The 62,659-nt window shown below is 41.4% G+C and overlaps 2 protein-coding genes across 5 annotated transcripts; both read right to left on the bottom strand.

Annotated features, from left to right (window-relative positions):
- Positions 1–33,159: 33,159 nt before the first annotated feature.
- Positions 33,160–38,655, bottom strand: polr2m (RNA polymerase II subunit M). Its single transcript, XM_035904139.2, has 4 exons — positions 38,263–38,655; positions 36,090–36,686; positions 35,704–35,926; positions 33,160–33,846 (listed from the first exon to the last, which is right to left on the bottom strand). The coding sequence occupies exons 1-4, from the start codon at positions 38,370–38,372 to the stop codon at positions 33,703–33,705; spliced, it is 1,074 nt and encodes a 357-aa protein (XP_035760032.1). The 5' UTR covers positions 38,373–38,655; the 3' UTR covers positions 33,160–33,702.
- Positions 38,656–40,845: 2,190 nt separating this feature from the next.
- On the bottom strand, positions 40,846–57,516 carry myzap (myocardial zonula adherens protein). 4 transcript variants are annotated; one of them, XM_035916604.2, is made up of 14 exons: positions 57,058–57,516; positions 56,232–56,312; positions 53,014–53,106; positions 51,869–52,030; positions 51,661–51,753; positions 51,434–51,547; positions 51,167–51,319; positions 50,381–50,506; positions 50,049–50,177; positions 49,288–49,382; positions 48,534–48,639; positions 44,650–44,733; positions 44,310–44,416; positions 40,846–44,221 (listed from the first exon to the last, which is right to left on the bottom strand). In XM_035916604.2, exons 1-14 carry the CDS (start codon positions 57,133–57,135, stop codon positions 43,621–43,623), a joined length of 2,022 nt encoding a protein of 673 aa, XP_035772497.2. In that variant the 5' UTR covers positions 57,136–57,516; the 3' UTR covers positions 40,846–43,620. The 4 variants fall into 4 exon arrangements, with proteins under 4 accessions (XP_035772497.2, XP_035759994.2, XP_035759965.2 ...); XM_035904101.2 differs by having other exon boundaries at positions 40,846–43,878; XM_035904072.2 differs by having other exon boundaries at positions 40,846–43,873.
- Positions 57,517–62,659: the final 5,143 nt, after the last annotated feature.

The raw sequence follows: 62,659 nt of genomic DNA, 5'->3' as shown, positions 1-62,659 counted from the left end.
GTACATTGCATAGGAGTAAAAACACATATATTAAATATGAGATTTTGTCTCAGCTGCCCTCTTTACACACTATTTGTTTACTTAAACACAGCCTGGTTTAGTTTCAGGTCCTGGTGTTGTGCAGGCTGGCTCATAGTTACTCAATCACAGCTTAATGGGACTAAATACAAAAACAAACAACAAACTGCTATTAAGATCTTTTGTCTGTGACATGTGGAAAGTCTGACACAAGAACTAAACCACAAAGGCAGCACGCATACTTTTTAAAAAATGCCCATTTAGAAAAAAAAAAAATCACTTTTCCTTTTTTTTTTTTTAAAATGAAAGAGGGTCCTAAAGAGAGAAGTGACCACTGAGGGAGGCTACAGCAGAAATATGAGTCTGTTTGGTGACGGCGTTCATGCTGGAGGTGAAGACACCGTGCTGGAGTGTTTCTTTGGCAAATAGCTTTTAATTTACCAGGCTACGGTTTCCCACAACTCCTTTCCCAGTTTATATCAGTCTTTCCAAGGACAAGAGGAAAAAGTGATCTCCTTATTGCAGCACTCTGTTAACACTACAGGGTATGCCAGTGCAGACCAGCAGATTACACTCTCAAGATAAAAACGCATTTATGAACCTGTTTATCTTCTGACTTATGTAAAAAATTACTTCTAACCACGATCCTTGTTTGCTCTCTTTTTAAATCAATTTAAATTCACCCTTGCAGCGTTAACACTACCCTGTGAAAGGTTTCTGTCACTTTTCACACAATTAAAAACCTCACATGCACTCAACAACATAACAATGAGCAAATGAGAAAGACAAAGAACTTCCTTTTTTTGAGGGGATTTTATTCATCTTGTTCTTCTATAAGAGATTTTGAAATGAACAGACTCAGTATTTCCTTCATGCGGACGCTTCAGAGCATCTCATTTTCTCAGCGTGCACGTGCATAACCCCACAGTTAAGGACATCAGCCTAGAAACAGACCACACACTGACAGGGACATTCACCCTTTGTCCAGAAAAAACCCTTATCCTTCACAAGCCTTGTTTATAGTTTCAGTTAATATTCCAGAAGATAGCGCTGCTTTTCCTATTATCTGTTCCTTCATAATATTTTCTCACGGAGTTAACGGAACAAACAGATGTGTCTTTGTGATGTCCCGTCCTCTTTATTTGTCACAAAAGCGATTTCCACATTTACGGACACTTTAGAGAGGTAGCTAAGGACAGAGATTGTGTGCGTGCATGCTTTTGCAGAGGTGGTCTGATTCTTCTCACTGAAACATTGTGCAAGCTTCTCTCTGCATGCTTCTCATTCCAGTTTAGTGTGAGTCAGGGCTCGCCGAGCGAACAGAGACTCCTCCACACCAGCGATGCTGTGATGAGTTAATGTGTGCATGCGAGCGAAGAAGAAATGGCTGTTGAACATTACAGAAAATAACAACAGCCCTGGATGGGGAGCCTTTGTCCTTAATTTAAGGAGAATTAAAGCAATAAATTCAACATTCACAGAAGATGGAACTGGCGCTAGTGTAACTGGAGGGATCATTGCAGGGTAGCAGTCAGTTAAAGGGGCTTTCTTAAACACAGAAGTGTACTTTGTTCTGTAAATGAATGCTGCTTCTACTACTGCTGCTGCCTTTCACTGCACACTTTAAAACTACAGAGTTAGTATGAAGAATTTCTACTTTATTATGTACAGCTTGCTTGTACCGGGTTGGACCCCATTTTGCCACCAGAACTGACTTACTTCTTCCTGGTACAGATTCACCAAGGTGCTGAAAACATAAAAAACATTCCTCAGACATTTGATTGATATGACAGCATCGCAAAACTAGTAATATTCAGTCAGGCGGTGGTGAAGTATCCCTGAGAAAATATCCCTCACACGATTACACCAACACACTCTGAACTGTTGATACAAGGCAGGATAGGTCCATGCATTCGTGTTATTTATGCCAGCCTCTGATCCTACCAGCTGCACGTCACAGCAGAAACTCATCAGTCCAGACAACATTTTTCTAACCGTCTGGTGTTCGATTTTGGTGCGCCTGTGTGAAGCATAGACTGGGTTTAGTGTTCTTAGCTTACAAGAGGGGAGCCTGGTGTGGTCTTCTGCTGCTGTAGCCCATCTGATGTCTTGTGCATTCAGAGATGCTCTTCTGCATACTTCAGTTGTAATGAGTGGGTATTTGAGTAACTGCTATCAGACTGCTGATAGGAAGGCAGTCTGGCCATTCTCCTCTGACCTCTGACATCACAACAAAGCATTTTCACCCTGGGATTTGCAGCTTACTTCTTTGGACCTTTTCCCTGTAAACCTGAGAGTTGGCTGTGTGGGAAAATCCCAATAGATCAACAGTTTCTGAAATTCTCAGAGGAGCGCGTCCAGCTACAACAACCTTACCAGGTTCAGACTGACTTAACCTCTTAACGTACAGTGTATCATGTTTGATACATAAGTTTTTGTGAGTGAGGTTTTGAGACTTCTACATCATCACTGTGATATATTCATCTTCAAAAACCTAAAAAAAAATACTTTAAGCATAAATTATAAAGAAATAAAATGCCGGTTCTAACAAATTAAGAATCATATGTGCAAATTAATATTTTTTTAATGTCAGAAGGTACATTAAACACTTAATTTAAAAATAAAAAGAATGTTCTCACAATTATTTCATAATTCAGGTCTTAAAGGGTTAAATTACCTTTCTGTCCTTGTTCTGCTGCTCGGCTGACTGAATATAATGAGCCATTGAACAGATGTACCTAATGAAGTGGCCTGTGAGTGCGTATCAGTGCACCACTCATTTGCTTTAACCTCTTATCTGTTGTGATTATGAACAGATTCTGTGTAAAAGTGAGACAGAAGGGAATGATAGTTGATGTTCTGCTGAAAAATGCATTAATTCCACATTTAGACAAAAAAAAAAGGATGCGCTTTCTAGACAAGCTTATGTGTGGATAGCAGCGACGTGGTCTGTCTGCACTGTCAGAATGAAACATGTAAACATCTCAGGATTGCCCCAGAGACCGCTGACTTTCCAGATTCATACCATGAATGAACGCACCGGTCAGGATCATATCGACTTCTAAACTAACTGTCTAAACATGCGTGTCAGCATTTTTAAGCCAGTTGTGAGAAACTACTAACTTCCGAACGCAGCTTTAAATGTTTACATGAAAAGCAGTGATGTTTACTCTACTGTATGATGATTCTGTGGCGTGAAAGTCTTCAGATATAATTGCGGCAGGCAGGGTCAGGGTCAAGAGAGCCAGCTTTCAACAAGAAGCACATGACCACAATCAGCATTCATACATCACTGTCCTGCTTTGTTAGTGCATTTATGCAGATTCGAACCTGCTTAACCTGACAGAGATTAAACGTGTCTCTGGAGCAGGTTACGTGTGTTGCTACTGTCTGCGATCCCCTGAGCAACGCTGTTACACGTCAAAGTGTCAAAATAATAATAATAATCGCATGACCATAATATGGGAAACATGCATACAGTAGCAACCTTTCACAAAATAAAAGGATAGAGGTGCCCTGTCATGAGTACATCTAGGTGATGAATAGGTCACTAACACCTCCGGTTTAATTTATCACATAAAACATATTTTACATTAAGAAGCGATATCCTTAAAGACTGGTCAGCCGTTATGGGATAGATAATGTATTGGATGATTTAAGCGGTGCCTTGGAATTACTCCAAGGTTAAGTGGTAATCCCATATCCATCAACACGTGAATCTCAATACAAATGACCTGGACTGTGTATTTATTGGAAGGAGCACTTACAGAGCTTGATAAGTATCATTCACCAGCCATTACCCTGTAGTCAGAAAGATGATTTATAGGAGCCATTTGCATGGAAATCTCCCCATCTGCTCAATAGCCTCAAAGATTCAATTCTGAAGAACAATTTCTCAGATTCAAACACTGAAATATAACTTCTTTAAGAACAGAATTACTGAGGTGATCTATTGAATTTCCATGGTGTGCCAAATCCATTTTGCGACTAATGAAACGACTCATTTGTACCATAAGGACTTTAATGAGATAGTGACATTGCAGCTTTGAATGTCATCATAAAACTTGTGCTTGACATGTCTATGATCAAGTCTGAGTAGTGTTTTTCCAATAAAACTGTGGCAGAGAGGCCCAACGGGGTCAGTCCTCAAGGCAGAGATGGCTAATTGTTTAGCTTGGCTGATTCAGAAATATTCCCCGATTGTTCTACCAGCGTAACAGCAAATATATCTCATGGATTATATTTCACTTCATCAGGAACTATTTGTAAAAGCTGGGTGGGGTGTTAATTTGTCCACAAAGGAATTCCAAAAATAACCACCGGCTTGTGTCCAGTGTGATGTCAGTGTAATGAACATAATGCTCACTGATGATGTTGAAATAGTTTCCATCTGCCGATCTGATTGAGCACGAGTTAAAGTACGGTGCTGTAAACTATTCTCTCATTTTTAGACATTTAGAGTTTACAGTTTTTGTGGGAACTTATCTGCTTGCAGCAAAGACTTGAAATAAAATCCACTCGCAAGTACAGTGGAACTTTTTATGGTTATGCATGCAGCATCCAAACACCTTTTTGCCACTATATTGATTATAGGGATTGTTTTGCACAATGTAAAAAATAAATGTTTGCTATAAGGTTGATTTAAAAAAAATGTTCCTGGTATTTTATCTTAAAAAGGGGCTGCTGATATAAAATATTCAGTACTCCAGCGCAGCCAGTCAAATCATTTTATGCCTTCTTAGCCTGTTGGCTTTATTGTGTTTGAAATATCATGTGTAACGTGTCCTGCATCGTCATGAAAAACAAAACAAAAGTGTTTATGGTAGTGTAGAAAAAAGCAGGGTCTGCAAACCAAACTGTGGATTGACACAGAAACAACTTCTTCTGTTTACATCATATCGGTCTTGTTAACATTTTTTAATGTTGCAAAAGACTTCATGTAGGAGCTGATCTTCAGCAGCTTTTATCGTACTACACAGATCTGTTTGTTTCTGTTGATAATATTGCAGTGATTTTGCAAATGCAAATGTCTAAACAAGCGCTAACTGACCAATTTCAATTATGTTCCCAGAAGAAGAGAAGCAGGACTGTATCTTTCCGGTTTCCCGGACAGGTTAAGGACAAAAACACTTATCCTTTCTGAACTAAATCTTCCGACACTGTGCTTCTAAACCCAGTTGTACATTTTTAAAGGAGCACTCATATAAACCCACTTCACTATATTCATGAACCTCCTCTGGGGCCTTCCTGTTTCCTCCTGCCTGGCAGCTCCATCTTAAATCATGTCCATCTTCTGGACCTCAACAGACCATCTCAACCTAGCCTCTCTGACTTTGTCACCAAACCACTCAACCTGAGCTGTGATCAGCTCTAATCTTGTCCATCCTGCTCACTCCCAATGAAAATCTTAACATCCCCCTCCAGCTCGGCCTTCTGCCTTTTTTTGTGCCACTGTCTCCAAACCTTACTTGATAGCATGTCTCAGCACCATCTTGTAAACCTTCCCTTTCACTCCCGCTGCTATCCTTCTGTCTTCTGTTACGAGTCATCCCCAGCTCTCCTTTCCATCCACATGTGATCCAATAGTAAAACTGGATTTAATAAAATAACAATAACAGATTTTTTTTCTGTCACCTCCCTCAGAGAGGATGGCACGAGAACAAGCTGTGAGCCATCACAAGCCTTCACAAGAAACTTTATTGAAATTTCTTTCTGATGACAGAAAAGCACAAATACATTGGAAATAATTAACATGCATGTTATTAAGATTGTGGAGGCCCGAACTACATAACTGCTGCCCAGCATCCATAACTGATTCTTATTCATCATCACTGCTTAAGCACAGACTGTACATCTGCACGCGTTTGCATTTGCTCACTCTTAACTTACTCACACAGCATCCAAGGGCTTTTAATGAGACAAGGCTCAGATAAGAAGATGCCAAAGTTACAATGTAGTCTGCCTGCAGGTTGCCAGGAACCAAACGTTAGCCATCCCTTTTCAGTTGATACTGTAGACTAATTTGTATTTAATCAAATTACCCAAACTGACTGACACTCTGCCAGCCTGGGTTCTTCAGGCCATCTGGCTCTGTCAGTAATCCACTCTTGGTACTGAGAGTAACATTATGCAACCAATGCAACACAGGTGCACCTCCTCTGAGTGAACTGGATGTAGTAACAGCTTGTGCCACATTTCCATAAACAAACCAATCTCTCATTTTATCCAGTATCTCAAGACTAACTGTACCACTCTTGCACAGATCAAGACTGATAAATATTCTGATGGGTGGGAAAAATACTGTGGGACCACTTTTTGGTTCAAATATGCACATTTTGTAAACCTCAGCGACAAGGACTGGAGATATAATGCTTTTGCCAGGAATTCAACTGAAGCTTGACTCGCTGTCCTACACACTCACTATTTGGATTAATTAGACCTGAAATATGGGTAAATTGTTCTTCCTTCTTCTTCTTTTGCCTCAGATCTTTTTCCATGTATAAACTGGATGTTGCGTTCACTCATTTGTCGTGTGTGGCAGTTGTATTTGTTTGCAATGTTTGTTTTTAATGGTTGTGGTCACCCCACCATCTGATCTGTAGTCACCCAGGAAGTGCTGCTTCCTGCAGGAGTGCCACTAAATTGATTCACGCATAAATAACTGTCTTTAATAAAGCGGAAGACTATCCTAACATGTTATATAGCAAATAAATTATGATGCCACTGTATACAATACTGTCAGTTTTCCAACAGTGAGACTTGTGAGCTGTGCTGTGAGAGCATGTCACAGATTTGTGCAGTGACAGTTTACATTAGCAAACTCTTTCAGATGCAGAAATGCTGCATGCAATCACTCCAGGAGGCTCCAGGAGAGTTTAAACTTTAAAAAGTCTTCTCTGAACCCTCCCCTCCAAACGAGTCACACACTGGGAACATTTGGGGGATACAAAATGGTTTTTCCACATTATAGATCGGCTGGTGTTGATTTTTTCATTACTGGTGATGAAAGGCTTGCTTTAATGTAGCGGATGAATTAGTTTGTCCATCCAGTCATTTGTCTCAGTTTCATCCATTTACAACAGTGTGTTTCATCAATGCGCAGCCATCTCACGGGATGTTCCATTTAATCAAGCTTTTATATTTAACCCCAAAATGACAACTATTAGTCCACAATGATAAATCACAGCTCTGTGCCTGATATGCTAAAGGAGGCAACATCCTGTCCATGCAAGCCATTTGGACGGAGTGACTATGCTTTTAAGGAAAGGAAAATGGAAAGAGAATAAGGAACGTCTTTAAGCCAATCTGGGTTTCTGCCAGCCTGCCTCTAACCTTTGCTCTTTTAGTTTGGGAGTTAGCTAGTTTCCTTTTTCCTCTGACATCACTCTCCAGGATCCACACAGTGATAACACGGCCCCGACTGCATGACATTACTGCTTCCTTCAATACACATGGGAGAATTGTGTTAAAAATCCCACATGACTACAGCCTAACTGCAGTTTCCAGTGAGCACCAGCTGCACAGCTGGTGTCCATGGGAGAGACAGAGCGGATACACAAATTCCAGACTGTTATGAGGCAGGGAAATACATTTCCTTGGGCAAGATTTTTCTTACGGCACACCACACTGTGGTGTGTGTCCAAACTATTATGGTATCATATGGCAAATGTTACCTCATGCACATGTTTCTGCGTTTGTGGCGCATGATGACATGTTTCAGCGGAATATTGCAAATGCTGCGTTTAGCAACTAAAATCAAACTCTGGATGCATTCATTCATTTTTGTTTCATTTAACAGAGTGCAGCTGAAAGAGAAAGCTGAATGAAATCAGTGTTTTGCAGTCAGTTTTTCAAGGACTTGTGACTTCTTGGCACTCCGTTGGCAGAATCAATGACTAATCAGGTGTGATGATTAAGAAAAAATAAAAACATCTAAAGCATGAAAAACATGGAAAAGTGCTGCGTGCTGATTTGTTGATGAAAGTTTGATCAGGAGTACTCTTGCTTGCTGAAATCTTGGTGACAGTGCATTTTACTTCAATCCATCCATTTTCTTAACCACTTATCCAATTTAGGGTCAGAGGGCGACTGAAGACATTCCCAGCTGGATAAGCATTAGAACTGAAATGTGTATTTAATTACTCCCTAAATAAATACACTGGAGCTGCTATATGCAAAACATCTCTAAATTAAAATCTGATAATAATTGTTAGGGACTTGGGACCTGTTACAAGTAAATGTACCTAAATTTACCTACAAAACAATCTGAGTCACTCTTTGCCAGCTTTGAGGAAAAAAGGCTTCTGTTATATTTGTAAAACAGAGCTTTATGTTGTAATAAACTTTGCAGCGCTTTCAAATTCTTGGATTTGATATGTTCAGACCCCCAGAGAGTCTAGTTCTGAAATCTAAAAGCAAATTACTGCTTCTCATAAGTTTTGTTTTGTGTCTCATGCCTCAGATCTTAATTTGTTGTTCTAGCCTATTTCAGAAATATGAGCCAAATACTAAAGTAAAGCACAAAGAGGAAAGAAAAAAATGCACCTTGTGTAAAAAGTTTTTTCTCTTTGGTAATGCAAGCCAGATGTGACCGGGGACCATGGAAACAGGTGATGATAGCATTACACTGGGATTGCAAACAGATGGAGAGAAGTTTGAACCTATTCTGGTGTCACTGTCGAGGTCATAAATTAAGATTTTTTTCCCCCCAATAAAATAATTTCTGTATAAATAATAGAAAATTTTTGGGTGCTGGGTAAACACAAGGAGGCCTCGCTCATTGTTTGGTAGCAGCTGGTAGCACTTCATGGACAGCATTGTATATGTGTATCCATAAGTTACATTGTGGTGTGCATATGTAGTTATCAGTTGATTGGTACAGCGAAAGCCTCACTGCCTTGAGCTTTGGTGTTTCTCGACTGTTTCCCCAGCAGACATAAAGAGTTTTTCTCTGTGAGTAAGTGTACAAGGCACAGGTCTGCTTCACATCAGGTGGATATATCGCTGGGAGAAGAATGTCTCCAGCAATCAGCCTTGATGAGGCGGATGCTGGAGCTGTCCTGGGAGACAAGGGAAAGCCACTGTACGTGTCGGACCGGTCTCCGAGAGGGAGAGGACGCTGTGCAGACCCGTGCTGAATGGCAGCGTGGCCACCCCTGAGAGGTTGTTATTTAGTGAGCAATTACATCTCGCAGCACTGAGAGAAGCAATGATCCCCCCCCCCACCCCACCCTATTCTCCAACAAAATACCAGCTGGACTGTTCATCATGTGACCTCATCTCAAGAAGTGAAGTTTGCATCGAACATCTGCTGTTGCATAAAAAAAAAGTAAAAAAAAATCTAAAGCAGCTAAATCAGGACGACTGAGTCACAACATCATGTGTGTTTCAGAAGCAGTAAAGACTTTTTAAAGAAAAAAAATACCAGCTGAAAGGATTTTAAACAAAGTGAACATTGCCATTTTCCAAGCTATCCCCAGAGCTACCACAAGAGAGCACAGCTGGCTGACTCTCCCACTCTCTGCTGAGCCTCCCCTGTGTCACACACAGGTGTAAAAGCCCAGGCCTTCAGCACAGATTCATACTGTCACCGCTTCAACCAGCCACCCCAAATGGGGCCTCGTTCTCTGCCATTTGGGAAAATAGACTTTCACAGTAATGGACACTTAAGAAGGCGACACCTCGGCCCATCATGGTGCCACTTGACAACATGACACTGAGCTCTTAAATCGTTAGATCACAGTGAAATGATTTATTGGCCCCTGTAGCATACAGTGTTATCGGGGGAGCATTAAAGATGGTCTTTGTTTTAGATTTCACACATTCTGTAATGTGTTTATGCAGCTGGATAGTTTTATTGGAGCAATTGAATTAAGCAGTGATGAGTGGGCTCAAGTACCACGCACAACTCAGAAATGTCACACTTGTCAGTGCTGGGAGCTGGATGGGTTATGAAATGTTGTGCGTATGCAGGAACTAAACTGATCTGACCAAACGTAACAAACTTGGCAGTCGAGATGCAGATTTCTGATACACAAGATCCTAATATAAAAATAAAAATAATTTATCTGGTTTTATTATAGACTTTTACCACAGTCTTGTTGGTTTGTACAAGGCCCGTTACACAAATTTATTTTGTTTTTCCCTCCTCTTGGTGCCGTTGATTAAGTGCTACTACAGGGTTTGTTTTTTTTAAAAAAGGCAAAGCTTAGTTGCGGTCTGCTCAAGAGGATCAGCTCATTTCCTTCAGCATGCAGCACAGAGCGCTGAGAGTAGAGCCGTCTCGGCTTTTGTTGAATCGGTCATGCAGCTTCTTTGACACACAATGGCATTGGGGCGGTTGGTGGGGTGGCGACGCTTTCGCATGCAGGACCACCTGGCCGCCTATGGGTGACCAGGATACACAGACTCTCTCTCACACACACACACTGGTGATTGTGTCTTTATCTGTCTACTGACAGCAGATTGTTTGAAAGTTTCTTTCTCTCCCTCCCCCTACTATAGAGTGAGTTAACATGCTTTATTCTGCTTTGACATACAAAACCGCATACGCTATGATGTGCAATAGGCTCTTACATGTCCCAACTAACTGGTCCCTGCTTAGAGGATTATTTGAAACACTAACCTACAGGCTTCATTCTAAGTTTTGTTTGAGAAGTTAAAGCTGTTTTCCATTATTAAGCCTCCACATTAATCACCCATACTTCTTTTTTCTATAGCAAGACAACACACCCTTAAACATCCACCTCATTTGGCATGTGGTGATAATCTCTGAATGTTTTGTGTACTCGTAACATGTTTCGAATAGAAGGCCTGTGGGTGTAAAAGTTTCCTATTGATTTGTTTACTTCTGGGATATTCATGACCCACATTATCTCAACTTTAAGGAAAACTTTATTTTAAAGTTTTCCTTAAAGTTAAGGAAAACTTTAAAATAATTTTTCGGTGCAAAGTAGGGAGTCTTGGAGCAAATAATGAACTCTGCTGTTATATTACAAACATCAGAAAGGTATTTTTCATGTTTATCTTTCTCTCTCATAGCCTCAGAAGTACTTAAGAGGAAAAGGAAACCAGACCTTAACGTGCAACTGCACATTCTCATTAAAACGAGGTTGCTAAGACAAGATAGAGAAACAAAATAAACAATCACCAGTCGCACCATTCTTCATCCGGAGCAAGAATGTAGAAGCTGAGGGGCCGCTGGGATTCAGGGGCCTGTTAGTGATGACACTCCTGATCCAGCCTTGACAAAGTCCAGCATCATTGCCCCCCCCCCCCCCCCCCCCCCCCCCATTGCTCTCTCCCTTACGCACTCACACACACACATAGAGGCCATTTGTTTTGTTAAGTACTTGCTAAATGCTACAAGCTGATTATCAGGAAAGGACTGATCTCAATTTTCTTCAGAAACTAAGGGGTTTAGCACTACACACCTCCTCCAACTTAAGAAAGTGTTCATAGGCCAACCAGTGAGTCATAAAATGCATTTAAAGTGGAAAAAACTGGTCATTTAAATTAAATGAAAATGATCAGTCAAGAAAGGTAAATTTGAAAATGCTCTAACCGCATGAACAAATAACTGTAGCATAATTCATCCTGTTATCACTGATTTATTTATTTATTTATTTATAAAATCTGTATGATGAGGTTTACTTGGTAGATGTGGTGGGAATTACAGCTAGATTGGAGTTACTTGTGGATGTTTAAAGGCATTAGTATTAGTAATGCATGGGAGTCCAGTGCATGGGGCTGCAGCTAAAACAAGGCTCCCAAAGAACGTTTTTTTCACTTTTTCAAAGTGCATTTATTCAGAATTGCCAGCGTTGCTCTTTCTACAGGTCTCCAAAGGACTGGTTTTACACTGTCTACACGCATTACTCCCATAGTCTGTTGAAGGCTGATCCTGTCACCCACATCTTTCCTGCAGCCGGGCCACCCAGCCTGGATGTGCCACCAACATGTCATCCCTCTGTGTGGTCCTCAACAAAATAGAAACAGAGAAACAGAGGGAAGCAAAGCATTGCCAACCAAGAGAGAGATGTTTCAAAATATGACAGTGTCATCTCTGGGAGGGGAGTGCGCAGCAAAGAAAAGGGAAGCAAGAGTGGGGAAAGAAGCGTGTGAAGAAAAGCTGTATGCTGAACTGGAGCCGTGGTAAATTTACTGATGCTGTGAGGTGGATTTCAATCTTCAGCTGATTAAAAAAGAAAAACAAAATCTGTATAAATGATAAAAAGAGAACAAGAGGAGTTACATGAAAAATAAGTATATGAAATATTCCTTTTTGCCAAATGCCAAAAAACAGGAAGCAATTAATCTTAAACTATTGATTGCACCTGCAGCTTTATTGAGATTTTAGGCCACTAAAGTATATAATTTCTCTCACAGAATAAATGAGAAAATATTATTAGAAACTGTAAAAATAAAAAACTATATGAATATAAATTTTTAACAAAATATAAACTCTAAAATTATAAACTGCTGTACAGTCATTCATTATTCAAAAAAATAAAAACAAACCAAAAAAGAAATGGAAAGTAAAACTGTCACAATGTATGGGAACTTTGCGGTGCTCTGCCACGCACTTTCGCAGCTTGACATTTTTGCAGTGATTCCAGTGTATTTTGCGGTCTTTTGTGATTGTTTCCAGTTGATTTATGTGTCAGTTGATGGATATTAAATAACTTTCACTGGCATTGCGCTCTTTGGAAATTTTAAAGACAACGATCTCCAGGTCATGGGATAGATATCCGATGTACTGAATGTGTTTTGTGTTAGGGAACTACTCTGATGGCTGAATGATACCAGCTTTACTTCTGTGATTTACAAAACATGACATTATAGAAAGGAAAGATAAGCGATGGAAAACAAATGATCTGCAGGGCATGATGATTGTTCGAGTCGCCCTCTAAGCTCTTTTTCCCCCCATTATTACAGCTGAGGTTCTGCTAAGCTAGAGTACATTCATAACTACCCCTGAGCCTCACTTAACTATTCATTTGATGCTATCTGCAGCTGTTTGCAGCCAGTCCTATTATTTTAATTACAATCAAATGTTTGTTTAGCACAACGGCATTTCTATTTTTTTTTTTCACAAATGCCAGATATTCATTGGAAAATATAAAAAAGGGCCCCTATAGCCCTTACCAAAAGCGCCAATATGTGAGTCAGTACTGTTTATATTATTGCTATTACAACGGCTTCCAAGGTCCAGTGAGCAAACTGTCCTTAGAGCCAAACTCCTGAGTGTATTTTTGCACATGTACTAAATTATATGCAGTAATCACTCAGCCATCAGGACATCAGCGCTTTGAAACATAATTCTTACAATCAGAAGACATGTACCAGCAACAGCAGACACACTCAGTGCAGTTTAGTGAGATACTCCCCAGTGGAATGGCAGAGCTCAGTCAACTGCCAAGGCCAATGCCCTGTTTGCAGTTTTAAAGAACAAAATCTAATATTTTTTCTTGCCCAGGTGCTACCTCTTCACCGGGTAGGGGCTTAGCTGCTTTTGGTGAGTCTGCTGACAACCAGAAAGATACACAAACTAACAAACACGACAAAAGCATAACCTCTGACCATGTTACACCTCCTTGATAAATGTCTCAACTAAGGGCTGGCAACACAAGCCCCAATATGTTAGTGTAATGTTGAGCATTTAATGTGCCAAACGCTGGCTTAGAATCAATTCCTTGTCTCAGACAAACACAACAACGATGATGAACTACAGATGTGCCAAGTTGTTGCAGTCAAACAGTTTACAGTACCCTGTCATAAAAATATAGTAAAACCTTTCATCTCCATAATAGGTAGGGCCTTTATCTTACAGTAAACCTTTTTACAGTTTGTACATCTACTATTTGCATCAATGGAACACACGCTGAGAATATAAACTACTCTGCTGACTTTGCCTTTTGTGATAGAGACAAAGTGAAACATTACAAGTAGAAACAGAGGCAAGAAAGCTTCCATGACCAAAAATTATGCCTACAGATTCTCGATATGCATAAGCAGATATCAGCTTGCACTGATGAATGAAAACACAACACTACCGCTTACAGATGTTATTTTGCATTGGACCACACAAATAGGTGATACTGTAACCGGAAGCGATCATTAGTATGAAAGTAATGCAGGGCAACAAAATGGGGAGAGGATGTAACATCCCTTTATGAAAAGTGTGGTGTTTTACTCCACGTATAAGTTCCAGTGTTCAATGTGACCTCACAAAAGATTTTCTATAGTTTTGTGAGTTGATAGTTAGAGAAACACATCATCTGCATACAACAATAATCTTCCACATGCTTTTGTCTTTGGATTTATAGGTATGGGTGGAAGTGGGTAAATTAAACTGTAAAAATGTGGGAAAAGACTCTTAAGAGTCTGGTTCAGACTTAAAGGTAAAAACATGGAGATGTTTTTGGTTTATCCCTCTTAATCCTTCAATGCCAAGCCACATGAGGTCAAATTAATTTAGTTAGTGGTCCGTTCATGCATTGAAATGTTACACTGATATAACAGATCACTGTAAATGCAGCATGGCATGTTTTAGTGACAAAATTTAGTGGGATATTTCTGGGGTTTTAGACATGGTGGAAGAAGCTGGCAGGATGATAAACACACAACGAGCTGTGCACTCAACAAGTGGAGATGCCACTAAAACCAGAGGCCCTAACTTGCAGCTCATTTAAACCTCTCTGGTTTAAATGAGCCAAAAAGCTTCTGCAAATGATGCAAAGGAAATTTGGGAATTTCAGGGTACTCTGCTGAGAGGAAAGGAAAGTGCTCAGTTCATTTTTTCTTGCTCCAGTTTTTGTGTTCGTGTCGTTTCACTGTTTCTGATTTAATTGGGCAACATGTATCAAATGTAGAGGATAATACTTACACAAAAAAAATGCAATAAACAAGAACTGAGCAATAATGTTAAAGTGAATTTCCCAACCTGAAACAGGATCTGTAAATGCTGCAGTCTTAGGCATTAACTTTGTTTATAAGCCTAACATATCAACACCAAACCTTGTTTAAACCTTGTTTAAAGCAGCTAAACTCTCGCACCACATGTGAACAGTGTTTGTCGCAGACAATTACCACTGCTGCATTACACAATACACAACACCACCAGTACGTCCAAATCCAAAGTTATGTACAGCATGTGGTAATTTCACACGTAAACTAATGACACACTGGAAAGTGAATGGATGTGAACGATACCGTAATGTGAAGACATTATGGGGGAACAGCTGGGCGACTTTCAGCCACGACGCTGCACTGCTCTGGCCTGTAGAGATCCCACTCATGATCATTAAAAGGGAACTCTGTATCCTGTCCCAAAACCTCCAGCCTATTTATCTTTGATTTCAGTCTCCCTCTGACACACACAAAGACACAGTTTCATTCATTCACACTGTGCTCCACACTCATGTCTCCTGCCCCCTCAAACACGAGACAGTGAGTATGAGCAGAAATACAGAGAAACAGTCACGCAGCCCATTTTCTGTCTAAGCTTTCATTGTCAGATTAAGCTCCATATGTTAGTGGACAACAAGCTACAAATGCCTGGCCTAAACAACAGTGCGTTCCTCATCATTTGTTGTGAAAACAGTTCCTCTGGTGGCCTCCCTGCCCCCGGCCCACATTTCCCCACTGTAAATCATGATAAAATGACTTGCAGGTGTCAGGATTAAAGAATTCTCTTGAAGGGCTTTGGGCCACAGACGCAGACACAGCTGCTGCCGTCCTTTTGCCAGGTCCTTTATTGCTATTTTGTTTTCAGTTTAGGGTGATGATGGTCTTGCAGTACCAGTGCTGGTTTGGACCAAACGACAACTTCCACAGGGTGTGTATGCATAACCTACCAGTCTTATAATGTTAATGACTGAGAAAGTATGGAGCCATCCTAATGTGCAGTGTGTTTCCTTTCAATGAACATCAACTTATCTTAATTACATTTTTATTCAAATGTAAAGTTTTGTTGTTCTTTATAATCCAGCATTGCAGTCTTCTTGTCTGCACATGGAAAATGGAAAACCTACATTGCATCAATGAGGGATTGTTATATTTCCAGAAAGATCTGAAACATAATGATGTCTCCTCAGGCTTAATAGTTTATTTTTTTTAATGATATCTTCACATGGTATAATATTCTAAGAATAAAATTAGTGATAAACAGAAGATGAAAAACAGCAAGAATCATTTGTAATAAGCTCACCCTTAATATCCTAAAGTATACTGCGGGTCATTTGATGCAGATTCCAAAAACAATTTACTATCCCAGAGGGCCAGATGAGAAACTGCGAGTGTTGTGGATGACCGCCCTCAACAACAGTTCCAGTTTCTCATGTGGCCCCTTGGGAAAATTAACTGCCCTTCCTGGTACTACACAAGTTATTAATGACACCCTTCGCTAACACACTTCTTTTGATCAAAGTGCTGGTGGTCATTCTGAACATGATTTCATAACTCAGCAGACATTCGGTAACAAAGAGAGAGCTGGAGCGACTGACAAGCAGTTTGGAGCATTAATCACCGGTAAACTCTGGATAATGATAGTTATTTGTAGTAGTTTGATCTTTATTAAACTTCTTTCAACAAATTTTAGGTTCACCATAATTATTACATATGAGTCAGTCACACTAGAATAAAAAATAGGACAGAAACTTCCTTGTGACTAAGACAAAGTTGGTGATTGTCCAGTGATTGTATTCAATGTTCTTTTGCTGTCGGAGGTCCTATTGTTCTGACTCCAAGGTTCACCAGGTGGGAAGTAAACATCTTTCAACAAACTGTGTCCCATCTTGGAGTGACTGCACTTACTCTTGGGCAAACTGGTGAATGTTTGCAAATAATTTCTCTCTAATATATAAATGCAGACATAATGCCAATATGTTGCAATCAATCAAACTCAAAATTGTACTTACTATGTAGTCTTGTTCCATAATCCCACTAAATGCTTAAGACTACAATACGGCTCTCTGCTTTATGAATGATAATACATTTTCAATTATTATCATTAATATGAAAAAAGTTATCTTATTTCTCAAATAGCTAGGAAAGTCAGTTGCTTCAGTTATTAATTTAATACCAAAAATACTTGTGTGTATAGTAGTAAAGGAAAAATAGAGACATCATCATAAGGTGAGTTTCATCATAATTTTCATAACTTTCCTTCAGAACTTCCTGTTTTAAGTGCACAAATGCCTCAAAAATGGGTGATTTGAACACGTTGCTAGGTGGTTGCTTGGTAACGTGATGGCGTCATAATATATGCTGTATAATTCAACTTCTGTGGAAACAAAATAGATGTAGCTGTTGTTAAATTAAAACGATATTATGCTTTTACAAGGTGTTAATAGTTTCATAAAATAAACAAATGGTTCCATTTAGCCTGTTGCTAGGTGGCTACTAGGCAACAAGATGATATCATAATATCTGACATAGATGAGAACCTTGAGGGAAGACGTACCTGTGTGCCAATCTCAATTGCTTAACTCCTGATTGTGTAGGAGTTCAAACAAACAAACAAACAGAGACTTTGTGGTGATAATGGGGCTTTACTCAGCTATGTGAGCATGCAGCTCAGACTGGAAATGTTCCCAGCCACTAATATAGACATTTCTCACAGCGGTCACTTTGATTTGTCAGGTGTAACTAATAATGTTATGTGATGGCTCCATTCCATTTAGGTGGCCCAGTAAGCCATGACGGTGAGCCAACAAGCACAACAGAAGAGGCCTGGGCTTGGCACCAGAGCAGTTAGATCTCACACGGCCATCGTTAATGTTATTAACCACACCTGTGTTTGGCTGTGGAAACATCAGTGGAATAACAATGACCACAAAAAATAAAACACTATTCAACTGTTAAAACACAGTTAAATCTGGATAATGATGTTGTTTTTGTATAAAGCAAAAAACACTATATCAGTCTTAATTAGCGAGGCTTGAGGGAACATTTCCTTCAAAACCTCACTGACACCGAGATGGGAGGGAAATGTAATTTGTCGAGGGGGCTTGGTGTGCCAACGAAATGAGCTTGTGCAGATCAGACTGCTCAGAGCAGTTTGTTGGACCACTTGTGTATAGTGTAGAGCTGTTCCAAGCACGTACCAGCCACACTTGACGTGAAAGTTTGACGTAAAATAAATGTGTCTCTCTGCTTTTATCACTCTTGGGCGATGAAGCTATGACTACTATTACCTTGCACCTTGAGTCCAAAACCACTGTGGGGTGTTTTGTGAAGTTGCTGGGCAGTGATGAGCGCCACTCCTGCAAGGCTAAATGGAAACTGGATGCCCAGAGGAGTTAAACAGGATGGGAATGAGGTTTCCTTGAGTATACATTCCTCACAATGAATGCCTTTTGGTCCAAGTGTTTGTTTTGTAAGCACATATTTCTCATAGTTTTACTTGATATCATACATTTGTACTTTAAATTAAACATGCTTTACCCTAGCACTGAACTATTTGTGTATATAAAAAAACATCTTGTAGCAAACCCAAAGGGAATTATTGCCCAGCTCTGCAGCTTCACGCAGGATTGACCTTTTCATTTTTGGTCCATACATTTGGTTGGTAAGTGAAAGGTTGCTATGTTGATTCCAGCCAAAGACAAATTCTTTCAGAGCTGCATCAGGAAGGGAATCAGATGTAAAAAAAAAAAAAAGAAAGAAAGAAAGAAAGAAAGAAAGAAAGAAAGAAAAGAAAAGAAAAGAATAAAAGCTAACAACTGTATGGTTGACAGAGTTCTTATTTTATTACTATAAGAAACTATTTTCTGGAAAAAATACTCATGGTATTGTGCAAACACTTTCCAAAGGCGCAGCAGGAGTCAGTGGGCACTTGTGTGTTTGCCTGTAGACAAACAAAAATCTCCTGGAGCTCACAGTATTATCATGAGTCTGGTTTCTTAGTGATCTTCTCTCCAAGGTGCACTACCCATTCACAGGGTTCATACACCTGCCAAGTCCCACTTTAACCCCTGCTTGCAGACCAGTTACATATTGTTCATTAAAACAGTTTGACAGAAATCCCATGAGATTATTGTTTCCATTAATTAAAGTGTTGATGCTAAAACACCGACCGTGTTATAAGGTATATTTTTGTGATAAGGGCCTTGCTGGCTATGCTGCATAAAAGGCTGAAAACTATAGCACACAAACTTGCTTTTGGGTTTTTTTGTTGCTGTTGTAAAGCACTAAAAATAAAATTATAGTTTTAGTTGCTTATAATTTTGAGACAAATACAGCCTTAAGCAGAGAACTGAAGTTCTCGAATTTGAATAATATCAGCAAAATCACACGGTTATACCAAGGCAAATCACAGACCTCTAATAGGCCCCTACAATCACTACTTTAGTTTAAAGACAGGAGGTTGCATGTATGTTGGTTGCCCTCGGGAAAACCATTTTTGGAGATTATACTGTTAAAAATGCAATCTATCCATCCATCCTCCCCAAACTGTTCTCACAAAGTTGGGAACTTGAAATGATCAAAAATATAGCATTAGCAAGAAAAGGAGCTTGAACTTATCATCTTAACGGCTAGTTGTTTGTTTACTGATCACCTTGGCCAACATGTAATATAGAGGAGTAACACTGTAGTGTGTACAGCTCTTTTAGCATGTTAGCAAGGAAAGTCTTGATGGTTAATGAAACAGGCAAGTTGAAAAAGTTGCAAGCTCCACCGTGCGTTGTCCATAATTCTGAGTAACTAGATTTGTGACATTGTTGTCTGACTCCAGTTTCTCAGTTTACACGTTAGCTAGACTGATGTGTCTGGAAGAAAAAGGAGACAATCAAGAACAAATTAAAGGTTTTTATTTATCTTTATATATTATTGAAGAGACGGCCAAGCCACCTGCAACAAAAAGAAAAACAATAATTACCGGAAGTAGGTCAACCTAAAACACACAAAGGAGTAAGCCACCACAGATACACAGCTCAGCCATAATCACTACAAAGGCTCTCCAGCACTAGAGCGCTTCTCTTCCTCACCTTAAATACTCGCAGACATAATCGTTGAATAGAGTGAGCTGTGCGCATTTTACTGGCTCCACAGGAAATCGGGCAGTACCTGAGACAGGGCAGTGAGCCATACCACACACTCACAGCCACGAGCACAGTGGGCTTGCTCTAACACTGTTATTCATATTCTTGGAAGTGAAGTCTCCAGAGAGAGTCACAGAGGGAATCTCCAGAGGAAGTCATGAGTCTTCATTGGCATTGATGTAGCATATGTCCTTCCTGAGGGGAAAATGAACAGGTGAGTCAGGGACAGTGTTGAACACTATCCCTGACTCACCTGTTACAGTGAGAACTCAGAATTCCCCAAGTCTGACCATGAAACAAATCCACTCAGTAATTCTGGTAATATTTCTCAACTCTGACTTCTTCATTTTAGGAAATTTCCCAAAACAGCCAGCTTTAGTGTAAACAGATCTAAATATAAATATTCAAATCTAATCTAGTTCAATAAAAACATTGATATTTTTATTTCCAGCTTTGTGAATTGAACAAAATATTTTTCAATCTTGAGTTGACTTTCTCTTTTCCAATCACTGCATTTATATGAAGTAGATTTAACCTCAAAGTTTGATAACTGAAGCCAATGTGAAAGCTCCTTGTGGTTCATGGTCAGCTGGCAGATGGCTGGCCCTCCCTGAACCTGGTGCTACTGGAAGTTTCTTCCTGTTAAAAGGGAGTTTTTCCTTCCCACTGTCAGCACGGGCTTGGTCATCTGATTATTTGGTGTTTTCTCTCTATTACTGTTTGGTCTTTACCTTAAAATATAAAGAGCCCCAAGATGACCTTTGTTGTGACTTGGTGTTGCTAAATTGAATTGAAATGTATTCTTTCTAACGACCAACAGGGGGCGACTCATGATGTAATAAAAAGTCAGAGTTCATTCAGTGAAAAAAACCAACCTTACCTGTAAACTGATATATAACTTCATTAAACATGTAGTTGTTGAATTTATGGTCTCATTCAGTGGTTTTAAGTCTTGATGTGAATTGTCATGCTGTTCCTTTTGTACAGTATTATCCCATGCAGAGCTAAACAGATTTGTAAATCAGCGAATTGACAAGTGCTGGGTTTCTGCCATATTTCAGCTGCAGTGCTATAGACCACACTGGCAACATATACAGTGTTTGGTGATACATTCTGAAATTGGCCAGATGCTCAATGCTGTTCCCATATCTGACTTGCTGCTCTGTGCAGCTTGACACGGCTTCTGTAACAAAGAAAGTGTGTGCTCATGTTTCTGCAGCACAGAGTGGAGATGTGCTCCTTAGATGCTTCCAAAAAAATATACATCCTAAACATTGTCTTGAGTGGACAACATCAGCTCTGACAACTGAGTTATAGCCAGATCTATGTGTAGATGCCTCTCACCTGTACTACAAGATACTTCTTCAGTTTTTCTCTTTCAATTGGTGATGTCAAAGAGTCTGAATCCCTCTTAACAGTCTGTGCTTCCAAGGTTGAACAAATACACAAAGACAGGTCACAACATGCAAGTCCTATCATATCATAGCACCACCTACTTTCACTGTGAACTGGAGTCTAATCAGGATAATCAAGTGAAAACACCTGTGGGAATGTGCCTGCAATTTAAAACACGTAGAAATCAAATGGCCTTGTCTTCATGTATCTGAATTATCTTTTTTTTTATCTTGGCTTTTATTAGACTTAAAAGAAGTTTTAGCAAAAGATAACTTTCAGTCTCGGAGAATGAACTGATCGTGGTAAACATCTGCCAGAGAAGGTTAAAAGACTTCTCCACTTGGCGAAATTACTCGCAGGATATTTTTTGTAATTCGCTCAGTGTGTGAGGCAAAAGGAAACAAGGGGGGGGGGGGGGGGGGGAATGATGGGTCGACCACATCAAAAAGAGATTTAGCTTTTAAGTAGTGACACCAAAATTACCAAGGTGATTACACAGCTGATTCATGCTACATTCACTGCTTATTTACCAGCATGTGTCAGAGCTGGTGAATGCCAGCTCTGACACATGACACAGAGCACCTGCTCTATGATGAGGCTCACGCAAACAAGCCTTTGAAAATTACCAATACACCAGACTTAATAAAACCAGTTTGTCACAGCCTGGCATTTATGACTGTTAGAAAAACCTCCTTTACCCAAAATAAAACTAAGACCAAAGCCATGGCCTTTGAAAATCGCCCATCAAGCTTTTTCCTATGTTCAAATCAACACAGAGAACACTTTATTAGGCACACCTGTACAACTTAATGCAATCCTGACAGATCAGCTAATTTCAGGGCCAGCCTGCATCTCTAGATTTGATTAAAAGCCTGCCCACAGTGGCTACACATCTGCAAGCCACTCTGCAACCCACCTCCACTTGAGCTCCAGCGTCTGTCTGACTTCATCACTATGATATCTGTCACTGAGGATTAGTCTAATGTGTTCAGCCAAGGAGGTCTGAAAAAAAGGTCAAACAAAAAACTGTTTCAAAGAATTACAAAAAAGCTGTTATGGTTTATTGTTTGTTTCTTTTCTTCTTCTTTTTTTAATTATTATGAGTAACTAACATGGACATTGTCACTACAGGCTCACTCTGCCCTTCCTGGAAGCGCACCATGCTTAGTGTAAAACATGTCACAGAGGAGTGCAGCCTTGTTCTCTCCTCTACATCTTTGTGCAAACAGGACTTCCACCCATGCTTTTTATTACCCCGTGCAGTGGCACCTGTAGAGGCTGAGACATGGATGTATACAGAAGCGAACCAGGACCAGATGCAGCTTGTAAATGTTTGTCTGAGTGTGATACATTCTTCATTGGTCATGCGCTGTCATGTTGTAGGTTTCATGCTGACAGATAAGAAAGGATAACAGGAAGACAAACAGCCTTTATGAACTTAGTTAAGGCGCTGCAAAGAACAACAATAGAAATGAAAATCTCTCCTACCGGCTTTTGTACGTATGTGCCAGTAGAAATGTAAATGAGGTCTGGGTGTTTTGAATTTCGGGGTCTGATTGGTGACTTGTTGGAACAAGTAAAGCGATTTTAATATATTGAATTTCAAACACACAGATCACACCATTTTGTCTCTACTGTAGTTAGTTTGGGTGTGTAATTTCAGTGGCATTAAAGTAAATAATTTGTATGTTTTAGTGTGAGATTACTGTCAGCTGTAGGAGTCGAATAAGCCCTTCATAATTACTTCTCTCTAGTTGCAGAACACTGGACAAAAAAGGCAGACAAGCTGAACTCTATTACACTCTATTTCTTCTTTTATTTAATAATGAATTCACTTCAAATGTGTAATGCTGTATGAAGGTGTAAACGAAACCCACAGTCTGCATAATAATGGAGCGGTTCGGCTTCTTTTAACCAATTGTTTTGGTTAACTGATGGCACATGACGATTACTTTACAGTTCATCTCTGACGCTGCTTGCTTTTGTACTGAACCTTTGGTATATGCACAGCTTTTGCAGCAGAGGTGTTTGCAGATACTTTGTGCACTAGCTTTTGGTTTCGATGTAATGACAATAAATAAGTAAATAAAACCTGGGTGTATTTTCTGTACTGGGCATTGCATCGCCACAGTTTGCAAAACTTGGCAGGAAGAAGTTAATATAATCTTGAGGAATAGCTGAAACTGTGGCGGTAACACCCATGTGTTTGTTACTTTTTACAATTACATGTATTTCTTTAACCCTCTGAGATCGAAGTCATCACTGGTGGTAACCCTAACCGTACATTAACCCTTTGTTAGGAGAAAGGCAAAGTTTTTGCCCTGTGTCTGTCAGACTGGTTATTATCTTTGTTCCCAGATTGCTTTGGAGAACTGTTTAACAAAAAGTACATAGTGTGATTGTGTGCAGTTAAGGTTGGGATTATTACTGATGATGTCTTGGACATCAAAGGGTTTAAAGGCATTCTCTCTGAGGTAGGAAGACTACCACCAGAGGGCAACACTACAGGCTGTTGTGTTTGTTGAACTTTTAACTTTTAACCAATTCACTGGAACTTCTTAGTTCTGTTTTGATGGCAGGCGATTCTGCATCTAGTGAATTGGTGCAGTGACATCTGAGGAGTGTGTGAGTACTCACATGTCACTGAAGGTAGAAGAAATGACAGATATTCACTGGGAGGGAAATTCAGGGATGAAGGGACAGACCCCGCCATTCTGAAGCAGACAGTATGTAGAAGAAGTTGTTTATAATAGAATAAAAGTGAAGTCATTGTTGTGTCTGTTCAGCAGAGCTCATCCAGACTGTCCTCCCTTTAAGCTATAAAATCCAAAAGTTGTCTATGTCTGTAGGTGTTTATCCAAAACACTTTGCACGCTGACATGTTAGATCTCAGCTGGAATGTATTTACTCAGCAAAGGAAGTCATCTAATAAGAGGGTGTAGCTGCCTGTCTGCCTGTCAGCTTCTCTCTGAGAAAACAAAACATTAATAAATAAATAAGGAAAACAGTCTGGGCCCTATACTCCCACTCGGTCTCCTCTGTTTTATCATACTCGTATCCAACCGCCTTATGGGGCCAGAGCCGTGCTGCAGAGTGCGCGCTCCAACGTGCTATACTGCAATCAAAAACACCTGGCCTCAGGGCTTGGAATGGTCACAACATCACAGCATATAAACGAGCCAACTACTCCATATAGAGGCCCCATAATTGTTGGACTGAAGAGGATTTCGTGTGTGTGTGTGTGTGTGTGTGTGTGTGTGTGTGTGTTTTAGTGCATAATTTTACTATTGTTGTAACACTCGAGAACCAAAGCCAAATTTCACCATCCAGCACAGATTTTATGCACATAATTTTACAAATAAATAGGAACGTCCCAGAGAGCTGTATGACATGCTGTGAGACTCGGCCTAGTATGAGAAATAAATGTTTTCACACCTACAAAATGCATGTATAAGAAATGTTCTGGCATCAACTCTCATCTGAGAGGTTTAGACATGCACACAAATAAATTTACACTTCTAGTGTTTGCTGGTTCAAATGTCCTCAAATCAAGTGGCCTGATTTCACTCGCAGTTTTAAAATAATAATATTATGTTGATGTGCCTGTCGGTCCGCTCTTGTTGTTAGATTGGTGTCACAAACAACACTAGCCAGGAAATGATACCTTAAAACACGGAACTATTTAATTACCACAACTTCTGAGATAATAAGCAGGGCTTCCTGAGTTTCATCAAATATAAGTTAAAGGGGTTGTAAATGAAACAAATGTGAAGCATTGAAGAAAAAAAAGCGAGAGAGGGGGAAAAAAAGTTGGACAAAAGTGCATTGTTGTTGTAACATTAATGGGAATACAAGAATAAGAATTTTCCTCCTCATTATGACCAAGCTGCCGGGCAGGGTCTCTGGTTTCTCCCCCCTGCCGTGCCCTGGCACCCCTGCAGCATCCCCACAGAGACGGCTTCCTTGCCGTGATGAGCTTTTGACAGGCCCCAAAACAGCCTGCTTAATACTGTGCCAGGCCAGACATGGAGCGGCTGGGATGCTGGCAGCTTCTTGGCCCACACTACACATCACGGGCCTCAACCCATTTCACCCCCCTTTTCCTCCTGCTCTCTCTCCACCCTGTCTTTCTAGTGCCTCAGGATTGTTATGCAAAGCTTTCCAAGCAGAGATTGTGGGAGTGCTTTCAAGTACAGATGTATCCAGATCATATTTGTATAGTCTCCCATTGTAGTGAGAAAAGTAGTTCCAGACTGAGAGCTGGGATCCGGGAAGAAGCTGAGCAGCCAGGTGTACCTGGGACATGCACCACACCTTTGAAACACAAAAACAGACTATCTGGAATCAGATGGTAACCGCTGAGGCTGCTGATCCTCCACTTTGCCTCAGAGATGGGGATTCTGGCTTTACAGTCTTTAGGGAAATAGCTTCCCTGCACTCAGATGGCTATTGATGATAAGATTAAAACCTCCCGAGAAGAAATTAAGCCGCAATGACATACCTTACATCGGCAAAGCTGGCTGTTATTAAAGCTGTATTGTGAAAACGTGATATGAGCATAAAATCATAAAGCTGCAACACCAAAGATACACCACTGCCATCCAGTGTTGACCTCTGAGTACTACCTGCACGGAGTTAAAATAAACACACAGTCCATCTGCTACAAGATGTGACTACACAAGGATAACTCATTACAGCTATACCATGCCTTTTCCATTTGTGGTCAGTTTTATGGCTTTTGAACTGTAAACATTGTTCCAAGGAAAAGGAAACACATAATGCTTGTTGTGACATTCTTATCTCGAAGAAAGTCCACAGACTGCTTCTCTTACATTAAATCTGGTAGTTAGTTAATTACAGGCAAAAGGATGTAGTGGAAACATAAGAATATAACTCTGCTTTATAATGAAGTTAACCATGTATATAATAAAACAACAGCACACATGCATTTCATTGTGCTGCACCGAACATTAGAAGCACGTCATCTTCCTGAAACTGGAAGAAAATTGAATTAAAGTGATAATTTGCTATCGGTTATACTTGTTTATTCATGATATAGGTGGAGGAGGCTGAGGCAGCTCTTCTCAGAAAGGGATTGCTGTTATTAACAGCAACGTAACGCCAAATGTATCTTACTTGATACATGTGTTATTGTGAGGTTTAGGTTTTGAGACCTCAACGTCATCAAAACCTAAATACATTTAGAAATAATTTCTCTTAAACTATGTGCAACAACATTTGAATGTGTGGGGGAACAAACTAGATTTTTACTGTCTTAAGAAATAGCTGATGGATAAAAAAAAAAATCTCAGTTTTTCTGGTGAATCCTGGAAAAAAAATTGTATACAGGGAACCATAAAAACACAAACTATCGTTTAATGTGTTGATGATAAAGTTTAGAGCAAATTTCTAAGACTGTACCAATATGCAGTAATTGGCTACAAACACCATTATGTACAAACTGGTAATAGTTACACAGAAATGGTGTGTATGGATGGCAAAAAGGTTTTGCAGCATGATTATTATAATACTCCACACCAGCATGTATCACATCCATAAAAAACACCTTGAGATCGTCAGGCAACTGAAAATTCAACAGATATGAATGAAATATACGGCAATGCCAGCGACTGCTTGCATGCCAAGCAATCATAATAAATAAACTGTCCTGCTTGCATTTATATGCAATGAACTAGCTGTGTCTATTGTATGTTTAAAAAAGAAAGAAAGAAAGAAAACAATCTTAAGAATGTAAAAATCTAATAAATCATTCCCATGACTATGTTTTACGACCCCCACTCGTTTCCAGACACCTCTGTCCTTCTTTTTCCCCTGCAGTAGAATGACCCACCAGTAGGGGAACATTTTTCTATCCACATTACTGGTGAGACAGCTGCAGGACTCTCTTGAGTGTTACGGCCACATATCACGCTTCCTCAGGCAGCCAGCAGCTATGACACAAACTATGTGCAAGCTTCCTCTCACACACACGTTTCATGGTGAGATAACTGGAGACCTCAGCACCTCTGTGCTGTCAGGAAAGTATTTACTTTCCTCCTTGCCCTGTCAGGAGGACACACACACACACACACACACACATAACACAGCACAGTCACACATGCAAGCTTGTTTGGTTCTCATTCACAGCTAATACCATTTGCATATGAAACATCTGTTTAGCTTTAACACTTGAGACAAACCCCAATGAGAAGCATTGCCTTCCACATGTTAAGATTGATTGAAACATCCATCTGGTGGCTACCTGATTGGAGGGAGATCACCAAACGTTTTACAATTCCATACAAAATGAATGTTTTTGTCTTTTGTTTTTTCAGTCCAGTCCACAACTGCTGAGACACAACACCATGACTGAGAAGCTGTGAGTGGTTTTAAAACATCATGCAATAATGTAAAGCCTCAATATGTGGCTACATAGCATGCCATCTGTGCCTGATTTTATACATAGCACACTTTATTCCATCTCAGATCAGCCATTGTTTAGAACACCTTCTGTTCGGCCAGCCCCAGTTTGCATAATAATGTTATGGTATAAAGTTTGGACATATATAATGAGTGCTTTGAGATTTTAGCTTCATGTGTCAAAGACTTTTCAACATATATGTATATATTTTATTTTATTTTTTAAAAACTGGTCCAGCAGCGTTTAGACATGAATATCTCAAAAATTACTAAAGATAAAAGAAAATCCAGTACAATTTTCAGGCTCTTATCTGCAATAGCTTTTATATTTGTCTTCACATATTGCCATAGTGTGCAAGAAAAAGGGAGGCCTGAAAATGAGTTGCATGGACCTTTTTGAAAAATAGAAATTAAAATTTAAATCAATCTATTGTTTGACATATGAAGCTAAAATTCCCAAACTTTATACAGTCAAATTATATAGTGAAAAGTTTTCATATAGCTATCTGCAGTTCTGTAAAAAACAGAAGAAGAAGAAGAAAAGAAGAAGAAGAAGAAGAAAAAGAAGAAGAAAGAATACCCCATGATTCAGTAGCTTTTAGAACAACTTTTAACAGAAATAACTTGAATTAATCCTTTTCTGTGTAACTTTATCAGTCTCTCACATCATTATGGAGGAATTTTAGCCCAATCTTCCCTACATGTTGCTTCATCTCATTAAGTTTTTTGCCATTCATTTATGCACATCTTTCTAAACGTACCACCAAAGCTTTTCAATCAGGTTGAGGTCTGGACTTTCACTGGGTTATTGCAACACCTTCATTCCTTTCATTTTCAGCCCTTTTGCTGTTTTGCTGCTGTGCTTGGGATCATTGTCCTGTTGCATAATTCAAAGTTTAGCTTTCAGACAGATAGCCTCACGTTTGACTCTAGAATACTTTGATATGCAGACAAGTTCATGGTCAACACAGTGACCTCAAGAGCACAGGTGTGGCTGCAAAACAAACCAAAATCATCAGACCTCCACAACTGTCCTTGATAGCTGTTATGAGGTGTTTGTGCTGATATGCTGTGGGTTTTTTTTTATCAAACGTGGTGCTGTACACTATGGCCAAATATTTCCATTTTGGTCTTGTTTGTCCAAAAGACATGGTTCCAGACGTTTTGTGCTTTTTTTCACATGCAACTTTGCAAACCTACGCCATGCTGCCATGTTCTTTTCAGACAGAAGAGGCTTTTTCCTGGCAACTATTCCAAGCAAACCATACTTTTTAAAATCTTTTTCTAATTGCACTGTCATTAACTTTAACATTTAACATGCTAAGTGTCAGAAACGTAGCTCTAGGGTTCTTTGGCACTTCCCCTGAGCATTTCCTCATCTGACCTTGGGGTTATTTTGCTGGGACTCTTGGGAAGACCACAATGCTCCAGACAGGAAAACTGCAAAAGCTTCTGCAGTTATAGAGGCAATCATGCTCGGTGATGATCAGCTAATGAAGTGCATTTGATTATCAGCACCTGGCAGCTACTTACCCTTTTAATTCCTGTGGCATAAGTAAGGGTGTACTGCTTTGTCCTGTGAAAACTCTCTTTGTTCCATGACTGTAACAACATATAAAACATATTTGATCATTTTACTCTTAAATAAACAGTTATTTCTTCTGTGTTTATCATTCTTTATGCTGTCTTAATCACAGTTGCTAGGTTACAAAGGAGCTAAAGCTTTGCAGTGGGACAGCACAATGCCGGTTCATGCTGTTGTTCTGCCAACTGTAATACTACTTAAACATTTAGGTGGTCATCAGTTCAGTTCAATTTCATTTATATACCACCAACAGTCACCTCATGGAGTAAGCACTTACAAAACCACAAAGTAATATGGATATGTCCTTTGGTGAGGCTGAATGGCATATATCAGTGGCAAACAGTTGTTCTGAACAAGCAGACCAACATCTCCATCCACCTTTTTGGCAAGCCAGCCATGACGCTTGATTCACTTGATTCAGTTTTGGTGCACTAGATGAGGGAGAGCTGGTTCTAATTGGGATAGGAAGATAGGCTGTAACCTTATCTACAGAAAGCTGCTGTGTGCTGCATTATTTCATCTCCTCGTGTGCCCTGAAAAAATATGACAAAAGCATCAGAGAATGGAAAAAGTATGAGCTCAGACTTCGTAACCTGGCAGATATAATCAAATCATTCTGCTGAGGGCCTAACTCGTGTTTAACGCCAGTCTATACATCATACTGTATATCTAATTTAAGGCCGAGCTGACTGCTCTTTGAAGAAGCAGTTTTGAAATCACATTCCAGTTTCCCCTCCCAAACAGCAAATTATTTCTATTCCCGCAGGACGTGTGATTTCGGACTCGGAGTTGGAGCAAATCACTTGCAGACTACTTCATGAGGAGCTTATTAATCTGAGTCAAGGGGTCTGGGATTCAAGCTGAAGTATAAACAACCTCCTCATCAATGGACAACGTTTAGAAAAAAAAGAAGAGACGAGAAGAGAAGAGAAAAAAAGCTTTGACTATAGAGTGAGCTTGGTTCCACCTCAACAACGTCAACCTACGTGCAGACTCAGGTTTGACGCCAGATACCACAGAGAAAAGCTACGGCAAAAATGTGCCCTGTAATTGGTAACAGTCTCTAAATTTATGTAAGCAAGGTAGGCTGTAATTAATCCCAGCACAATGAGGATCCTCTGTGGAGGAGTGCATATGTCTTTGTTATTGGACATCACCACAGGGCCATTCCGGAGCCCATCAGATACAGTGTCTAAATACATAGCAATCAGATGTGGAAGGTTTTTTTCCTAAAACATCTCCCACCAATGCCTCAGCAGCTATTACAAAAGGTTATCAAGGGGCATCGACCACCAGTCTCTGACCTACATGAACCCGCCCTCAGTTCCCCTAAAAAGGTGCCTCTGTGCCTTTTTCCCCCCTTTCTTCCTCATTAAAATCCCAGAATCAGACTGTTTAAATTACGATGGTCTGCAGTCCTCACAGCGAGTTGGAAGAAAGATGATGGGAAAGGCAGTTTGGAAAGATGCTGAACGTAGCTGGCACTTCTTATCTGCCACATATTAGCAACGTTGAGAAATGGTGTTTGCCATATTGCATTAGCCCGCTGCCGTCCCATCATCGCCTGCCATTCTCAGCAACAACATGATCCAAATGCGTTCCAGATGTCTCAGCCATCAAGCTTTAATATTTCACTACCCTGCATTAATCTTATCAAGTGTGAGACAGATCCCTGCCTGATAACATCTCACAGCATTTCAGTCTATCAGAGCCTGCAGCTGACCACAGCCTCACTAGAAATTGAAATTTATATCACCTTGCAGATCTCCTTTGCACATAAATTAACTAATGTGCTGGAAGCCTAACAATAAAATAGCTAGGATCTTTTTTTTTTTTTTAACACTCGGAAAATAGTGAAACCTAATCCGAGTAGAAGGTTGTATTTCATATGGAAGTGGAGATAAAAATGTCAAGAAAACACCCTTCATCTCACAAATATCAAGATTATGGAAAATACACACTATACACAACTTTTTTTTCCAAACAAAATAAACAAATGAAAACATAATGAAAGAAAAGTGGTGTCAAGAAAAGCAAATAAATGTCCAAATTCACTAAAAAAACACAGTTCCCTCTGTGCTGCATCACATAATCGAGATTCTTGGAATTCTGGGAATGGTGGAGATCCACTGTGGTAGTTTTGAAAGCAAAGTGGTTTGTTGTGAAACAAACAGGCCAGTGTAGCAGGCAGGCTCGCTGTTGTAATACGTGCAGAGTGTGGTTTGGCGCTTTCTTGCTAAAATAAGCAAGAGGTAACCCTGAATGATCTCTTTGCGGTTCTTGATCACAATTTTGTGGTGGAGTTTTACACTTAACATTTGAGCAAAGAGTAATATGACATTTAGTCCCCAGACATTAACTCTCGTAACATCATGAACATTATTCTGAACATTGATGCTTTTTCTGTTCTCGTTATCAGAATGAATATATATTCGCTGGACACTTTGTTAGGTACACCTTGTTAGTAGCAACCTGGACCCCTTTTCACCTTCAGAATTGTTATAACTCTTCGTGGCACAGATTCAACAAGCATCACAAAGTTGAGCACACAGTTGCAGATTTGTCAGCTGGACATCCATGACGAAAATCTCTCGGTCCACCACATCCAAAAGTGCTCTACTGGATTAAGATCTGGTGGCTGTGGAGGTCGGAAGTGACCATAAAGGGGATGAAAATGATCAGCAACGATACTCAGGTAGGTTGTGGTGTTTAAATGATGTTCAGTTGGTACTAAAGGGCCTAAAGTGTGTCACAAAATAGTCCCCACAGCAAAACCACCACAAGCCTGAGTCAATGATACAAGGCAAGATACAGTCATGCTTTCAAGTTTACACCAATTCTGACCATGCGATCTGAATGCTGCTGTTTTTCCAGTCTTCTATTGCCCTGTTTTGGTGTAACTGTGTGAACTGGAACCTCAGGTTTGTGTTCTTAGCTGACAGGAGTGGCACCTGCTGTGGTCTTCTGCTTCTGTAACCCATCTGCTTCGTGGTTCCATGTGCCTTCAGAGATGCTCTTCTGCACACCGTGGTTGTAACAAGGGGTTATTTGAGGTACTGTTGCCTTCTTACCAGCTCAAAGCAGTCTTGTGTGTAGTAAAATCCCATCAGATCAGCAATTTCTGAGATACTCAGACCAGCCTGTCTGCAACATTCAAAGTGACTTTAAATCACATTTCTTCTTCACCCCAATACTCAGATCATCTTGACTATGTCCACAAATTTAAATGCACTGACTTACATTTACATTAAGTAGATGAAAAGGTGTATCTAATGAAATGGCTGAGTTTATAGTTTTTACATTAAAGAATTTCTTTGCTACTAACAACTTGTTTGATTGCGCTGCTTTTGAGCGAGTAGAGCTCAGTTCAGCCCTCACACGGCCCTCTTCTGCTCCCTCAGTCTTGATCTCACTTCTGCCTGATTAAGCCGTAATAAGATGATCACACTACAGCCAATGAAGCTGAGACAGCAATTACACCATGTATAAAATACAAGCAACATACAATTTACTCCATCAGTACCTGTATTTTATTTCACTGACCTGACTTTTAAAATTTTATACTGAAGAGACTACTCAGGTCAGGTTAATTAAATAAAGTTTATCTCTTAAATATAATTTTTTTCTAGAAAACTGATTCCATGAAAACTGTGAATGTTATTTAAAAAAAACAAAAACAACAAACAGGCATTTAGGAAATCACGTGATTTATTTGTTCATGTTACACATTCTGTAACACTGAAGTTTGACATAACTATTTGCAGGCTCACGTCTGCTTCTCCACAAAGCTGTAAACAGTCACCGCTGATGAGTGAATTGAATTATTAAAAATACTAAAAACAGAAACCTCAGCACTCTCAGGATCTGAAAGCCATGATGTCATCAGTCTAAGCATGCTGACAAGAAACACTTTCCCACATGACACATGTTTCAAATTTAGCACTTAAGCGTCGTAGTCAGCGGAAGGTGTTGTTATTCCTGCAGGACGTTGAAACAACTGAACCCACTACAGACTGAATGACAATTAAGTAAGCTAGTTTCTCAACCTGTCATTCAATTTCCTGAGCTGAGTCTGGGATACCGACTATTCCTTCACACCATGCAAAAGACCCTTTTCCTCTCTGAAGAATTGTTGCCCTTGGAGTGAAAATCCTGTCTGATGGGTCCTGATCACAAGGTCCAAAGCCTCTTTCCCTCAGGGCCAAGGTCACACTGGTTTCCCCAGCTGGCCCTCCAGGATCAGTCTTCCTCTGAGGAGAGCTGGGCTCCTTCATCGTGAACCTCTCTGTAGGCAGCCATGGGGCCACCGTCAGGAGTGTAGCTCCCCATAGAGATCTTCAATCCTTCAGACAGTTTCTGGGCTGCCAGCTTGGCCTGCAACTCCTGAAATTAAACACCAGACAGAGAAAAAGCTGACATGAATAGGTTGGTAAACAGAAAACAAGCACATTATTATAAAGCAGCACAGCCACTGCTATTAAACTCTCAACAAAAGTAGGACTGATAATGAGCTCAACCGCCTCCATAAGTTGACAACAGCACACTGTGTGACGTACACGGTCCCTACGCTGCTTGAATGCTGCCCTCTAGAGACAAGAAAGCGTCTAAAGCAGGGTGGCCTTTACCTGAAGATTTCCATCAGAAGAAACAAAGAAATCAATGAACTGATTGTGATAATATTTTAACAGAAGATGAGAGATGGCATTTCCGTTAATGACGCTTTAGGACAATGTGGAAGAACAAATATGTTTTATATGAATTCAAGTTTCAAGCATAGAGGAGCTCCTAAGTTTGTCTTATGTAATACTCTTCTTATACTCTCGTTCAGCTTTCTCTAAAAATAACTGTTAAAAGGTTTAATTCTTTTTTAAGCTAAAGCATCCTAAGGGTTCACTATTAACAGTAGGGCTGCACGATTTTGCATAAAATGAGAATCACGATTTTTTTGGCTTAGAATTGAGATCACGATTCCCTCACGATTTTCTTTTCCAATATAAATATTTATTGCACTTATTAACTGCACATCAACTTCGTAACAGTTGAGACTGAACATAAAAACAATAAATAAACATAAAAACAACAAATGTCTCACGTTTTGTGGTTGCCGCAAAATGTTGTATTGCTTGAAATTCCGTCTCCACCGTTGCTCGACACTGCGTGTATAGAGCAGGTAGTGCAACAATAGAAAAATAGTTGCTGGACGGCACTGTGTAGCGTTTGTCTAGGGTGTTGATCATTTTCCTAAATCCCTCGTTTTGCACAGTGTTGATGGGAGCCAGCCATATCTTTAGCCAGGTGATAAGTAATAGCCTCCGTAATTTCTTTGTGCCTGCGGAAGTTCGACGGGTATAGGGAAGCGCTGTATAAGGTTCCCGTTATTGATGTTTGGGTGGTTGACCTGGACGGATTTTCTCCTGTCACTTTCTTGTCATCCCTGACGTGTTCTCCGTTGTTTTTTCCCTGCTAATTTTAGCATCACACGGTACAGCTTCTGTATCACGTGGTATAAGGCTCCGCCCTTGTCATTTGTTGAGCAGGAAGAGTGAGCGCTTGTTTTCATGCAGATTACGTCCCGGATCAAAATGCGCTACAATCGTCGTCTCTCTCTTTTTCTTTTTTTAAATCGTTGTCATTTGGAAATGAGATCGCACATAAGTATGAATCGAGATCGCGATTTTCTAACGATTAATCGTGCAGCCCTAATTAACAGCATCAACGAGTTCTCTGAGACTTCATCCCTTTATATATACTTATTGCACTAAAGTTTTCTTTTCTGCAGTAGCTACTCAGTTTGGAATCACCAGTTACCTTCACATGCATGTCTTTGGACTGAGGCAGGAAGCCAGAGTACTTGGACAGAACCCACGCACGACACAAGAACATGCAATCTCTACAAACCAGCCTTCTTGCTGTGAGGTGACGATGCTAACCCACCATTGTATCAGCTGTCAATAAAAGTCCTGACTTTTTAAAAATAGTGAGAATCAAAGTGTGAGATGCTGATTGAATTTATGGCACAAAGGACAAGAGGATAAACATGATTGTTGTTCAGATAATTACTTAATTTTCTTTTACCAAATATTAAATAAAATTTATGTCTATTAAAAATGTATTTCTTGTATAAAAGGAGACATTCAGAACAGCTTTGGTTGAACCATATTGCTAAGTGATCTAGTGAGGCACTGGCTGTTTCCACCCAGCCTGTTTAGCCTCCTTAGAAGGGCACTCGGCCTCACTAACCAGCTGCTTCTTGGTTTGCTTCTTCAGCAGTGCGGCTGACTCCTCCAGAGATAGGAGCTGGGCTGGATTGTGATGGAGAAGGGGGAGTCTGGCAGCAGTGATGTCATCCAGGTGTTTTCTGTCCCGCTCCCTCCTGGCTTGCACAGACAGCGGCGATGAGCCTTCAGAGGACTGACTGGGTGACGAGGATCCTGATGGAGAGATGTCACTTCTATGAGGCAGCCTGGAAACACATTAAGGTGCATATTATTTATACTCAGTTAACTTACACAGAGGACAAAAAGGCAGAATGGCAAACTATGTCAAATGTCTTACTGAGAAAAATCTGGATTATTGGAGAATTTTTATTGGAAATGTTCAGAAAGTAGTAAATAAAGTCCACTCACTGATTTGGTTTAAATTTTTGCTTCCTGGGAGCTGCAGACTTCTCTGTTTTTTCCAGGACAGTTATATAGTGAGGCTTCTTTGGTGGTTGCTTTCTGAGAAAGTAATTGTCTCTTGCACTGCTGTTTAATGGCTCTTTGGATACGCTGCTGCCACCAGTAGTAGTTCCAGACAGCGTGACCCTTTCCAGGGCCTCCACAAGGTCACCCTCTTTTGTTTCATCAGAGTTCAGAGAGGCCCCACGAGCCACCATTTCCATGGTTTCCACAGCAGTCGCCCCAGAGACAAACAGCTCTCGTTGCTCGTCCAAAGTGTGGTTTTCTTGCACTTGAGCTGAGGCAGGTGAGGTCTCGCTCTCCTGTGCAGCATCACCTGCAGCAGCGTCATGTTGCCTGTTTTGATGAGAGGCTGCTGGTGTGATGGAGGCAGCACACCGGTGAGCAAAAGCCTGCTGGTACTTGGACTGAAAATCTGTCCTTGCAACAGACACTAGGCTTCGTCTCCTCTCCTCCTCACTGTGGTCATCAATGGCAAGACGCACTTTATCTGCAAAGTCTTTTATCTTTTTCCCTTTGTCAGGTAGCGTCTGCAATAACTTCCTGCAAACAACACAAACACATCATTGCAAAAAGTATACTTCAAGCAATATTTCAATACACAACCAGAGCAACAATAAATGTCAGACACATACATGTCTGTAACCCCTCCCTGACCCCAAATAAGAAAAAGTATTTCATACCATGTTTTCCTCTTAATTGTTGATAATGGCAGCCAAAGCTGATACTGATCTACTTCATTGTCCTACTTCCCATACAATCACATTTTTGATAAGAAATTAAAAAAAAACAAAAAAACATATTATGTTACATTATGTGAACAAAATCCAGGAAAACTTGTCCGGAAATATTATGTGGTGCAAGTGTAACACAGAAAACTACTGATGCACTCCAACTTCTGATAAAAATTACATATAATTTTTGTAAAATTATATATAATTTTTTCTGTAAAACTTATATATAATTTTTTGAGTAAATTGGCAGAAAGATACAAATGGAGGCAGTATGATGCATCTGATGCAGTGATGAAAACCTAAGGCCAGATTTACCAGCATGTTGCACCAGCACAAGTGGGTTTTGGCATTAAAAAAAGTATTTTAAAAAAAGAGTTTCTTTATCAAGGTGTGAAATATAGGGAGGAGAACATTTAAATGAAGCATATAAACTGATCTACCAATGCCAGCAACATGTGTTTTACTACTAACTACATATTTGAGTTTTGAAAAAAATAAATAAATTTGCACCTTGTTCTGAAATGACTGCACCCGTGTTTAGAAAACAGCCCCACATTTGTAAATCACCCGTAAAACTGAACACTCCTATTAGTGCCATTTGGCCTCAGTGACTAAATCTGGCAGTGTAAATGTCTAAGTATCCTCAGCAGTTGCTGTTATAGGTTAACTGCAGCTGTAAAGGTGTTCCCATATTAGTTAAACAGAAAGTGGATTTCTGTGTTTCTGATGGTATTAATAGTAATGGTAGTTTAACGTTTTCAAATGGTCTACTTTTTACTTTTATTTTAGTTAAATAAAATGTTTTGTTTTTTTACATCTAGTTTTAGTTAACTATAACAAACTTGCTGGAAAACAGGAAACAGCCATCAGAAGATGCGTCATAAGTATGGAAATGGTCACTGACAATACCCTGGTAGGCTGCAGTTTAAATCATGCTGAACCGGTGCTAGGGTGCCTAAAGTGTGTCAAGAAAATGTCCCTGACATCATCATCATTATTGTTACTACAACTAGCTCCCTGAACTGTTCATACAAAGCAGCATGCATCCATACTTTCATGTTTAAGCCCATGTCTGATCGCACCATCTGTTGCAGCAGAAATCGAAACAGGTGTACCTAACAAAGTGGCCGCGAGTGTTTGTTTTTTTACCCCATGTTACAGCAGAGTAGTGTCGCCCGTGCATCGTTTTTTACAAAAGCATTTCATATTTTCGCCTGAGCCAAAGTGGACTTATATAAACACGTCGTCAGTAGATCATCTGTCTTAGTTTTAGTGCATATTCCTGAACACATAGAAGTCACTTTACCAAACCGGATCAAAGCTAACAGGATGGCCGTGGGCATAAGTGTCACGCTTCTCTCATACAACCTAAGGGTTAAACTTACTTGTTACTGAGGATCTTTTCTTGTCGGAGTAGCAGTTCCTGTAGTTCTTCTTTACTCAGGTGTCCCAGGTCTCCCACCTCTCCCTGGCGCTCTGTCCACGACGAGGACATCACTGTTAGCTAAAGTAAGCTAACTACAGCCATCCACAAACAGCAGGAGCCCGCTTTAAACTTCAACGTAAACACGAAGGTTTACGGTAAATCTAACGGTTGATTGATTCCTTTTTTATTAGAGAGCTTCAGAAAACTCTTTAAGTGACAAATTCACTTCTTCAACACATGACACAACAACATTTCAAAGTGGGACCCTTCTTCTTCTTCTTCTTCCTGTGTGGAAAAAATAACCCTCTATCGCCCCCACTGCACGGGACACGGTAACACACCTCTTCCCTGTAAAGACTGTGAAGCTTATTTGCTGCCCTCTCCCGGTCAAACGTGGTAATCAGCCTGGATGCAAGAGCTTTCTCTCTTAGCAGTGCGATCAGTACAGACAGTCTGGACTGGGCTGGTGTCTCAGATTTTCCACAGCTGCATTTCCTGTCCGGATGTTTTCCAATCCACTTCTCACTCAGCTCAACTGATAATGCATGACCCAAACACAGCTGTGTCCTCTCTAGCCTGTGTCAAAGTTCAAAGTCAGTTTTGGTTGCAGCTGTGCCGTTGGAACAAAGTCTCTGCAGACTTTACCTTTAGAGTTCAGACTCTAAGTCAAAGTTTAAAGTTTTCCATTTTTTCCAGAATGTATTATTCCAAGACCTATTTCTCAAGCATCCCAGATACTGCCAAGATTAGTTAGATTAGTTCTAAAAAACACTTCTTCAGCTGAGAGTCAGAGAGTAGAAAGACACACGCTGCAGTTTTTACTTGCAAGGCCGGTCACAGAGCGCTCACACCAGAGTGGGGGCCCTGTGATGTGCGCTCTGTTCTTGCACTTGTCTTTATTTATACACAGAAAAGTAATACAATAATGAATACATTTGTTCAGTGGAATGTAAATACGTGAGCATGTGCATATGTGATTGTGTGTGTGTGTGTGTGTGTGTGTGTGTGTGTTGGAATGTGGGAAGCAGCCCTTTTTCCTGGTAAGAGCTCATAACTGCTTGTTCAGCTTCTTACTATCGCTGTGGGAAGATTCAGATAAAAATATCAGAACAAGTTTTATAAAGAACAATCAGTTCTAAGTAATAAAAAGGCCATCATGCAGTATTCACAGGTGCTTCACCCCCACCTTTGTTGGAAGCAGAAAAACAGGGAGCCAAGGTCATAACTCATGCTCACTGACAGTTAGAAAGAATGTGAATGCTTAGTTTTGTGGCTGTGGCGCATTTTGTATGGCTTCCTTTCTCTTGTTTAGTAGCTTTCTGCCTTCACCTGAGAGGGTGTGCCTTTCAGGTAAAGGCTCTGTCCCTCAAAAGTGAAGCCAAACAGGTGTTGTGAGTCGGGGTGTAAAGGCACTGAGAAAAAAGCATTTGATAAGTCTATCTCTGAGAACCATTGTTCTTTTGGAGTGACTGGATTCAGTATAGAGTGGGGATTCACTACTACTAGTGGCATCATTTCAGTAATTTCATTTATTGCTCGCAGATCATGCACTAGACAGTATTTTGCAGTATTAGCTTTCTTCACCACTTAAACAAAACATCACTCTTTGTTTGTTTTATTATTATTATTATTATTTTAAATTCTCCTTTCTCAAAAACAGAAAATGAAATTGTAGTTGTTCTTGGCTGAGAAATACAAAACCTCCTTTTGTTTTTTTTCAAGACAAGAAACTAAGTTTTAATTTTTCTGCCTTGTCACCTAAAACAAAGTAGACAACCCAGCTCTCAGCTGGCTCTGAACTTATCATCATCAAGGTCGCATGGTGAGAGCCACTTCAGAAGTCACAGTACTCCTCGCTCAAGCAACACGTCAAAAAACAAAAAAACTCAGCACACTACACAGAGAACAACAGCCAAGACACAACTGAAGATGCTGTGCTTCTTTGTTTTCCTTGAACTTTAGAATAAACTTCATCTGCATTAGTAAATCATATGCCTGATCATTATGTGTCACTGTGATCCACAAATTTACTTATTTTTCAACCCAACAAAACAAAAAACAAATTGCTGATGGCATGAACACTTTACACACATGAGTCAGGATGCAAAAAAGGCTGCTGCCAAAAACAGTCACCACTGTCTTGCTGTCCTCATACACTTTGACACATATGAATGCACGGACATGTCAGTTGTTTTTACTTCTTTCAGCCCTTCATCGCACTAACCTGTAAATTATTCTTTTGTTGTAGCTTTTGTTATATTGGCTCCACATTCCTAATCATGACTGGTGTGTGCAAATATCTTGGCTCATTTTGATTACTCAATGCACAGCTCATTATGCAGTGAATAACTTGAAGCAGCAGCAGACAACTACAAATTGATATTGTGAAGTCTGCACATGCAATCATAAAAAGCCCTAGAATTCACTGTAGACGCACATTCATGCATGTTTATATAAAAGTGTGTTACTAAATAAAAGAAATACAAACCCATTTTTAAAGACTCTTTCTTGTAAGCGCAGCCATCTTGTGACACATTCAGGATCATTTGCACGGTCTTTATTATCCAAACAGATGCTGGCCTCTCGTCGTTAATCGTAGTATTATATGTATCAACGAGGAAAAGGCACATCATAAAACTATTTCAAACACAGCTGTGGCAGTACAGACAACACCTGGATAACACTTGTGCCAGTGGCTCAGGAACGGCAGTCACCTCATTAAAGTTAATATCGTTAATAACAGATTTCTCAAGAATTTACCACGTCCTATTTTACCATATTACCCTGCTTCCAATTAAAATAGCTTTCCTTTCACCACCAGGATCACAGAGTAGGCTGTCACAAAGGCACAAAGCATGGTAATAAATATTATATTATTGACAGTAACAAAATATCATATGTTTAATTTGTACAGACCACATATAAAATGATAGGAAAATACAAGCAATAACCATATCGACCTTCATATAGGACTGAACGCTCATAGCTCAGCGAGCAACATGAATAGAATAGATTCACTGTAAACAAAAGAAATATATTCCATATTATATCAGTTAGAAAAATATTTTTTACATAGCATTACATCATTTACATCCTACATCAAGCTACTTTTATCATTATTAGAGCTAAGTGCAAACATGGGACAGAAACCCACATAAGACTTTTTTTGCTTCACTGGCCAAAAATCATTATCTCCGACATAAATGAGTGAGATATTACTGACATGGATGTGACAACTTTAAAATGACTTAAAACAGATTCTTGTGTTAGTACATTTTAAAAAGAATATTTTAAAAAAAATGGCCGAAGACAATAGAGGTTTAAGGGAAAAATTCCACACTTTGGTCTAGTTAATATTAACGGCTCTGGTTGCATAAGTAACCCTCTTATATTCACTATATGGACAAAAATATTGGACAATTCTTATTAATACTAGAATTCAGTTGTATAAAATCAAATGCCTGGCCAGGCAGTCTGTATTTACAAAGAATTGGTTGTTCCAAACAGCACACTTTAATGCTCCCGTTGCATGTTGTGTTGTGTCTGATATCCCAGTGTTGGTGTTGTCCCTGCATTATCATAATAATCTTGGTCCAGGATCAACATTGCAACTGACCATTCACTTTGTTGATAAGAGGGGAGGGGGGGGGGGTTCTTTTGTTTATATAAAACGTTATTGTGTGTTTTATTAACTATATTCTTTATAAAGTTATGCAATGTTAGCCAACTGGCATTATCAAGTTAGGTTGGCTAATGCCGGTGTTGTGCCAAAAAGTGATTGTCTGCCAAAAACTGATTTCCGGTATTTGCCAAAAACTGATTGCTCGTATTTAAACTGCTATAAGTAACTTGTTGGCCTATAATATGTGAAACATATGTCAAATGCATCCCTCATGGATGACACAAAGTCATATTGAGCCACAAACAACATTCGTGTAACAAGGTAGAAGCCGCAATCAGTTTTTGGCAGCGACTTTTATAGAACCTTTATTTATGCAGTTAAAAAAATCTCATTAACATTAAAAATGTCTTTTGTAAGAGTAAGTTGGCCAGGAGGACAGCAGAAATGGCAGCAAATATTACAATAGTTCTGTAAAAATATTTTAAGTGGGGATAAAGGACCGGATTGGTTATAATGTGAGTACAATAACACAGAGTTATAAAGATACTTGAAAAAACAGATAATCTTTTAATTCTATATATAACCCCTTTGTAAACGCTGTTCACCGAAGTCTATTTACCAACATACGTAAAGATATTACACATAAAAAATACACGGAAACATTGGAAATCAGTTTTTGGCAGGCAATCACTTTTTGGCACAACACCGGTTAGCATTAGCTTAGAATTTGGCTAAATTCTAAGCTAATGCTTGGCTCACTGAATGCTCCAACGTCATTGGTCAGGTGTAATGTTGATGCTGGATCAACATTATTATGATGATAACAACATCAACACGGGGACATCAGACCGTGAGTAATGTGCAGCTAGGTCTGTAGTTCTGTCCACGTAGTTTATTTACATATTATTATTTCCCACATATGTATTCTGAGTCAGCGGTATTCTTGAAGCACACTAGCTGATGTTTTAATGGCTAACCTGACTTTACATCACCACTTTTTCACTTTCAATCCTAAAGTTAACGTTACTCTATGTTATATACCAACACAGAGTATGTTATCATATTACATTATCAAAATTTGTTTTTAAGACTGTTATTTTTTACAATTTGCTGTGAACAATTTGACAATTTTATAGTCCGTATAGTACGTAAATGTTAAGCTCAAGTAAGAGAATAATAAAGGATGTTACTACTGCACTACTCCAACCAGTTTTTTTAATACGCTTGTCTCTTTCCCAGCATACGCAGACTGAGTTAGAGGATACTATTATTTAGCTTTAGCTACATATTTACTGTTGACATACAGATTAGCTCTGTACTTAGCACTGATACAAAAAAAGAGAGGAAACACAAAATAAAATCCAACTGTCAACAAGTTTAAAGAAAAGTATTTAAACTGTTCACTCATGTTGTCATCCACATGGAAACTAAGCTATCATCTGACAGGGAATCTGGATCAAACTAGTTTGTAACTGGGGACAGTGACTTCCGTGAGTTTCTTTTAATTTCCTTTTTTTTTTTCACTCCCAGTTTGATAAAATGTTGTTTTTGATTTTGTTGCTTATGAAAAGAAGTTTGTGCGTTACTTGTTAACCCTGTTTTCAGTAATTATACTAAGCTAAATGGCTTCATAGCTTCATTGACTCTTCTTATTTAAGTCTTGGCTCATGCATTTTCCAGGACTGCTACTTAACTTTAATCTATGTTTATCTTTGCTGTCATTTCCATGAGTTTCATGAACGGCGTATAAACTCGCATTCCTGATCGTGGTTGAGAAGAGGGCGGGGATGAAGTGGACTCTTCTGGCATGGAGTGTGTGCCTCTGCTTGTTTGTGCGTCCAATTCGTCTTCTCCAGGCTGGACCGGACTGACACCAGCTTCAGACTCAGATGGGTGGATGTAGGAGAATGTCCCATGCTCCTGTGAGGGTCTGGAATCCAGGAAGCGGCTGTACTGGACAGGAGTGTACCTTAGTAAACTTGAATGTAGCCTGCTGGGGGGAGGGTTATTAAGCTTAAACGTCCTTGGCTGAGTGGGCAGTGTTAGAGAGATCGATGGATGTTGAATGGGAGGTGATGATGAGGGTTGTGCCAGGGATGAGGGTGCTATGGAGGAAGGGTTTGGACTAAGTGAGAGAGGATGAGTGGGTGATAAAGGCTGTGTGGGTGACAGTGGTTCGGTGGGTGAGGGGAGTTTCACAGGTGATAGAGGATGATCAGGTGATGGGGGTTGGATGGGAGAGAGATGAGTTGGTTCACACTGAACAGGCTCAACATCATACCTCTGTGCTTCATGTCTGCAGAAGCACAGTCAGAAACCAGAGTGAGAAAACACCTCCTAATCAAGAAAGCACAACCCAATGCTACTTAGTATCACAATCCTACCTGGGGAGCAGATCACAGCCTACTCCTCTCTCTCTGGTTTCCAAAACCTCTCGCGTCTTATTCTGTGTGGACATAAAATACTTGAGCTTGTCTTCTAATTCATTATTCTAGGAAAAGGAAAAGAGGAAACAAGAAATATCAGGTCAGTTACATGCAAAAGACTGTCGTCACTTTGCATGAAAAAAATGACCTGACGCTTGCAGCAACAAACAGTAGAGGGGGATTAACACAGTTATTCAGTGGTCAGAAGCCCATGTGATCATCTGAAGCCATGAAGCAGATTATCACACCACACCACCAGTTATTAAAACACACAGAAAACACACCAGTCTCATCCTACCTCACACTCCACTATTGCAATCCTGTCCAGAAGCTCAGAGATGAACATGTCCTTCTGAGCAACTTGAGCTCGCAGAGATTCGACCTTCACAAATTCAAAAAGATAAACATTTTAAAAACATTATTTATATAATTTACAGGGAAAACAGAAATGGAAAATCCAGTTCACAGCAAACTTAACTAGAGTCGTTATCTAATCTCTGTTTTTGCCATACATAGAAATGAGGCAATGAATAACTGAGCTATAAATACTTCACTCCTCCGTGAATCGCAACCTTATCGTGGTGGAGGGGTTTGTGTGTCCCAGGGATCCCAGGGGCTATGTTGTCTGGGGGCTTTTGCCCCCTGGTAGGGTCTCCCATGGCAAATTGGTCCTGGGTGAGGGACCAGACAAAGAGCGATTCAGAAGACCCCTATGAAAAAAACACAGAGGGAACAGTTTACCCTGCCCGGGATAGGGTTACCGGGGCCCCGCCCTGGAGCCAGGCCCGGGGAGGGTGCCCGAGGGCGAGCGTCTGGTGGCCGGGCCTTAGTCCATGGGGCCCGGCCGGGCACAGCCCGAAGAGGAGACATGGGCCCATCCTCCCGCAGGCCCACCACCCGCAGGAGGCGCCATAGGGGTCGGGTGCATTGTGTGCCGGGTGGCGGCCAGGAGCGGAGGCCCTGGCGGACTGACCCCCGGCTGCCAAGACTGGCAATAGGGACATGGAATGTCACCTCTCTGGTGGGGAAGGAGCCTGAGTTAGTGCGTGAGGTTGAGAGGTACCGGCTAGATATAGTCGGGCTCACCTCTACGCACGGCTTGGGCTCTGGAACCAGTCTCCTGGAGAGGGGCTGGACTCTGTCTCAGTCTGGAGTTGCCCCTGGTGAGAGGCGGCGGGCTGGGGTGGGTATTCTAATATCCCCTCGGCTTGCTGCCGGTACGTTGGGGTTTTTCCCGGTGGACGAGAGGGTTTGTTCCCTGCGCCTTAGGGTCGGGGAACGGGTCCTGACTGTCATCTGCGCTTATGCGCCGAGTGGCAGTTCGGAGTACCCAGCCTTCTTAGAGTCCCTGGGGGGGGTGCTGGAAGGTGCTCCACCTGGAGACTCTGTTGTCCTGCTGGGAGACTTCAATGCTCACGTGGGTAACGACAGCGAGACCTGGAGGGGCGTGATTGGGAGGAACGGCCTCCCTGATCTGAACCCGAGCGGTGCTTTGTTATTGGACTTCTGTGCTAATCACAGTTTGGCCATAACGAACACCTTGTTCGAACATAAGAGTGTCCATAAGTGCACGTGGCACCAGGACGCTCTAGGCCGTAGGTCGATGATCGATTTTGTAATCGTATCACCAGACCTGCGACCATATGTTCTGGACACTCGGGTAAAGAGAGGGGCTGAGCTGTCAACTGATCACCACCTGGTGGTGAGTTGGATCAGGTGGCGGGGGAGGACGCTGGACAGACCTGGTGCACCTAAACGCGTAGTGAGGGTGTGCTGGGAACGACTAGCAGAGGCCCCAGTCCGCGAGATCTTCAACGCACACCTCCGGCAGAGCTTCAACAGCATTCCGAGGGAGGCGGGGGACATTGAGTCCGAATGGACCATGTTCAGCGCCTCCATTGCCGAAGCTGCTGCATTGAGCTGCGGCCGCAAGGTGGTTGGTGCCTGCCGTGGTGGTAATCCCCGAACCAAATGGTGGACACCAGAGGTGAAGGGAGCCACCAGGCTGAAGAAGGAGTCCTATCGGGCTTGGTTAGCCTGTGGGACTCCGGAGGCAGCCGACAGGTATCGACAGGCCAAGCGGAATGCGGCTCGGGCAGTGGCTGAAGCAAAAACTCGGGTGTGGGAGGAGTTCGGAGAGGCCATGGAAAAAGACTTTCGGACTGCCTCGAAGAGGTTCTGGCAAACCGTCAGGCGTCTCAGGAGGGGAAAGCGGTGCTCTACCTGCACTGTGTATAGTGCTGGCGGAGCGCTGCTGACGTCGACTGAGAAAATTGTCAGGCGGTGGAAGGAATACTTCGAGGACCTCCTTAATCCCACTGACGCGTCTTCCAAGGAGGAAGCAGAGTCTGGGGATGAGGGGAATGACCCGCCAATTTCTGGGGGCGAGGTCACTGAGGCAGTTAAACAACTCCTTGGTGGCAGAGCCCCTGGTGTTGATGAGGTCCGCCCCGAGTTCCTGAAGGCTCTGGACGTTGTAGGGCTGTCCTGGCTGACACGCCTCTGCAATGTTGCGTGGAGATCAGGGGCAGTACCCGTGGATTGGCAGACCGGGGTGGTGGTCCCCATCTTTAAGAAGGGGGACCGGAGGGTGTGTTCCAACTACAGGGGGATCACACTCCTCAGCCTCCCCGGGAAAGTCTATGCCAGGGTGCTGGAAAGGAGAGTTCGTCCGCTAGTCGAACCTCTGATGCAGGAGGAACAATGCGGTTTTCGTCCTGGTCGCGGAACACTGGACCAGCTCTTCATCCTCTCGAGGATACTTGAGGGTGCATGGGAGTTTGCCCAACCAGTCTACATGTGTTTTGTGGACTTGGAGAAGGCATTCGACCGTGTCCCTCGGGGTGTCCTGTGGGAGGTGTTGCGGGAGTATGGGGTGTCTGGCCCATTGCTACGGGCCATTCGATCCCTATACAACCGTTGCAAGAGCTTGGTTCGCATTGCCGGCAATAAGTCGGACTCGTTCCCGGTGGGTGATGGGCTCCGCCAGGGCTGCCCTTTGTCACCGGTTCTGTTCATAATTTTTATGGACAGGATTTCTAGGCGCAGCCAAGTGGCGGAGGGCTTTCGCTTTGGTGGCCTCAGGATCTCATCTCTGATTTTTGCGGATGATGTGGTTCTGTTGGCTTCATCGGGTGAGGGCCTCCAGCTCGCACTGGAGCGGTTCGCAGCCGAGTGTGAAGCAGCGGGAATGAGGATCAGCACCTCCAAATCTGAGGCCATGGTTCTCAGCCGGAAAAGGGTGGAGTGCCCACTCCGGGTCGGGGATGAGGTCCTGCCCCAAGTGGAGGAGTTCAAGTATCTCGGGGTCTTGTTCGCGAGTGATGGGAGAAGGGAGCCGGAGATCGACAGACGGATTGGGGCTGCAGCTGCAGTAATGCAGACGCTGCACCGGTCCGTCGTGGTGAAGAGGGAGCTGAGTGTAAAAGCGAAGCTCTCAATTTACCGGTCGATCTACGTCCCTACCCTCACCTATGGCCACGAGCTGTGGGTAGTGACCGAAAGGACGAGATCGCGGATACAAGCGGCGGAAATGAGCTTCCTCCGAAGGGTGGCTGGCATCTCCCTTAGAGATAGGGTGAGAAGTTCGGCCATCCGGGAGGGGCTCAGAGTAGAGCCGCTGCTTCTCCACATCGAAAGGAGCCAGCTGAGGTGGTTTGGGCATCTGGTAAGGATGCCCCCTGGGCGCCTCCTGGGTGAGGTGTTCCAGGCATGTCCCACCGGGAGGAGGCCCCGGGGCAGACCCAGGACACGCTGGAGAGATTATATCTCTCGGCTGGCCTGGGAACGCCTTGGTGTTCCCCCGGATGAACTGGAGGAGGTGGCTGGGGAGAGGGAGGTCTGGGCCTCTTTGCTTAGGCTGCTGCCCCCGCGACCCGGCCCCGGATAAAGCGGATGAAGATGGATGGATAAATACTTCAGTGAAGACAAATAATGCCCCTTTATCTCCAACCCTTTCCCATCAAAATTATGAACATGAATTCACCCCGTTAGCATGATGTCGCGCCCTTTATTGACTCTTGTGCAGTGAAGTTCTCCGTTCCTTGTGTGCATTGACATTATCCATGGTTTTAATGGCAAACAGGCTACTTATGTAAATGTATGAGACACTCCCACTATAAAAACAGTGGAACAGAGGAGTTGAATCCATGGTCTACATACAGATAAATAAATCCTACTCACCTCCTCAATCATTCCTTTGACCTTCCTCTGTTGACAGAACACCATGTCGTTCAAGTGTTTGATCCTCTCGCGGAGATCACCTGCTTCACCTTCCAGCTCTTTGGACCTAAAAAACAACCACGATGTAGTCCCACATATGAAGGAAATAGGACTCTAGCACCCTGATTCATTTGCAAACATCGATGAAAAGAGTTATATGCTTTTTTCCCTTCTAGGTAATTAATCTGCCTGCACAATGCTATAAACATCCTGAAAAACTCCTTTTAATTGCTCCAAAGTGCATCTTGCTCAACTGGTTTAAAGGGCCTAGCGTAAGCCGCACTGCTTCAAGCTTCAAGAAAAAGTGTTTATGAAGGTTCTTAGCTGACTTGAAAAAAACCTTTCAGGTCTGCACTTTAGTACATACGAAAGAATTTTAAGCTGAACTTTTACACAAAAAATAACATGTTTATTTTTTTTATTAATATCCCATCCTATTCAATTATTTCTCAGTATTATTGTTGGATGTGCTGTCTGAGGTGGGGTTTATCGTGCATCCTGTGTGTTTGCAGCTCCTTGTTTAAGATCTCTGCACCAAGAATGAAAGTTTATCCCTGATGTTGGAAACAGTTTGAGAAAACAAACCAAAGACAAAGAACTTCCGCACATCTAATGCAGTCTTGGCCAAGTTTTATCCACTTTTAGAGAAAGGGCTGTAATAGAGCCTTTAGATTCACGCGCAGCTTAAATTTTCTATCTGGACTTTATTTTGTACCTTTTGGCTACAGTATTGTCAGTTCTGTCCGTCACCTCCATCAGGCGTAGGCGCTGTTCGCAGTCCTTCAGCTGCTTTTCCAGTTGGCTCTTCTCCTGTGGAAATCACAACATTTTATCTGTTTTCCTATGGCTGAAAGAAAATCCTAATACTCAAAAGTTTGAGTCTTTTTGGGAAGTAAAATCACTGACATCGGTCGTCTCCTTAGATTACAGGGTCCTGATGGGAATTCTTTACTATTCATAACAATGTAACTTTGGCACGTAACATCCACCTGAAAAGATTCTCCTGGCAGGAAAACACTCCAAACTCCAACAATCCCTATCAGTTTGAGCATCAACTAAAGCAAGGTAACAATCCCAATCCATGGAGGCCCCACCCCACAGTCCACAGGAGTCAAAGGATTGACTGCTGGCACCCCCAGTGGTCCCGTGCCCAACCAGTTTGAGCTGTAGGGAAACCTCGGTATCAGGCATGTGGTTTTAAAGTAGTGGGTCCTAGGTGTTTTTGCAGCTGGCCAAGTGTTATGTTGTATGCAGTAAACATGGACTGAACTCCACTACGTGCACATGTATATGGTCATAACCTTTTACAGAAGGTTGCTTTTGTACATTTAAGAAGTATCATCTTCATCGTTTCCTAAACATTTGACTGATATATGACAGATCCCTCAAAGTATTGTGTAATTTTTGTTTTACACAATTTTGTTCAAGGGTCAAGGGAACAGGAAGACATATACATACGTTACATTTTTGACTTACCTTTCCCATGCAGTCCAGGAGACGCTCCACTTCCATGATCCTCTGGTCCCTCTCTGCAATCTTGGCTTCTGCAATTTTGATGTTTCTCTCCGCTTCCTCCAGTCGTCTGATGTACTCATCGAGTTGGGCCTGTGCAAACAGAAATATGTCTGCCACTCTTCTCTCAGCTTAGGCTTGCCTCATTGTCAAGAATTTTGTAACTTTTTTTATTTGTAAATTGTGTACAGTTATTTCCTTAGGTAATCTACGTCAATAGGTTTGGTTTCTGCTGTCAAAATAAAAACAAAAACAAAGTGTGATGTATGTATGAATAAGGACCAAAGAATGCAGACCTGTAGGTTTTCAATCTCCTCCCTGTGCCTGCGTTGTTCTTCCAGCAGCTTTTCCTCGTACTCTTTCTCTAGCTTTTCCGAGAGCTCCTTTAGCGCCTTATCGTTGGCCTCCCGTGAAGACTCCACCTGGACAGTCCACAGCATAGCAAAAATTAGCATTTTGCTCAGCTGATTAGGCCACATTCTTCTCAGGGTAGAAGATGCAGATGCAGCTGATGTGTTTCTGTTCCGCAGCAATATGATATGTTAACAGAGCTGCTCGATAAAAGTTTGCTGTGTCTCAGATCACACAGTGATTTGAAAGCTGGACTCTCTGCTTTCTAATGTAAATTTTAAATTTTTTAAAAAAAAAACTAGGACAGGAGATGGTTTCTCAAAACTTCAGGAACTGTGATGTTGATCGGTAAGGCTGGATTTTAATGTTACCTGCTGCAGAGATAGAAAAATGTTCTTTCATTTATTGATTTATTCACTGTTAGTAGGGGTCATGAAGTCCTAAACGTCCTGTCCTTCCATCACTCTTACTGACTCATCAGACCACTTTGTTACAGGACAGCTGAGCACTTCACTGTCCCTTTAAATGTACACAAAGTAGCGCTTGCACAAAACTTGAGGGAAAATTTTGAATTCCACCCATTTATTTTGGCCATGCTGACATCTCGGTCTCGTGGCCTTGTGGCATTAGAAGCAGCCACTTCCACTGTAAAGTTTTGTGGGTTTTTTTAATCTGTGGACATGTGGATTCATGTTCATTCCCACAGAAAGAGTTTGTGTTTGCGGGACTACCTGAAGCCTGAGAGTTTGGTTTTCAGCCTGTACTGCAGCCAGCTCGTGCTCCTTGTCTCTGAGCTGTTGTTGTGTTTTCTCATAGGTGCTCCGCAAACTTTTCACATTGTCTCTCGAGCTCACTCTCTTCTGACAGTCGTCCAGAAGGGATTTCTGCAAAGGGAACTTATTTTAGCCAGTGAAGACTTTTTGTAACAGCATCCAGCTGCCGGAGTAAAAAAGGAAAAGAAAATGTCTTCGGAGTGTTTGGTGACTTTGATTTGTTACCTGCAAGGTGAGGTTAGCAGATATGAGGGAACTGTTCATCTGATCATAGTTCTCCATGGCTGCCGTGCGGATCTTAACCTCTGACTCTAGACTCCTCTTGTGTGCATTGGCAGCCTGCAGAAACACGTGGCACACAGCTTTTTTCAGATTTATGCACAGCTTTACAGGTCAGAGTTTGATGAGGAATGTCAGTGCATCCGGTCACATGGTGTTGTCATAATCTTTACCCTGAGTTCCTGCGAAAGCTTCTGCATTGATTGCTGCATTCCTCCAAACTGTCCATACATCCGCTCTCTAACCTTTTCAAGAGAATCTCTCACCTGCAAACAGAAACCAGGAAAACACAGATATCATCTAAACAGAAACCCACTCGGCCTTGTATGGATGATGTGATGGTAAAAGAATGATTGGCCTGAAGGCTCAGTCTTTCCTCACCTCCCTGATGTATCTCATCTCATCTTGTAGGTGACTGGTTGTCCACTCGCGTGCCAGCACCTCCTGTCTATCCGAGCCTGTCCTCTGCACTACACCATACACTTTGGGCCCATGATGCCGCAGCGAGGTCTCTGGCACCCCATTGGTCATGTCTCCGAGGTGCTGAGGGAGAGAGGATCGTGCCGGTCAGGTTTCTGTAGCTACCTACCGCTGAGGCAGGCTTATGCTGGCATGGTGTCTCTGTGTTTGCGTGCACACTTACAGATGCACTGCATGAGTCTGCATGTACATGCACATGCATACATATGTGCAAGTGATCAAGTATTTCAGCGCCCACGCTGCTGTGCAGTGGAAATAAGAAGTTGGCAATGTGCAGCTAAAAAATGGTGCAGAGTGCATCGAAGGTGTCGTGTTTCTGCAACCCAGGACATGAGCTGCTACCCATTTCTTCCTATTGTGCCTCTAACAGCCAATGAAAACAGATGCACACCAGCACAGGAGCAGTGTGGCACAATGCAATGACTAAATAATACACAGCAAAAGTCCTGGGCACAAATAAAAACAACTTTAGCTCAGAGACTACATTTCAATCAGTATTTCAGCTGTAATGCAAGAGCAAGGTGCTTTACTTGATAAAGAGAAATGCAGCTAACACTTTTGTTCATTATCAATTGGTCTTCCTTGATAACTTTTATGTATAAAGTGCTTCACAGTGTACATGCGCCAAAATAGAAACACACTGTCGAGCATGCGGTCATATATCCTTATATACACACATTTGGTGTAAAATGATGAAGAGCTGTAAACAGACGCTGCAGGGATTTTTCTTCTGCTTAAAATGTAACTTAAGCAGTCAGTTATTCTAATTGAATTGAATGTTAATTGAATATCTAAGTAAGTCAAGTTTAAATTTTGCATGATCCAGCTCATTTTATTAGCTTTGCCATAGTTTATCACTTGAAACAAATAAAAACAAATAGAAACACTTTGAACACACCTGCTGTCTTTAAACTGTGATGGTCACAGCATTTGCCACAGTGACCTGTGAGCCTCTGTTCATGCTGAATGTGTGAATACAATATTAATGACAGCCTCACGGTGCATGCGCAGGGCACACTCAGTGAAGCAGTGGCTGTTTTGTCTACCTGCTGAGGTGACTCCTGGCCAGGTGGACTCTCTCTTTGGATGAGCCCGTTCTTCCTCTTCCACATCCCATTGACATCTTTTTCATTTTCAGTCTGCAAAATAAAAGAAAAACAGGTCAAGAACACTGATGTGGATGGCTTCCATTCAACCATCCTTCCATTCATTCTTCCATTCTCTTGACAGCATATCCAAGCAGGGAGCCTGCTCTTAAGTCCATTGCGAATTCTAACATCCACGTCTTTAGTACAAACAAGCACTCAGTCAAACTCCACGCAGGCACAGGTTCAACATTCAAACACTACACTGCAGGTTCAACCCCGTAACTTCATGTTGTGAGGCTATAGTGCTGACCACTGAACCACCATGCCACCCATGATTCGTGTAAAACAAAACATTTTCAATTAAGCTTTATCATTTGTGTATATATTCTACAGCACGCCTCATGTGAGCCTAAAGTGCAGGATTCTAAACAAAAATGCAAGTAAACACTCTCTTGAAGTATTTATTTAATTGTATGTGAATATTATATAGTTTCTATAGATCTATAGATAGATCTATAGATAGACAGATTCTGATATCTTTTAGATGTCTCTACACAAAGAAGTCATTCATTGAGGACTACCACTCAGAAAAAGAGGCATCAGTGTCCACATCTCACAGAGATAAGAGCGAGGAGGAACAAAGACGCCAGTGTGGTCTCGTGGACAGAGCCCAGCCTCACATTTCTGCACCACTCAATCTACAGAGGACCTGCTGTTGAGAAATGGAAAAGGCCTGCTAATAGGCGGGAGGATGTGGATTCCAGCAGATGGGAGGGAAGCACAGCCATCTTTATCAGTTCGCTTCACGAAGCCCTGCGTGCTGCCCATTCAGCTTTGAACTTTACAATGTTTGACCACATGCTGGTCCGTGTTTACCTGCCCTTTGTAAGTTTTGTGGGAGAAGCACTCTGGCTTACTTTTCCTCTGTTGCTTGAGGAGCTTAAGCTGTTCACAAATGTTAAAAAAAATGCTCGGAGACAGCTCGGTAAAATAATCTTGCATCAGTGCATTGTCATCTAACACTGTCATTTGTTTGTATGAACTCACTCCTCTATCATATGACTGCACCGTCTGACCTGATTAGCTCCTTATTTGTCACACAAGCACGGAGGATGCTCACTGTAACTCACTGGGCTGAACCGTGTTCACTTTACGGCTGTTACGGAGATGAAATCCAATGCTGCCGGTATAGAAACATCGTCTGGTAGCAGTTCTCTGTTTACTTCCCCTGCGTTTGTCATGATTCACATGTGCTACATATCATCTAGGCCGCAGTCGCCGGTTGGATATAATCCACGATGTCTCGAGTTGCAGGACACGCCCTTTCTAACTTCACAGCGAAGAACCAGCATTCCTCTTGAAACACGGTATCGCTGGATATCTCTGAGAAAAGATATTTTGGTCATTTCCTTCCTCGTTGATTAACTGCATGCAGTCCCCATTACCACATTCCTGCTGACCTTCATTTGACCTTCCATGGTGATGACATCTAAGATCTAAGATAATGTAACTAGAGCGAAAAGTTATCTGAAAAACAAGCATCAGTACCCAGGTATTTTGCAACAACACAGTAATTACAGCAGCGCCTGCAGAGACCTTAAAGCGCCACACTGAAAACATGATAAACAGATGAACTAGGCACAAGTTTTAACCTCTCGAACCTCTAACTGGCTCCAGCCTGGTGTTTTCTACTCTGTGCTGCAGGTCCACGTATACTTTAAGCTTCAGTTTGCTGTTGAACTTCAGTGAAACTGAGGCGGATGACTTCATGATGATTAGGGTTCAGGAATGATAAGACTGCTTTCAGACTTGCATCAGCGCTGTAAAAGGTACAACCAGCAGTCACAGGCGACATGTTGTCTAATACTTTCTGATAGGAAAACTTTTTTCACATGATACAAGAAAACAGGAGTGGTAGTGTGGAGTAAAGTGGTATCTTTATGATAGCTTTATGATGATTGTGAAATACCTCACTGTAAAGAAAATCTGCATCTGGATTGGTCTCAGAAATCCAGTTTGTGTTGCCATGAATCCCCCCCAGCAGCGGTGATGTTACTCTGTTACTCAGCTGTTTTTATTTTTAAAAACACCCTTCTGTTCACTCGTTACATCGCTTGTTCCCATTTTCATCTCACAGACAGATGCTGACGGTGCTGCTGGAGTCACTGATGTCTGTTCTGGGACAAACTGGCTGCCACTCGCAGAGGGCACAAATCTGCATCCTTCCCAAACATTAAAGTGCACATCAGCTCTAAACACGTGCGCTTCCCTGCACTCTGTGTTCACACTTCATCAGACTGTCCTTTGTCATGAGTTCCAATAGTCACAGTCACACCCTCCCAAAGGCAGCCACATTCAGAGATTACTTCAGTGTGCTATCGGTGGAAAGACTGGACATATTGTATAAGGTTCATTCAAAACTAGCCATTGTGTTTCTGGATCCTGCACACCGCACAGTTATACAAGGAAAAATCTCTCCTCAGAGATTAAACCTAACCCAAGCATTGCAGTCAGTTCTCGCATTTTTGCTCTGAAACTTTGGCATCAGCCTCCGATCACAAACAAAGACCGGGGCAGAGCCACCAACAGCAAACACCCACGCAGCCTGCGGCGTCGACTCAGCCATAATTCACAGGATCACAGAGCACACCAACAAATATTAAATGTGACTAAGAGTAATTCTGCACCTCGGTAGGCAAATATTAATTTCTCATGAGCTCTGTTTGTTTTAGTTACCATCCTTTGGAGTTAATACTGTTAATACTTATTAGCATTTTCTGTTCTGTGGAAGAGTGTTAGAGCACAGATGGAGCAGAGCTTTGAAGTAAATGTAAAACAGCTGTGTGTGCATTATCTCTCTCACACACACGCCCTCCTGTCATGATTGCATAACTGGACCAGATGATAAAAAGCACATAAATCTCAGCTTTTCCACCATCTTTCTTTTAATGGTTTATAAGATGAATTAAGGTGTGTGTGGGAGGGGTTTCTGTTTGGTTTTCATTGGTGCTTTTACTCCCACACGTCACTATTTCTGATCAGCAGTGTCAAACTGAGTCGAGTGTGATGACGTTTCCTCTTTAATGTAACTTTACGTATTGTACCGTATGGATTTGAAGCCGGTTCTGGCCGGAGTAACAGTGTGGAGGTAACACTGAGGGAGACGCAAAACTTACAGTGTCTGACTTTTCAGCTTTGGGCTCCTTGTTTCCATTTTCTCCGGGATACAGAGTCAGTCTCAGGCGTCTGATTCTCCTCTGGAAAACAAAACAAACACACACGGACAAAAAAGGCAAATGTTTGAATTTAGGCGAATTTACAGACGGTCATCATGAAGAAAGATAAAATTCAGATCTAAATATCTCGGACATTGTGGCAAAGCTTGAACTGTCAACTAAAAGGTTCTGTGAGCTTATTCACATACAGCAGCAACAGGGCACCAAACAAAGTTTATGTAAATGCAAAACAGAGTAAAATGTAAAAATGTAAAACAGATACATGGAAAGTGGGAACTCTGTTTGATTTTTTATTATTTTGAGGTTTTTCATAAGAAATTTAGTACAAAGAAAAAAACTGAACTCTTCAGCAGACCCTACAAGCGTGCTTCACTAAATATTACGGTACGTGTTGACCTGCATGAGGCGACCATGGGAATAAAATAAAACGTGGGGCAAGTACAAAGGCCTGTTTTATCAGAGAGCTGTTCAAATAAACATGACAGCTCTGCCTCCTGCACGCTCAGCTCCCATTACACACTCGTGTAAGTGAACAGAGCCACACGTCCTACAACAGAGTCAGAAAACATTAGAGAGAGAGAAAATGGATCTCTTTGCTTACAGACAGGAAAACAAGTGTCAGCAGAGTTAAAAGCAACAGCCGACAAACAGAAGAGGGGAGGAAAAAACTCGACTGGACAAAACACAGAGAGAAGAGGAGAGCAGAGAGAAATGGGGGGAAAGGCAGAGAGATCTTCAGTGTTCTCGCTTTAAGAGAGCTTCTTACCTCTCTTAAAGCCTCTGGAGAGTCCTCTGTTGTGGTGGTGGTGGTGGAAACAGTTGGTCTTGAACCGTAGCGAAGCATGTCTCCTCTAATGTCCACTCCTGGCTTCTCTTCCTCTCCCTCTCTGGCTGTCCTCCCACCCTTCCTCTCAATCTCCTTCCTGAGTTCTGCTCAGATTCTCAGAGCGACCATTCGCCCCCGGCCCCAGCCTGGGAACAGGAGGGAAATTCCACTCTAAGTCTGCTTCTGCTGCTGCGTCTGCAGTGGGTATCCTCAGGGCTGCGAGGTTCCCCCTCAGTCAGTGAAATGATCAGGTGCAAACCAGCTCTGCTCTCAGCAGCACAAACACAACAATGTCATTGTCCTAATTCCAGCCAGACTGCTCCTAAAGCCACCTGACTGACAGGCTTGTCAGTCACTCAGCAATCCTCTCTGCACTGACTACGTCTCTCTGCACTCCCATCAGACCTGTCGGGCCACATTTCACCTGCTTCGCTCTTTTGCGCCTCCTGGCCCTGAGAGCAGGACTTTCGCAGGCAGGGCGGGTCCTTTTACTCGGGCTGGGACAGGTGGAGCACGCCTTATCAGAGGGAATGGCTAATAAGAGGAGCCCACGGTTCACATGAAGCAGTGAGACAATAACTGCCTGCCAGGCCTGTTATACACACAAGAGTTATTAGACTTAAAACACATTTAGATTAAGTTTTGCTTTGTGAGAAGAGAAAAAAAAACACATTGAGTGGCAGAGGTGGGTTTTTTTAAAGACTTAAAATAAAGAATTTTCATTGAGATGGAATCTGATTTCTCCCTCTTATTCACTCGCTCTCATTATTTGCTCTCGCATGTAGGACTGCCAAGTGCATTATGGGGGCTCTTATATAATAACCTTTAAAAATTAAGGGTCTTTATCTGATTGAAACCTTTACATAAACCAAGAGAGTTATTCTTTTTTAAATTTGCTAATAAAAATCCATAATATCATTTAAATTGGAGGTTATATGTAGGAAGACAGGCCATAGAATAAAAAGACAAAAAACAAAAGCTCATAGACTTCCACGTCTGAATGGACAGTATGTCATGCCCTGTGATTTCAAAGGTCTGTTTATATCAGAGTTTATTAGTTTCCTCAGTTCTTTCTCCTACTTTCCTTCTGTGTCTGTTTCCTGTATCGAGTTTTCCTGTATCGAGTTTCCCGCTTTAGTTATTGTTACTTTCTTCCTGTTTTACTTTGCTACTTAGTTGTCTTCTGTCTTGTGTTCAGTCTTACTTCCTCCTCTGTGATTGTGCTGATTGTGTCCACCTGTGTCTTGTTTCCTCCCAGCTGTGTCTCTGGTCAGTGTGTGAGTATAAATAACGCTGTCTTACCTTTGTCCTCTGTTACAGTGTTTGCTTACCCTTAGCACGCTTCCTTCTGTCCCCCCTGCTGGATTTAGATGAACTTGTTTATGGACTTTGTTATTTGAATTTCATGCACCAATAAAAGAGTGCTTTTTGTTTGTTTCACCTGCGTCACCTCAGTCTTCTAAACAAACCGTACTTGTTCTGTTTTCAATCGTACAGTCACAAGCTTTAAGATTTAACGTGCTGACTGAGGCCTGTAGAGTCTGAGATGTTGTTTTTTTTTCCTTTTTTTCATTACATGATCTGACCTGGGTTTGAATTTGCTGGGAAGATTGTGGCATTGTGTTAACACACGGCTGAATGATACAGACCAGTAAACCGACAGAACTTGTGCTTTTATAGAGGTGCTGATTGTGACTTAATCGAGGGCTTTTCATTAGCAGCACCTGGCTGCTACTTATCCTCCTAATGAAAACAGCGAGGGTGTTGCTTTTCCACATGACTGTGAATGCCAACCAGCCAACAGAGGAGGTGCTACACTAGATAAATTATTGATATCGTGAGAGGGATGAAAAGGAAGACCGCACTGCAAACATGATTTTTTAATGTTCTTCCTTACCACTCCATGTTTCACTTGGTTTTACACTGACAAAATATGCGCTCTGCTTATGATTATTTATGCTGACAATTATCTTTGAGGACCAGAAGCACAGTCTTCTGCACAGCCAGATCACATTCCTCTTTTGAATGGCTGCAGTCACTCCCTTTCAATAGAAACTAGAGACAAAGTCTCTGAAGAATGAGGAATCAAGTTTAAAGACTCAAGTTGCCTGGCGAGAGCTCGTTCAGTTGCACGTGGTGCTTCATCAAAGCTTTGCTGTTAGCTCACGTCAATAAATATGATGAGAAAAGCTCGCAGAATAATACGAGATGCATTTCTACTAGTCTCTGTGGTTAATCGTTAACCAGACATCAAACAAATGGTGCTATTGCAATCAGTAAGGCAGCCACTCTGTCCAAGTCCAATGTCATATGGAAGTTCTCTCTCATAAATGTGTGATATTCACCTCCCGTCACAATCACAAAGTCACTCTCTGGATTAAATCCACAGTACTGGTGTCACAACATCAACCAGATTTACAGGACGAAAAAGTTTCTAAAACTACTTTCTAAATAAAGAAGCAACATGAGTACATTTATAAGCAGAAAACAGCAATAATTCATACATGACAAATAGCAAAATAGAGTAAACAGTGTTGTTAATACTGTTAGTAAACAAAGAACACTAAATAGCAATTTTAATTCATCTTTAGCGATGCTATTAGTTATGTCATAATATTGTGACATAAATAATAACATTCTTCTTCTTACCTAATTCAAGGTCACAGACAGGTTGGAGTCTGTCGCAGGTGTCATAGGGCAAGACGTGGGGTACACCCTGCACCAGGGCTGGGCAACTCCAGGCCTCGAGGGCCGGTGTCCCTGCAGGTTTTAGATGTGTCCTTGAACCAACACAGCTGATTTAAATGGCTAAATTAGCTCCTCAATATGTCCTGAAGTTCTCCAGAGACCTGCAGGACACCGGCCCTCGGGGCCTGGAATTGCCCACCCCTGCCCTGCACCCTGGACAGGTCACCAGTCTATCAAAGAGTAAACACAAAGAGAGAGAGACACAACCTCATATTCATACCTGCAGCCAACTTAGATCCACCTGCTCCACACAACAGACCCACGCTGTGGGTAGATTTAAAGAGACTGTGAAGCAACAGTGCTGACCAGTAGACCACTATATGACCCGTTAGTGTGTTTTTATTCATTTATTAATCATTCACAAATGTTACGCAAGTGTGAGTCTGTCCTGCTATACAGAGCATCAAATACTGCCTTTTAGTCAAACCAACTGACAAGCCAGCGATATGGAGAAGGTGTGTTTCAGCAGTGGTCCTATAAACCACTGCATGCTGCATTAATGAGGACAAACTCATACTTTAATCACTAATCATGATCCTTGTCCTGCTCAAACAGGTTTTGGAAAAAACTCTCACGTTGTCAACTGAAGGTGGGAGTACTGACAAGTGGAAAGAAAAATAAACAGCGAGTGAAGCAGGCCACAGCCTGCAGCCTCCAGCTACACAGTCTTTTATTTATGACGCCACCACCCGATCTTCCCATTTCACGCTCTTTAAAGCAAATGTAAATGGCAATTTTAACTTTATAATAAGTATGATTGAGTTTTTAATGATTAGTAATAAGTGCATAAGGATGTTTTAGGAATGTAAAAAATAGCTGGAGTTTTAGTTCTACCCAAAGGAAATATGGTTAAACTGGTATGTACAGGTTACAGATTAAGATTAATCAACTGATACTACCGTAGCAAGAGCACACAGAGAGCACAACTCCCTGCGGAGGGCAACAGCTATACTAAAACTTTGTAGTTTACTCACTGTCCCGAATATCGAAGTGAAGTTTGGAGATGTTACATAAAAAACTGTGGGTAATATACAGTTTTTACTGATTTCAAATTTGCTGTGACTTTGACCCAATTTTCACCAAAATTAAATCAGCTCAAGCTGTATCTGGTTTATACTGTCACACAAAATTTGTGGCTGGAAAAGCAAGTTTTTGCTCAGGAAACTTTTACTTTTTCCGGCCTTTCTTTTTAATTGACGAAGGCAGAAGATCGTGGTTTTGAATACACCAGCCAGGTGGGGCCTGTTTCTGCACAGAAACAGGCCCCACCTGGCTGTGCTTGTTCTCTCTGAGTACCCCAAATACTCGGGCTTCGTCCTATCATTAACAGCTACAGGCTCCAGCCCCCCTGTAATAAACACGAGGAAATGAATGAGTGATGATGGCGGTAATTGTCCGATTTGATCAGTAATGACTACTTCTGTAAACTCCTGATCACACAGTAATGACTCAACATTAACAAAATGCTAATGTCATGTATAATACTACTACAATCCAAGCTATTAGAATATATTTTCTTGGACACTTTAAGTACATTTAAAAACAAAATGCATACTTGCATTTAACTAATATTTCCATTGCAGTAGTTTTACGTAGAGGAATGTGTATTGCTGTTGTGACTTAATTAAAGTATCTGAGCACATTCACCACCACTAGAAGACAATGATAATTAGAGGTTCACATTAAACACAGTAATAAGGAGACTACAGTAATAAGGTTACAGGTGTTTGATCTTTTTGGTGTGTGGGACTGGCTGTTTGTGTGGGATTTAGCTGTTGAAACCGACAACAGTAGTTGGTGACTTCTCAGCATCCCTGCAGCAGTGAATTTCAGCTTGTAGTTGCTGCTACTGTCATGATGCCTGGTTTTGGCCCCAAAGGTTTGATCCCATAGAGTTTTGTGCATTTAGTGTAATATTCTGTCTTTAGTTCCTACTTCATGATTATTCCAGCGATGAGTTTCAGTTTTGTATTCGAGATTTGGTTCATGTCTTGATTTTGATCCGACATCTCTTTTTTTCATGTTTAATGTGAGTCTTCCAGTCTCTATGTTTAGTATATGTTCTTACCTAGCTTCCCTTTCCTGGCCATGTTTTCCTTGCATCCCCGATTGTTGCCATTTGTTTTATGTTGTTCTGAGCTTTGTTCCCTACCTCTCTGTGTATAAATGGTCCTGCTGTATGATTAACCCTTTATGTATAAATAGTCCTGATGTCAAATAAATAACTTTCTGTGTATAAATAGTTAAGATGTCTGATCAGTCCTCTGTGTATAAATAGCCCTGTCTTCGATCTTGTGTCAGTTTGACCATGGATCTCGTTTTGTGGATTTCAGTTGGCTGCAGTTTTTGCAGACTCCTGCATTGAGTCCTCAGTTCCACACTTCATCATTCCCTGACAGCTGCAGCAGCAACTTTACAACTGTTGACAGACAAATGCTGCATCTGTGATGAAATGACATGGTTTCACAATGCCATGCTGTTTTTAGAAATGTGAAGCAAGCAGGTGTTGCTGTAGGAGTTCAGTCACCCAGCATTATTGAACTTTAGGCCACTGCTTTTGAGGTAATCATATTTCCATTTCACGTCACTTCATAGCAAAAAATGTACTTTTAACTCCAGGAGAGTAATCAGACAGCCAGTGCACGAAATACTTCACATTTGCTAAACTTCGAACATTGAAATTTGCAAAGTAATGCACAGGTTTTATTAATAAAAACATTCACTGATAATGCTGGTGTGCTAATTTGATGTCACCTGATTTCACATGACCTGGAATGGAGTTTAAGCTGTTTTT

This window comes from Neolamprologus brichardi, chromosome 1 (assembly GCF_056152115.1).
Source record: "Neolamprologus brichardi isolate AB-2024 chromosome 1, ASM5615211v1, whole genome shotgun sequence".
NCBI lineage: Eukaryota > Metazoa > Chordata > Actinopteri > Cichliformes > Cichlidae > Neolamprologus > Neolamprologus brichardi.
This window is presented reverse-complemented; position numbering and strand designations above follow the sequence as displayed.

Coding starts and splice junctions, on each gene's coding strand:
- polr2m (XM_035904139.2), bottom strand. CDS start 38,372: ATGTCCTCGTCGTGGACAGAGCGCCAGGGAGAGGTGGGAGACCTGGGA. Junction 36,687..38,262: donor GAAAAGATCCTCAGTAACAA/GTAAGTTTAACC, acceptor TGTTGTTTGCAG/GAAGTTATTGCAGACGCTAC. Junction 35,927..36,089: donor CAAAAATTTAAACCAAATCA/GTGAGTGGACTT, acceptor ATGTGTTTCCAG/GCTGCCTCATAGAAGTGACA.
- myzap (XM_035916604.2), bottom strand. CDS start 57,135: ATGCTTCGCTACGGTTCAAGACCAACTGTTTCCACCACCACCACCACA. Junction 53,107..56,231: donor AAGCTGAAAAGTCAGACACT/GTAAGTTTTGCG, acceptor TTTATTTTGCAG/ACTGAAAATGAAAAAGATGT. Junction 52,031..53,013: donor GCCAGGAGTCACCTCAGCAG/GTAGACAAAACA, acceptor TCTCTCCCTCAG/CACCTCGGAGACATGACCAA.